At 33.4% G+C, this 60948-nt stretch overlaps 2 protein-coding genes and 5 long non-coding RNA genes across 8 annotated transcripts in view; all 7 read right to left on the bottom strand.

The window, feature by feature from the left end:
- Nucleotides 1–1667: 1667 nt before the first annotated feature.
- Nucleotides 1668–2650, bottom strand: LOC145017120 (uncharacterized). The gene is made up of 4 exons (XR_013666380.1): nt 2585–2650; nt 2410–2480; nt 2223–2291; nt 1668–2123 (listed from the first exon to the last, which is right to left on the bottom strand). It is a non-coding gene; the product is annotated as an uncharacterized LOC145017120 (long non-coding RNA).
- Nucleotides 2651–2664: 14 nt separating this feature from the next.
- Nucleotides 2665–6869, bottom strand: LOC145017119 (uncharacterized). 2 transcript variants are annotated; one of them, XR_013666379.1, is made up of 7 exons: nt 6597–6869; nt 6387–6479; nt 6218–6289; nt 4335–4561; nt 4007–4083; nt 3846–3919; nt 2665–2883 (listed from the first exon to the last, which is right to left on the bottom strand). It is a non-coding gene; the product is annotated as an uncharacterized LOC145017119 (long non-coding RNA). The 2 variants fall into 2 exon arrangements; XR_013666378.1 differs by lacking the exon at nt 2665–2883 and having other exon boundaries at nt 3658–3919.
- A 13735-nt stretch (nt 6870–20604) lies between these two features.
- LOC145014350 (uncharacterized) lies at nt 20605–23110 on the bottom strand. The gene is made up of 4 exons (XR_013665504.1): nt 22847–23110; nt 22665–22730; nt 22516–22574; nt 20605–21199 (listed from the first exon to the last, which is right to left on the bottom strand). It is a non-coding gene; the product is annotated as an uncharacterized LOC145014350 (long non-coding RNA).
- Nucleotides 23111–23127: 17 nt separating this feature from the next.
- LOC145015791 (SMR domain-containing protein At5g58720-like) lies at nt 23128–24940 on the bottom strand. Its single transcript, XM_078974264.1, has 7 exons — nt 24717–24940; nt 24448–24646; nt 24103–24185; nt 23896–24020; nt 23684–23790; nt 23540–23610; nt 23128–23471 (listed from the first exon to the last, which is right to left on the bottom strand). The coding sequence occupies exons 2-7, from the start codon at nt 24539–24541 to the stop codon at nt 23331–23333; spliced, it is 621 nt and encodes a 206-aa protein (XP_078830390.1). The 5' UTR covers nt 24542–24646; nt 24717–24940; the 3' UTR covers nt 23128–23330.
- A 3207-nt stretch (nt 24941–28147) lies between these two features.
- LOC145014357 (uncharacterized) lies at nt 28148–33621 on the bottom strand. Its single transcript, XR_013665507.1, has 11 exons — nt 33431–33621; nt 33221–33313; nt 33052–33123; nt 31170–31396; nt 30842–30918; nt 30681–30754; nt 29420–29718; nt 29245–29315; nt 29058–29126; nt 28849–28958; nt 28148–28763 (listed from the first exon to the last, which is right to left on the bottom strand). It is a non-coding gene; the product is annotated as an uncharacterized LOC145014357 (long non-coding RNA).
- Nucleotides 33622–58050: 24429 nt separating this feature from the next.
- On the bottom strand, nt 58051–60234 carry LOC145017751 (uncharacterized). Its single transcript, XR_013666650.1, has 3 exons — nt 60114–60234; nt 59965–60023; nt 58051–58645 (listed from the first exon to the last, which is right to left on the bottom strand). It is a non-coding gene; the product is annotated as an uncharacterized LOC145017751 (long non-coding RNA).
- Nucleotides 60235–60893: 659 nt separating this feature from the next.
- LOC145018312 (uncharacterized) overlaps nt 60894–60948 on the bottom strand; it is a 1495-nt gene continuing 1440 nt past the window's right edge. Inside the window, exon 6 of the mRNA XM_078976207.1 lies at nt 60894–60948. This exon is cut by the window's right edge and continues 111 nt beyond it. Within this exon, the coding sequence (XP_078832333.1) occupies nt 60905–60948 (44 nt within the window). The 3' untranslated portion in view covers nt 60894–60904.

Raw genomic sequence — 60948 nt, 5'->3', positions numbered from 1 at the left:
CAAGGGTGGAGAGAATGGAACATTAAATTGGCACTTAATAAGTACTAATGATAATCTGACACAATCATATACATTTCTGATAGACCCCTGTTGAATCTATCGTATACTCCCGACATACTAACAAAATTACTTGATAATATTAAGATAATTCCCAGTCATTCGAGAGGAAAGGGGCTCTCCAAAAGAACAAAGTTCTTTACAAATCAATTCTCAGCTACTGACTCTAAAACAAAGGACTATATATACTATTACAAGAGACAAGACAAAAGGGAATCACAGCCAACATACTCAGGTGCTCTTCCCACTAACAAAACAGCCAATAGCAACCATAATACCATAAAAGACCATTCTACCCCTGGCCAAAAAGATAACCGAAATGTGGGGGTTTATCAATTTCCAAGGAGTGTAGGAGACAAACAAAGGATGGAGTGTATGTATACACAATTTTTTTGCTTTAGAATTCTTATTTGACTATCATAATGTGTGATTTTGTTAATATTTGTGCAAGTGTGATAGGAACTTACGGTAAAGAAATAAATTTTTTTTGAAACATAAACTCATCTTTAAGGCAAAAAACGGAAGCAATAAGATTGCACTTCTTTTAGTTCTTAGTTCTACCCACTTTTAGCATTTACTTTATTATTTACACTCAAAATATAAAATGCATATATAAATAAATTTCCTTTATCTATTATTAAAGTTAATATTGGCAATTAATCATATTCCAGAATTGTGTAGATAGCTACTTTTGTTGATGAAATATACCTTTTTGTTTGATTCCCTTTTTAGTGAGCTATGTTTATTTGTTCTATGATCATAGTATAAGTTTGTCCCTTTATGCACATGGGATATATATATATATATATATATATATATATATATATATATATATATATATATATATATATATTACATTATTCCAAATCTTGAAATTACCACCTGGCTTTCCATAAACATCTTTTCCACTATTTTTTTGATTCATATGTTACTTGACTATGTGAGTACAATGGACGAGTATGGTTTCAAACCAAGTGAGTTAGAACCTGATCACAACAAACCAGTTGAGTTAACCAAATCAAGGCAAGTACATGTGAATTAACTCCAACCAAGAAAATACATATCACTTGAAAAGGATTGATCATCACATTGTGCAGGTTTTAGTTCAAACACATTCGTTTTTTAATTTTCAGTAAATTTCATTTTTAGTCCCTAAGCTATAGAGAGCTCTCTCGGTTTGGTCTTTTTTATTTTATTATTTTTTTTTCTTTTTTTCTTTTATATAATACTATTTTAAAGTTTTTTTTGCTCCCGGGGCCATCAAAAGTCAACATACCAGTCTTTAAATTTGTGAAAAGAATAGTACCATTTTCTTTTGGTGTAAAAAGAAAATTACTTGCACTTTTGGTCCTTGTGGTACTATCTATTATTGAACCATGTGGTCATGTGTTGTCAATTTTACAAAATTTAATTATTGTTAAATATTTTAAAATGATCAAGATTGGAAAAACATAAACAGAGGGCAACGTACTTTCTTTGATGTTTTTGGGTTAATTGCAAAAAAGTAAACTTGATTACATGAAATAGCAATCTACTTTCTGTTTTTGCAATTACTCCTAAATGAATCATGTTGATTCAAGCAATTAATCCAGTAGAAGGTCTGAGGCAGTATTACCTAACTTGATTGATTTTATATTGCAAGTTTTGATGGAATTGACACCAACTGTTTTTGAATCCTTTTAACTTCATAACTTAACTTATTATAATCGGACATTGTACATAACTTAAACATTTCCTAATTCTAACCTTTTTTAAGCTTATAGTTATAGTTATTGAAGAACAGTTTACCTCAGCTGAAAGGTTGAAGAGACGTTGCTGGATACTCGTTGAATCTTCCCTGATACGGTCAAACGTGTCATTTTTTGTAACACCTACAAGATCAAAATACAAAAATACTTTTAGGTTTTCTAAAAATTCCCCTTCAAAGTATGACTTGAAGAGCCTTGAACCCCTTACTTGACGGATCTACATCTCCATGTAGTTTTCCAGAGGACTTTAACGCATTTTTTAAATCCACCCAATATCTTATGGCATTAAGAGCCATTGTAAAGAGAGAACCCCAACAACTATCCAATGTAGAGAGAACCACATAAGAATGATCACGTATGTAAAGACCAATGAAAACATCAACTAATTAGGGTTATATAAGGAACAACCAAGCTTACCTAGAAGTAAAGGTTACACTTGATGACCAAATGGCACACTTAGTGTATCTATGTGTGTGAATGGTGCTCCTGGGTACAAGTGATATCCAAGAAAAGAAAAACTAATCATTTAAGCATGCATATGGATCAAAATTCAATAAAAGTAACTTGAGAACTAGGGTTTTTTCGAAAGAAAAGTAAAACTCACCTAGGATAGTGAATACTTCAAGTGTGGTACCACGTGAATGCTCCAACGTGAGGGGTTTCGAGATGACCCACCTAATTCACAAGTGATGAACCAAAGATTACATTGATTGAATGTCAACGACAGATAGATGAAAAAATCTCAACAACTAGCATAGAGATTACAGAGGTGTTCTTACAATAATCAAGTTGTAGATATGCGTGAGTGTTGCGGTTCCGTACTGTGGTGAGGTCGCCGGTTGTCGTGTGTGTAGGGAGGCTGGCGGTGGTTCACTAATGGGACAAGAGGGCGGTGGTATAGACGGTTGAAAAATTAGGGTTTTTGGAGAATATTTTGAATAGAAAGAGGGAAAAGGGGATTTAAAATAATTGATTTTATTTTTAGGGCTTGAGGGTAGTACATACCTGTCATGGTTTCCAGCATTTACACTATTTTTGTGTAAAACTAACACCAAAACTCTTTTCAACTCCAACCACACTAAAAAATTACACTAAAACATAATTTAATATTATAAATTATAAAGAATAACAATAAAAAACTAAAAACAGTTAAAATAATACTATTTAAAAGGTGTTTGGTGTTATATAGAGGCCATATTTCTTTCCACAAAAATTCTTTTAGTGATTGATTGGAGCTTTTATGACCTATTATATAACACAAAAATAAGTCCCCCGACCTAATTTTCCTACCGAAATATTTTAAGTAGGATTTTTGCAATAAATTCGGTTTTTTTAAATGTATACAAACAAAATCACTGATTTTCAACAATTTACGAAATTAAACTTAATCAATTTTGTAATTTACCTAATTTGTTTATATGTTTGATGCATTTTTTCTTACTTTTTGAGAAAAACCCAAAGTGCATTGCTATTTATGGTTTTATTCATTTGTGTTGTACACTTTCTTAAGTAATCATGTATGTAATCATGTCCAATCAACTCTAAAGATTGATGCTTGTGAAGTTGACTGAAAGTGGTTATGTTTAGTCAAGTGAGACCTTTCAAACACAACACACATATACCACATAAAAACAAAACACACACACCAAAAAACAATGAAGGGTGTAATATTTAATGGACCGAGCCTAAGGACACCTGGTGCCTAATCACAACCACATTTTTTATTGAAAATATTTATCGTTTCTAAGTTTTGGTCCTTTTGGATCATGATGGGGATTTATGGCAGATGTATTTCAAAAGATGATCTAAAATCAATGTTGGAAGATAATAAAATGGGCGATGAGGACACCATTGAAGATATAATATCAGAAATTCATGCGAATGTTGTAAGTTATACTATGCAAGTTATTATAAATGAATCATACTGTTTGAATAGAGTGTTGTATGAGATGCTATTATGACCCTGACAGGATAGCAAAATCAGCTATGAAGAATTCTGTAAAATGATAAGAAGCTAAAAGATGAGGTTGAGCAAATCACCCAATTTATTTCAAGGGTAATCGGTTGAGATCCATGTCCACTTGGTGAATTATCCATTGCATATTCTTTAGCTTCTGAAAAATTACAGGTTTTAACTCAAATTTAACATTTTATTAATTAAATTGACGTGTCTTACTCTCATTAATGAATTGTTAATTTACCTTCACTATTTCTTGATATGCCTTGCGATTGTGTCAAAATGGGGGTCAACACCTTGATATTCTTGAAGTCGTGTCACCTACAAATCCGTATAATTGTGTCAATTCATGAGGGCATTATCGTCTTTTGCACATACAAGAGTTCAAGAATGAGTCACTGTTTGTCCTACACTAGTGATCATATGAAAATGATGGAAAAAAACAACATACAACCTTGCTGTATGCAAGTGAAGCTTCTTCTGTGGCTTCCACAAGATATTTACCATAAAATTACAAAAATACCCTTTTAAAATCACAAAGAGAATTTTTTTTTAAGAAAACACAATCTTACCTTATCTTATGCAGTGCTGGGATGATTCTTGTGTATAAGGTAGTGTATGTTTTTTGTCTGCAGATCTGCGTGACCTCTTCTGTCTGCACCGTGCAGACCACGCGCAGACATTAACCTTCGCAGACTGTTTGTTTTTTTAAAGACTGCAGACCTAAAAATGTATGCGCGCCCTCTTCTTGGCGCAGATGTGGACCAGAGTCTTTTAACATCTTCTGACATCTTCTAGCCTAAAAAAACATATACATCTTTATTTTTTTCAAGTTTTTTTTTAATTTATATTTTTTGCAACTTTATTAATGATAAACAATTTGAAAAAAAATTACAAAACTTAAAAAAAAAAACATTCGATGATACAAACATGATATTTTTGATAAATTTATAAATCAAAATTTATTACAATAATAGTCGTTGAAGTTGTTTATATAAATATGAAAAAAAAATCATAATATATTCTTATATTTTTTTGCCAAATTTTTTAAAACATTATTTAATACAATATATTCACCGACCCTTGCATGCAGCTGGACATTACTTAAATCCTATGATAACAAAATTAATGCTTCTTGTGAAGAAGTTATGACTGGATTATATGCTTGCATTGAGAGATTGGTTCCAGATTCTAGTATCCAATACAAGATAACCACCGAATTAGCTACATATCAAATGCAGAAGCTTTATTTAGTAATAAAATGGCAATCAGGCAAAGGAAGACAAAAGCACCAGGTTAGATTAAATGTTAATTATATTATATTAATATTATAGATTTATAATTATGAAGCTAGATTAACATTTTTTTCAAACATTGTTTCCTACAGCTGAGTGGTGGATATCATATGGATCTTCAACCCCTAACTTGCAAAACTTTGCTTTACGTGTGCTTAGCCTCACATGTAGTGCAACAAGTTGTGAAAGAAACTGGGGAGTCTTTCAACATGTATGTTATGTGACATTTAGTTTATTTTTTTTAATTACACATGCACTATGAAATGTCTAATGTGTTTTATCTCTTTCATTGTAGCTTCACACAAAAAAACAGAATAGATTGGCACAGAGTAGACTAAATGATATGGTTTATGTGAAGTTCAATCGTTCCTTGAATCGTAGAACCAACAGAAAGGACAATGTTGATCCTATCCTTCTGAATGAAATAGATGAGAGCAATGAGTGGTTGTTAGGGAGATTAGAGGAGGATAAAGATGATAATTTAGTGTTTGAGGGTGAAGATTTGACTTGGGATGCTGTGGAAAAAGCCTCAGGGGTAAATGAGCCTTTTTATGCAACCAAAGCATCATGAGATGATAGAGGAAAAGGAATAGTTGGATCTAGTGGACTTGGGTTGGTTGATGAAGAGATAGAAGAAGATATTGGCATGTCTGGTGATGAGGAGGGAGATATGGATATGGAGCTTGGGTTTGACTTTGATGATGATTGATGAAGGATGACTTAGGGTCTTTATTTTTTGGTTTCTTTTTGCTGTTTGCATAACTATTAGATTTGTTTTCATTTTGCATGACCATTAGATTTTGGTTTCATCTTGCATTGACTATGGTAAACATGCATTTTGCATTTTGGTTTTTGCATTATGTTTAACCAATTATCATTACATTTGGTTACATGACTTTTATATTTGGTTTTCGTTTTATATTTTTATTGCTTTTTAGTATACCGTAAACATATATTGGTAGTTACTACTTGTGCGCCACACCTACGTGTTGCCAGCGCATCAGCCTCGCGCATCGGCCTCCCGGACCTTAATCGCATGAGTGCGCATTGCGCTTTTTTAAACCAAGATTTTGTTTATTATGCAATTAGCCTAAATTAGAAATTAAGAATAAAAAAAAATCATCATGTCTTATTAAGAAAACATGAAAGAGGTTCCTCACGTATTTATGTTGATGTTGTAACTTCAAATCTTTCACAAGCTTAATAAGCACACCAAGTATCTGCTCCAACACCTATGAAACAAACGTGAATTCAATGAAACAAACGTGAATTCAAGGAAGCCAATAAATAGAAAGATTACAATTTACAAATGAAATAGTTATTACATACATTCTAAAATTCTGCAAACTTTCTGCCAGCAGAAAATAGATCTTCACGTAAACCTGTTTCTTCGCTTTCATCTCCTCAATCATTAACTTTACTCTGTTTTTTAAATAATTAAGAAAGTATGTTTAGATTCTCTGATAAAATTTCTTCTTAAAAAATGGTATAAAAGGTAATTTAAAACAACAAAATAAAAAGCGAATGAAAATTACAGACCTTTCTGGAAGCCGAGCCCCTGAATGGGTATCGACAGGTATCTTGTAAGAGCTTTGGGTAGGTTCAGATGGAACTTCTGCACACAAGATCTATTACTCTGATCTCCCATGGCCAATAGGAAAGCTCTTATAACTTAAAAAATTGATGTAAAAAAAATTAATAAATAAATAATTACCAGTAAATTTTCAGCAAGCCTCTTCTGTTTACTACCTAATCCTAAACCAGGCAAACCGATCAACCCATCGCCGCCCCCACTCAATTGAAACGTTGACTTTCTCGGCATCGAAGTTCTCATTCTCCTGTTTCTTTGAGTTAAAACCAGACGGCATAGAAAAAAATGACATACAGCCACCGCCGCTGTCAGTCCTATTTGCTTTCCTTCTATCTCCGATCCTGCCCAACCCCAAACTTCCAACCGCCAGTCTTCTTTCGACAACAGTGGAACCTCGGCAATCGATAGAGGAGGTGGTAGATTCTGATCGGAAGAAGACGTCATCTGCTTTTGCCGAAGAGGTTTCTTTGGAAATCGGAGTAGATAGATTGAGGGGCGTAGTAGAAGGAGAGATAACCGATGAGTTTTTTTTTGAAGAAGAGATAACACCAATCCTATTGGCTGATAAGGCGGCGAAGACGGTTGGAGGGGATTTTAACCGTACCCTATTTTACAATGATTGCACGTAAAACAGTTAAAACAATCGTACCACAATGTAAACAAATTTGACTTGGGCTATGGCCCCTCATGTAATATGTTTTTTTGGTTTTTAATTTTTTATATTTTTAAATACAAACAATCCATTATATATATATATATATATATATATATATATATATATATATATATATATATATATATATATATATATAGGGAGAGGATCAAATGAGAACACTTAAAAGGTTGAGAACGCGAAAACAATTGTAAACCAATCATTTTATGAGGGCATAAATGGAATTTTACCATTTAATTAAATTATGATATTCTAAATTTTAGTGATTATGATGACAATTACCCAAAATATCTCATTTTTAGATTCTTTTCTTTAATGAACCAATAATTAATAAAATCATGATTTAATATCTATCTAAGAAAACGTTTTTTTCATTTCATTTTTCATTTTTATGTTTTTATTTTTAGAAATCAAATATCAAAATAATGAATAATTTATCGGTTTACCTCATTTATTTTTTAAAAAAAAGTATCTTCATAAATAATGATTTATACATTTCATTTAAAAATGAATAAAATTGTAAATTATAAATGAATTAACTCAATTGTATTTATGAATACACTTGTAAAATCATAAATGAATAAAACCCAAAAAAAAGATTATAAAATCAACTAAAATGGTACTCATATATTAATAAATAAAACACATTTCTATTCATATAAGAATATAATTATAATAGTAAATGATTAAGTTAGAATATATTTTTTTTTTGACACGGAAACTAATACTACAATTACAATTATAAATGAATAAAACACATTCGTGCTCCTTTCGAAAGTGGTATTGGTGTACATGTTTCTTTGGTAAATCTCCCACATCCCACTATATGTATGTTTATTCATTGTATCTGCAAAAATGTTAAAGAAACAATTATGTATAATTATATAGTCATTCACACATAAATACATTGATATTCACAAATGAATATCCTTTTATTCATAAATAAATATAGTCATTCAAACATAAATTCACACATAAATACATTGATATTCACAAATGAATATCCTGTTATTCATAAATAAATATAGTCATTCAAACATAAATTCACACATAAATATACTAATATTCACAAATCAATATAAGAAAATAGTTGTTGCCGTTTTGTTTCAACCCTCAATTCATCTCTTTTCTCATTCCTTTTTGTCAAGTATTACCACACCAAAAGTACCATTTTAATGCTTAATTTGCTTGTGAAATCAAAGACCAAGAACAACTACAAAAAATTACCTTTCTAGTCATCGTTAGTTGTTGAATTTTGAATAAATCAAGACCCAAGAAACCTCCATTGAACCCACTTTTTGTTGTTGAAATTGATGAACTGATTTTTGCTCCTTCTTTCCCTTTCTTCTTCTCCGTTCCCTACAAAGAATAACCACCAGGATGGGGTTGTATTTTCCGGTTAAATCAAAACAGGCAGCAGCCTCTTGGCTTTTTCCCCTCACCTGAATTGTTGTGGTTGCTTGCCTTGCTCCTCTCGGACTAGCCTCATGGAGTATTCATTGATGATTAACTGTAAAAATGAGACATCTGACATTATATTCGTATAAGATTACAACTGCAAGCATTCAAGTTCCATTTTTCTGAATTGAGGCATTTCATCGAGCACCTTATGTGCACAACTTATCTTCTTCCCTTATTAGCTAATTTTAATGAGTAAAGTGATGGGTTTTGGTCATAAGACATCCTATGTGCTCATACAAACCCTAATGCTTGGATCTAGGTTTCTCTATTGTACATGCTTTGAATCCAAGACTACAAACCCTAATTCTAGCATACATATAATCATATTAACATGAGAATAAGTTTATAGTGTTACCTTGATTGTTATGTAGCAATAACAATCCCAAATCTCCTTGTATTGACTTTGGAATGCTTAGAGTCACAAGTGTCACTTCTCTAATGGCTTACAAACACCATAAGCAAATGGAGAAGGTATAAAGAGAGAAGTGAGAGGTTAGAATTCGTATCTAGGACCTCTTAGGAAGGGATACACGAATTCATGACCCTAGGGGTGTTTATATAGGTGTAGAGATAGGGTTTCAGTCATTATCCTTATCTAGTTGATTATCCATTAAGCAACCAATAAGATAATCCTTGAATCCTTATCATACTCGAATTCTAAGGCTTTCCAACCTTAAATTCATCCACCATATAAATAAGACAATCCTTACCTTATTTTGTAACTATCACATAATTACAAATCAGCCCCTCTAGTTTAATTAATTACATTTGATCACAAAACTAATTCTTAATTAATTATTGACCAATATTAATTAAACAAATATGATTTCTCCTTTAATATATTATTCTTATATTAATAAATCATATTATCCTCTCTCTCTTTATTCATTTCTCCAATCAAGTTGCTTTGGTGAAGGCAACCCAAAAGGACCATGCACCATCGGGTCAAGTACATACCAAAATAGTTATGGACTTAGACACTAATCCAACAGTCTCCCACTTGGATAAGTCTAACAACTATTATGCGTATGACTTCAGATCCCGATCTGCAATCGTAGCTTTCCAAAGCCGCTGTCAACTCTGATCATATCAGATACGCGTGTCCTTAGATAAGGGATCATATATTTCTCCATTCTAGATATCGTATGAGATATGATTTCTAATCATTCTCTTTGTACTATATCTCGATTTCCGATTTATGACGACAGACTAATTGAACAAATCAAATTAGCCCTAGCCCGGCCGAGCATTTACGTATGTCATCACTAAACCATCGAGGGGCCCAAAGATATCGCTTTTATCCTACTTTGGATAAAAGGAACGGATAAACTTTGATACAATGCTTGCTTGCACTCACTCACCGAATTACACACAACAATATGTTTTATAACACCAAGTTACTGGTGCATTTACATATTTTCAATGTGCAACCGATTCGCAAGATACAACTCACACATCTCGGTTTCAAGAATATAAGATGTTATCGTCTCACCAATCACTCGTGATACAATTCATGGAGTGATCCAAGTGAGCGTGGGTTTAATCCAATGCTCAAATCATATTCATAAGCACTCATGAACGTTGCAGCAAACATTTGCTTATGTCTAATACTCTTTTAGACAATCCACACACCAATTCACGATAGTCTTCATTCATACCTACTTCCAACATATGAACGACTGTGGCCCGTTTGAATAATTCGATTATTCTTAATAAACTCAATTATTCTGGAAGTCAAAACATGCAAGGTGAAACACAAGAATAATACTAATCCCATATGGCCTCAAACCTTTGAGTATAAACAAAACACGTTTTATTTATCACCATATCGATTACTCATTATTTGTCGTTTCGGGTAATCAGCTTCGCATTTGAATTACAACACTTGTCCCATGCTCCTAGCATGCACACAATGTTTACCTATGGTTCTTACTTTTGTGAAATAGACAAATTGAACACATTTCCAATCATTCTCATTTTACAACTCCAAATCCATTTTCTTAAGTGTAAGAATATCAAATTCTTGTTACTTATAGAATATACTAGATTCTAACACTTTATGCAACGATCCTTTTGTAATGTCACTGCACCAAAGTCTCAAAGACTATTGCCAATGATATTACAAATTCCTCTATCGAAGATTGTTACAAGACAATTCCTTATATATGATGTCTCTCACTCAAAGTACATTCCTTTGAACATCCTTTTGCATAAAAGTTTCTAATCTAGACATAGATTTTCAATATTTACTTCCCAACATGGACACACTTCCATATTTTCCATATGACAACTCATTCTTAATAGAATCTTATCTATTCGTAATGATGTCGATATTGTCCATCCAATATGGAAACACTTCCATAATTTCCAATACTATACTTCCAACTACTCACAAGCGACCAATCCTCGTCGAACTTTGGATTGTCCTTTGATAGTTGTTTAATTATTTTAGTCAAAACCAATTCTAGTCCCTTTTCCCTCTAAATGCACTAGACATTTGTAAAATTTTAGAATGGTCAAACATTAAAGCATTTGCAATCGATCCTATACCCGAAGCATATGGGACACGACGCATAATGTTTTATTTGCTATGTTCTCAAAATTCGAATTGCGAAGAGGAATGCCGTAATCACAATCGAAATTTTAAGAACACACTATGTACCTTTGACTAAATTTATCAACATTTCGCAACCTAATCCTTTAGATTTGAAATGAAGCATAATATTCTCTCCCTTAATTATAGCAAAACAACCTTTCAACTCTTACAACTTCGCAAAGTATGACTCTTGTTTTCTATAATTAATATTGCCAACTATGCAATACGTGCCTTAATAATCATACAATCATAACATTTATGCTCCCACTATCATGATGATTATTATAAAACATAACACTTATGCTCCCACTAGCTTCGACATGTATTCATAAACATCTTAACTGATGGGTTTTGGTCATAAGACATCCTATGTGCTCATACAAACCCTAATGCTTGGATCTAGGTTTCTCTATTGTACATGCTTTGAATCCAAGACTACAAACCCTAATTCTAGCATACATATAATCATATTAACATGAGAATAAGTTTATAGTGTTACCTTGATTGTTATGTAGCAATAACAATCCCAAATCTCCTTGTATTGACTTTGGAATGCTTAGAGTCACAAGTGTCACTCCTCTAATGGCTTACAAACACCATAAGCAAATGGAGAAGGTATAAAGAGAGAGGTGAGAGGTTAGAATTCGTATCTAGGACCTCTTGGGAAGGAATACACGAATTCATGGCCCTAGGGGTGTTTATATAGGTGTAGAGATAGGGTTTCAGTCATTATCCTTATCTAGTTGATTATCCATTAAGCAACCAATAAGATAATCCTTGAATCCTTATCATACTCGAATTCTAAGGCTTTTCAACCTTAAATTCGTCCACCATATAAATAAGATAATCATTACCTTATTTTGTAACTATCACATAATTACAAATCAGCCCCTCTAGTTTAATTAATTACATTTGATCACAAAACTAATTCTTAATTAATTATTGACCAATATTAATTAAACAAATATGATTTCTCCTTTAATATATTATTCTTATAACATATTAATAAATCATATTATCCTCTCTCTCTTTATTCATTTCTCCAATCAAGTTGCTTTGGTGAAGGCAACCCAAAAGGACCATGCACCATCGGGTCAAGTACATACCAAAATAGTTATGGACTTAGACACTAATCCAACAATCTCCCACTTGGATAAGTCTAACAACTATTCTGCGTATGACTTCAGATCCTGATCTGCAATCGTAGCTTTCCAAAGCCGCTGTCAACTCTGATCATATCAGATACGCGTGTCCTTAGATAAGGGATCATATATTCCTCCATTCTAGATATCGTATGAGATATGATTTCAAATCATTCTCTTTGTACTCTATCTCGATTTCTGATTTATGACGACAGACTAACTGAACAAATCAAATTAGCCCTAGCCCGGCCGAGCATTTACGTATGTCATCACTAAACCATCGAGGGGCCCAAAGATATCGCTTTTATCCTTCTATGGATAAAAGGAACGGATAAACTTTGATACAATGCTTGCTTGCACTCACTCACCGAATTACACACAACAATATGTTTTATAACACCAAGTTACTGGTGCGTTTACATATTATCAATGTGCAACCGATTCGCAAGATACAACTCACACATCTCGGTTTCAAGAATATAAGATGTTATCGTCTCACCAATCACTCGTGATACAATTCATGGAGTGATCCAAGTGAGCGTGGGTTTAATCCAATGCTCAAATCATATTCATAAGCACTCATGAACGTTGCAGCAAACATTTGCTTATGTCTAATACTCTTTTAGACAATCCACACACCAATTCACAACAGTCTTCATTCATACCTACTTCCAACATATGAACGACTGTGGCCCGTTTGAATAATTCGATTATTCTTAATAAACTCAATTATTCTGGAAGTCAAAACATGCAAGGTGAAACACAAGAATAATACTAATCCCATATGGCCTCAAACCTTTGAGTATAAACAAAACACGTTTTATTTATCACCATATCGATTACTCATTATTATTTGTCGTTTCGGGTAATCAGCTTCGCATTTGAATTACAACACTTGTCCCATGCTCCTAGCATGCACACAATGTTTACCTATGGTTCTTACTTTTGTGAAATAGACAAATTGAACACATTTCCAATCATTCTCATTTTACAACTCCAAATCCATTTTCTTAAGTGTAAGAATATCAAATTGTTGTTACTTATAGAATATACTAGATTCTAACACTTTATGAAACGATCCTTTTGTAATGTCACTGCACCAAAGTCTCAAAGACTATTGCCAATGATATTACAAATTCCTCTATCGAAGATTGTTACAAGACAATTCCTTAGATATGATGTCTCTCACTCAAAGTACATTCCTTTGAACATCCTTTTGCATAAAAGTTTCTAATCATAGATTTTCAATATTTACTTCCCAACATGGACACACTTCCATATTTTCCATATGACAACTCATTCTTAATAGAATCTTATCTATTCGTAATGATGTCGATATTGTCCATCCAATATGGAAACACTTCCATAATTTCCAATACTATACTTCCAACTACTCACAAGCGACCAATCCTCGTCGAACTTTGGATTGTCCTTTGATAGTTGTTTAATTATTTTAGTCAAAACCAATTCTAGTCCCTTTTCCCTCTAAATGCACTATACATTTGGAAAATTTTAGAATGGTCGAACATTAAAGCATTTGTATTCGATCCTATACCCGAAGCGTATGGGACACGACGCATAATGTTTTATTTGCTATGTTCTCAAAATTCGAATTGCGAAGAGGAATACCGTAATCACAATCGAAATTTTAAAAAACACACTATGTACCTTTGACTAAATTTATCAACATTTCGCAACCTAATCCTTTAGATTTGAAATGAAGCATAATATTCTCTCCCTTAATTATAGCAAAACAACCTTTCAACTCTTACAATTTCGCAAAGTATGACTCTTGTTTTCTATAATTAATATTGCCAACTACGCAATACGTGCCTTAATAATCAAACAATCATAACATTTATGCTCCCACTATCATGATGATTATTATAAAACATAACACTTATGCTCCCACTAGCTTCGACATGTATTCATAAACATCTTAACTTCCAGAAAGACAATACTTATTGAATTTCTTAAGTTCATGTTTTTAATACTTAGTGCTTTGATAATCTTTTATCAAGGCTTCTTGAACTTATACACTTTTGCCTTAGATAGTTCATATGTGTGTCTTAAGACTAATTGCCAAACCTCACAATTCAAATTATGGAAAGGGATGCCGTAACCATGATCGAATTTGAGAATGCAATTTTATAATCACTATCTTTTAAAATCTTTCTTAGTGAAAGCATTTTCTCATAATCATTTTCATGAAGGAGGAAATCTTATGACACTTAGATTTAAACGTTGTATGTGTTCCTATCCATGCGAATTTGTTAAAAACCAAAGTTTACGACAAATTCAAACTCATATGGATCGAACTTTCCTAATCTTGATTTCTTGCCTTATGGTAGCACAGCTGCCCACCACGTCTTCCAAATAGTTAAGCATCTTACCTTTTTCCTATCAATGTACCTTTCATTGATCAAGGTCCTTGCCTTTTACGCATTCAAATGAGAACTCATAGGACTCACATGCATAATTAACTCGATTGGATTGGCACAGAAACAAAATAATGTCTTCACGATAGGTTGTAAACCTCAACTCGTGTGCTAGTGATGATCGATAAGGTTTATTTGATTTGTTCTTGAAACTTTTCGAGACCATTAAGACTCCCACTGACTCCTTGACATATAAGATTCTTTTGTCAATAAACATTTCTTGACAAACAAATATTCAAGAGTTAGTGTAGTTTTTATCAAAACACTTCACAAATTGGTCCTATTTGGTCTCTGTCTTATCCACGACATCACAACTTTCCACATTTGATGAATGTTATAAACCTTTAATACTTTTCACTCATTGTCACAATCTTAACTTTAAGACTTGTTATTGGAACGAAGTATGATTGACTTCTTGATTTGACCGTTTCTTCAATCTTTGATTCCTCTTCTTGGACATACAATTGTACCAAGACTCACTTAAAGGATCAATTGAGATATGGTTCTTAATCATTAAGACCTATCATAAAGCATAAAAGCCACTCTCCCTTCTTCTTAGAATGGAGAAACTCTTATCTTTCTTCCTATTTGATTCTTCTTATTCGTTTTGCTATTGATCTAAACCCTTTAATCAATTCAAAATTACACTTAATCTTGTAAGTATAATCATATTTACTAAACCTTTAGTAAATGATGACGAATATCTTTGTTACTCTTATGGTGAACTTGATCAACACACAACTTTGTGTACTAGATCTCCTAGTCCTTCACTTGACACTTTGTCAACGAATTAGTCTAATTACCAAATATGAGATTTCTCATTCATCATGCAACCAAGTTGCATGATTCCAAGTTTCTGTCCAATTGAAACTTGGGCGATGAGAAACTCTCCCTATTTGGTAAACTCTTGACTTCCATAACACAATAAGAAACACATCCATTATTGCTAATAATTTTAACATCAATTTTTTCATACACGCCATTGTAAGGATAAATAAATAAAATTTAATATCAAAATTTATTTTATTGCGGAAAAATTTGTCCTTCACAATGCAACTCATTGAAAAACTTATGCGAATACATCTTTCTTAGCAATCTAATTCTAACCCTAAGTAGTAGCTCAAGAATCTAATCTTTGAGAAACGCAATCGAAATCCATTCCTTCACGGTTAGATTCTGCTCACTTCTTCCCTTAAGCTTCTTTTCTTTTCTTCGATCCTTCTAAACATCAATTGTGATCTTATCACATTATGTATTCAGAATCTAGAATGAAGCTTAAAAGAGTTAGTCAATGGATTTTACCTAAATTAGAGCCATACGTTTCGACTCTCCTATCTCTTAGATCTCTTAGCTAAATAGGGCAGCTTCATCTCCAATGCCCCTTCTCTTGGCAATAAAAGCAAATTGACTCTTTTTGGAACAACACATGGAACTACTTCAGACATCGCCTTTCTCTTATGATCAAACTTTTCGATCATTGCATGTCTTTCATTGCCATTGTCTATATCCATAGAGGTCTCGAAGGCAGATTCACCAATCAACTTTGTTTTTCTATTGCGCCAAACCATTGCTGATTCAGCATCAATAAGCATATAGGTGAGATCTATGGGGTCACGTCGTGGTTCATCATATAGTACTCTCTTACGAACTCACTATATGAGTTGGGAAGTGACTGAAGAACCCAATCAACAGCCATCTCCTCACCGACAACAAATCCTATCATTCTTAGTCTATCAATGTGCGACTTCATCCCTAGGACGTGTGCACACACCGACTTTCCTTCTTTATGTTTACTTGCCAAAAGGGCTTGAGTGATATTGAACTTTTCAATTTTACAATCTTGTGGGTTAGGGAGAATAATTGGAGGAGGAGGAGGAAGTGAAGCATGATTTCTTGTTCCTCGATCGAATCGTGGAATATCATCTTCATGTGGAATGCTTGTTCCACGGGACTTGAGAAGACCATAGTTGTCGAACTTTGACATCGGGAGAAAACGAATTCAAGTTAGTTGATTGATTGAGTCCTTGGTAAATCACCCAAATGAAATTCCAAGGCTAGAACCCAACACAATATTCTACAACTCGGGAGAGGGATGCCGTAACCCAAATTGCAGAACATTTGAAGGTAAGTGAATGACGATTCACTAATTTCCACCATGAAAAACGAAAAAGAAATTTAAGTTTTAAATCTATGAAAACTCCTAGATCCTTTGAGATTCATTGAACATTTCAATGGCATGTTTAAATCTCGATATGCCCCTCTAGTTTGTGACTGGGATGCCGAGGATCACAAAGCGGGTGTGAATAACCATGCAAACTACATGGTGCCCTCACATGTTACAATCACCTATTCGATGTGCCGGTAAACCACACACGCTCCACCGAACTATGACAAACATTGAGTCACCCTTTGCTACCTTTGCTTAGAACCATTTAGTGTGCCGGTAAACCACACACGCTCCACTAACGTCTTCGCAAGGGCACAAAGTGTAATTTCATGGAATTGCATCAATTCACTTTTGCCTAAGTAACTAAGATTGGGAATTTGCGAAACATTTAGTTACTCTGTATTTCATTATACTTATAATGGAAGGTTTCGTCCTATCCTACCCGTTCGGCTAACGACCCTCCACTAGTCAAGAGTGCGGTGGGTAAGAGTGGATACCCATTCAATCGCCATTTTATAGGCAATTTCCTTAAACACCCCTTATAGACCAACTTCGAATGAGGCCTACTAACGGTAAGACTGACTTTTACTCATACATATATATAATGTTATACCTTTAATGTTATATATAGTATAGGGTGTATTTTATACTTTTAAAATACTATATGGTTAACTTTAACAATTACACTTTTAATCCAATTAAATGGTTAACCAAAACTTTTATGGATTTATTAAACCTCTTTTAATTATACTCCTTAACTAATTAATAAAACCATAAGGGTGTGATTTGAACTTTTCAAAACATTACTGGAGTTTTAGAATTTAACATTTCTAATTAAACCTTTAATCAACTTTTAAATTCCAAAACTTGAGGGCAAGTTTTGAAACCTTTTTTCAAAACATTAGGGTTTTAATTATTTAAATTTCAAAACTCCAAGACTTTTGGGTTCAAATTTAAACTATAAAACCTAAAGGGGGAAATATGAAACCTTTCATAACAACAAGGATCAAATAACAAATAATTTTAAATTAACATTTAATCACATAATTATCCATATTTGATTTATTTAATGATTTCTTGCAAAATAATTAATCAATTTAATCAAAATAATCAATCAATTATCATATAAGGAAACAAATATTTTATTAATTGATAATTATCTTTAATTAGATCAAGAATATAGTCATATATATCATAAAATCATATTTATATTGATCTAACATGATAAGGTAATTATCCATATGCAAAAACAGCAAGAAATCCCGAGATAAGCATTATCTGACGAGTTGACTCGTCGAGTCAGGCATGGACTCGTCGAGTCTGCATGGACTCGGCGAGTTCAGCCATGGACTCGGCGAGTCCAGCCCTCCACAACATCAAAAAATCGAATTTTGCAGTTATGTCAAGCATCAATACAATTGAAACCAATCAAGGCTCTGATACCACTGATGGGTTTTGGTCATAAGACATCCTATGTGCTCATACAAACCCTAATGCTTGGATCTAGGTTTCTCTATTGTACATGCTTTGAATCCAAGACTACAAACCCTAATTCTAGCATACATATAATCATATTAACATTAGAATAAGTTTATAGTGTTACCTTGATTGTTATGTAGCAATAACAATCCCAAATCTCCTTGTATTGACTTTGGAATGCAACTTTATTAAATCAATAAAAAAAAGTTATGCAAATTGGAAAAATAAATAAAAATATATCTTTTGTTGTTTTAATTAAGGAAATAAATATTTTATATGAATACCCACCTGGAAAAACGCATATTATAATTGTCTAATTTAATCGTAACAGCCTACCAATGTACTTTCTTCTTCACTGTTTGATTGTTTTTTTCTGTGTGCTGATTATAATTGTCTAATTTAATGTAAATTTTTTTTTTTTTTTTTTAACTTGCAAGGTACAATGGAACATATTACTCCTATAAAGGAAATTGACTCAATCAAGGACAATGCTATAATCTGTAATTTATCATCTTTTAGTTTAATTTTCTAAATATATGTGTGGTTGTCTATGTGTGTGTGTATCTCTTTAAAAATTCTGCAATTTCATCATTTTATGACCCCCATTTGCGAAGTTGAGTATTTATTTCCAAAAATGCGAAACTCCAGGGACAATATTTGAAAATTTCTGTTTTCTTCCCCAATTCGCATTCTACTGTGAAATACTTCGCATCTTCATTCTTACACCCTTCGCATTAATCACCTTCGCATTTTAACCTAATTAATCAAATGCAAACCACAAAATTTTCATTACAGATGCGAACACAGTTTAGTTCTTGAACTCTAAACTTGCGAAATCAAAAATTCATATGTTGAACCCATATGCGAATATTAACCCAATTGACTTCAAATTGATTCACAGATGCAAACACTCGATTGTTTTACTTTCGCAAAATGAGCATCAACAACTCCACAATCGAGTTTTTAAATTCTTGCAAACAACAATTTCACAGTCCTTGACTTCGCGTTTTTCTTCACGAATCATCCCTCAATCATCAATCCAATTGCGAATCAAAACTCATATGTTCTTGCTTTATCGATTCATCGACTACACTCATACAAATGCGAACAATACTCAATTTCAAAATCGATTGAAACTTATAGCAAAGCTAAATCCAACTTCGCATTCAAAGCACACAAGTGTTATTGATTGCATTCATGAAATACTAACAAGATAATATATTATAATACAAATATACATATTTTAGGTGGTGAAATCGTAACAGCCTAACAATTTGGTATGCAACTTTATTAAATCAATAAAAAAAGTTATGCAAATTGGAAAAATAAATAAAAATATATCTTTTGTTGTTTTAATTAAGGAAATAAATATTTTATATGAACACTCACCTGGAAAAACGCATATTATAATTGTCTAATTTAATCGTAACAGCCTACCAATGTACTTTCTTCTTCACTGTTTGATTGTTTTTTTCTGTGTGCTGATTATAATTGTCTAATTTAATGTAAATTTTTTTTTTTTTTTTTTTTTTTAACTTGCAAGGTACAATGGAACATATTACTCCTATAAAGGAAATTGACTCAATCAAGGACAATGCTATAATCTGTAATTTATCATCTTTTAGTTTAATTTTCTAAATATATGTGTGGTTGTCTATGTGTGTGTGTATCTCTTTAAAAATTCTGCAATTTCATCATTTTATGACCCCCATTTGCGAAGTTGAGTATTTATTTCCAAAAATGCGAAACTCCAGGGACAATATTTGAAAATTTATGTTTTCTTCCCCAATTCGCATTCTACTGTGAAATACTTCGCATCTTCATTCTTACACCCTTCGCATCCCTTCGCATTAATCACCTTCGCATTTTAACCTAATTAATCAAATGCAAACCACAAAATTTTCATTACAGATGCGAACACAGTTTAGTTTTTGATATAAGTTGAAACAAAGTTATTTTCTTGCATTTAGCTAAAGTGAAAGTCTGAATGATATGATTCATATTGAAATGAAAGCGCATTGCTATTAAATTATTATCATCAAATTATTATATAATGTAGAAGTTCAAAATGCAGAAATCACAATTAATAGATAAAACTACAAGTTACGTTATTGCTTTTTTGTAAAGTGGACGAAAACTAAAATTGTATTTTTAATAAGCATTCTCATGCCTTTTTAAGAATACATGAAAAAGATAGACTATTGTTTTTACTCTTCAAAGCTAGCCCTTGTTTCATTTTTAACATCTGTCCACAACAAAAGTGCAGCCACACTATGCATCTTCTCATGTCTAATAGGAAGCTCGGACTCTGCATCATGTATGTTTAGCGACAGACTTAAGCTATCATGGATTGCATTATCGTCAAATACTAACCCTTCTTTGGAGACAGTGACAACATTTGGTTGTGTGAATGTTGTACCCCACGGTGAGCAGTAGCAACTCCTTTGGGTAGTTATTTCGGGCACCAAATTTTTATATCTAACAAATTTGTCTACTACCTTGACAAATTGTAACCATCTTCAAAAAGAGAACGGGAGATCAAAAGATAGTTTTCCCTCGTACCAGAGCCACTTTTGATGATGTTGTCTAACCTACCTATAAAAAGCATGACATGTGAAACCATGAGTCCAAAAGCGGGATCTAAAAAAATCATAATGATGTATGATTTACTAATTTAAACTGCCCAATAAGAATTATAAACAACAATAAGTCTTGATTCATGTTTGTTCCAACATTAGACATTTAGACTTTGTGGTCACAGGTTTACCAAATGGACTCCCACTCATTCAATCAGGAAGTTGTAACAGAGCAAACAACAATGTTAGTTATATCAGATTACAACTACAAACAACATAAGAAAATGATAATAAGAATAAAGACCAATGTAATGGTCACAAAACATAACTTATATTTGGTTTCAGTGTCCTACTTTTTATTTATTTCTTTGTTTTTTATAAAAACAAATTTAAAGCATTATTTTATTTCTATGGTTAAAACAAAAATGTACCTGAGTCATTTTACCATTACGTCCTACATTCTTATTAACTTTTATTAGTATTAAAATAATTATATTATTATTAACATGTAGGCTCTACTCTACTCCACAACTCACCCGCCCACCTTGCAGCCATTCCCTTTCACCCCCTCCCTCATCTACAATCTATAAGAACATAAACAATTCATCCTAACCAACAACAACAAACATAATCAGCAGTCCATGTAGGATAACAAGTTTAAAAACTCAGAAATTGAAACTTGCGAATATAATGAAAATGACCTTGCAGAAAAGACGAAAAGAAACTTTCTAATATGAAGTGAAAAGGAATGTACAATAGTTGCAGAAGAAAACCTATCTTTATTCATATTAAATTAAAAAGAGATATTAGGGCAGAGGCTGAATTCAATATTATATTTTTATGAACCCTAAACCACTAACAAACCCGAGTTAGATACTCAGGTCCACTTTTTTCACAATCACCCATTGCTTAAGCGAGCAAAGACAGTAAATTTTAAAGCATAGGAAAATAACTGAAGGTTCTATAAATAACAAAAAAAAAAAAAAGATTAGACAAAATACACGACTACAACACTTTCCTCACACAAAAGATTAAGATGAAAACATCTTTTAAACCCTAAAAAAAGACATACCAAAGCATTTACAAAGGGTGATGGTGAGTGGTTGTCAAGTAGTTACTTAGAAACATCAATGAGTATAAAAAAGTTCAGATTTGTTGTGTCAAGCTTGGTGATGGAGAGAAACCTAATAGCAATTTCAATAATGACTATTAAACAGAGAGGATTTGAATTTTGAATTTGATTTATGTGAAAAGAGATATGAAGGCTTGAAAATCAAAAAAATAAACTGAAAAGAAGGAGTGCAGAAGAGAGGGAACGAAGCATTCAGGTGTTACCTTGTCATCAGATTGCTCCTCTACAAAGGGGTTCACTTTGGAGCAAGAGTTTATTGATCCTATAAAAAAAAATAATCAATACAAAGTTAAAATGATCACCAACGAAACTCGAACAAAAGGTCTAAAAGAATTATATGAATGTTTCTTACCTTCGAATCGGAATCGAGAGTGAAAATCAGGGCCTGAAATCGGTACTGCTTCTAGAATCGTGGCAACTTATACAAAGCAAAACAAAAATTCAACACAATCCATGGTGAAAATCATTACACTACATAACAAATCTAAACTTTTTAGCAAAATGTCGAAAATAAGAGATATAAATGATGCTTACTTGAAATCGCGGTCTGGATATGAACCAACCAACAGAGGCAATGGAAGTTACCAAGGTTCGACATGCGTGATGATGGCAGGATTGAGTGTCGGTGGTGGTGGAGTGAACGCGGGATCGTAAGGGTGGTGAGAGAAAGAGTTGAAATTCAAGTGAATGATGTCTATCGGTGGCGTTGATGGTGGCAGAGATATAAGGGTAGTGTTTCTTGTCTCGGCTTAAGGTAGAAGCAGGGCGGCAGAGGGGGTTGCGGCCACCGGTGGTGGTAACGGCAACATCGGGAGGGTGGTAGTAACAGAGGCCTCAAGAGGGTTGTGGTAACGGATAGAAGAGATGTTGCTGGTGTGATGGTAGTTTGGAAGAAGGAGGAGTGAGCATCAATTCAAGAAATGGTCTTTTTTCAGTGACGACGATTGATTTAGGGTTTTGGTGAATTACTATCAATCTAGGAAAAACAGAGAAAAGAAATTCAGTAGCATATTTGTTATCAAAATTCAATCACATCTGTACAGTCGGAAATGTCCAATGCAAAATTGAAATCTCTCGCTTCAGAAGGAAGTGTGATAACAAAGGTGCCTTTATTTAATTCTTTAGGCTCAATTCCATATCGTTTTAGTAAACCAATGACCTACAAAACAAAAGCAAATCTTTTATTCTAAGTATTGAAAAATAAAATTGAATTAAAAATACTTGTACCATTGGTTTCAAAACCGGTTTCGTTTCTCGATCTTCAGCATGTCCCGTTATCACAACAATTTCCTTTCCAGCTGTTGTAAAGAATAAAAAATTAAACAAAAAGACATGAAAAGATATTAAATAAACTAATATTAATGATCATACTACGTAAATTGTTGAACAGCCACAAGTGAAGCTTCAAAAACCACATTGCCTCATATCTAAATTGTCCATGAAGATCAATCGTGATTTTGTTGGTAATTTCCATATTCCTGAATTGAAGGATTCATTAAAGAGGTCATTAAATTAGAAACATAGATTTAAAAAATAAAAAATAAAAATAAAAATAAAAAACCAGAAACATAATTTATAAAAACCTGTATAGTAGTAGCTTGAAGTAATTTTTCTCATCTTCGACCTCGATCTCCTTTCTTAAGTTCTCTGCTTCATCCATCTTTTGATTTCCAAGAAATAAACTTCCTTCGTTGTAATATTTAGAGGCCTGCATTAAGAGAAGATAGAAAAAAGGTGTACATAAAAAGGAGACAGAAAAAACTGAATATCGCTAAGATCAAAATTATTACCTCTTCGACCAAAGAATTGGCACGACGTTCAATTTGTTCTAAATCTTGAATAAGATCTCTCATTTCTAAATTTCTTCTGATATCTACAATAAAAATAATAGTTTTATTGATTCTTTCTATTAGGGATGAGAATTTGACCCGAAATCCTAAACCGAACCGAATTAGGCCCGAATAAGCAATTCGATTTGGTTTGTGGGTATCTATATTATGTTTATTCGGTCCACGTTATCCAAATAACACCTTATTTGGTTCTAAATACCCCAACCCAAATAAGAGCTTATTGGATTTTACATCCCTACTTTCTATTTTACAATAAACAACAAAAATAATGTCAAGGATACTAACCTAGTGGGTTGACACCCACGTAAAGTTGGCCACATCGCAGTAATGCCTCTAAAACCGATTCCCAACTATTTGTCTGATCATCAACCCAGTCCATCTCATTATCAAAGTTGTAGTCTTTATATTTCAAGAAAAATGTGATTTCAAAAACGCCCGGTTTTTCTTCGATTTTGACATCTTTTGCAAATAAGTAATCACCGATCTGCAAAAAAAAACATAGATAGTTAATTAATATATAATAATACTGTAAAATAAACAAAACAAAATTGTACCCCTTTATGGTTTGTAGTCCCCGAAATTATAGTTATTCTACGCAAGGCTGTTTATAAAAATAAAAACTTACATATTAGTAAAGATATAACAAGGTATCTAATAATAAACTAATGTATTACTTCTCATGTTAAATGCAATCCATAGATGAATATCTATAAGACAAATTGCATTATGTGTTGACTGGTCACTCAAATTGATTTTGATTGGGTTCTGACGATCTCTATGCCTGAAATATAAACATCATAGTTGTTAATAACTTTATTTTTTTGTATAACTAATTGGGAGACCCATGCATTACATTGGTTAATTTAAAAGAAAAAAATTAAATATAAAAAGTCAATATTTGAGAACTTTGAATTTATAAGAAAATAAGAAAAAAAATGAATTATTATAACTGAAATGTTTTTTATTTTTTAAATTTAAACAAATAATTTAAATAAATAAACATAAAAAACTACAGAGCTTTAATTTGAGAATTTTAAAATTTAAAGGTAAGTTTATTAATAAAATTGATATCAATTTATTACTATAATTATTGCAATTATTACATTAAAATATTATGTGAAATTTAATAAAATAGAAAAGCTCATAAAATGACATGTGGAAAAAAAAATTAATTTAAAATAACCACAAAATAACATTTGGCAAATTGAATGAGAATGTGACATGTGACGAAAAAAAACATCCTTTTTTAGAGTAGATTAAAAATAAACTTAAAACTAACCTTAATTCAATCAATTTAAAACTCTCCAGTTTTTTGTTCCTTGCTAGATCCCTTTCTAGAGCTGGTCTCAATATCTCTTCCTACAAACAAACGTCATTTAAAAGTTAAAACTATCCACTTTTTGTTAAAAAAAAATGCAATTTTTAACAAAAGAACTTTACTTTTCATAAAAAAAAAAAAAAAAAAAAAAAAAAAAAAAAAAAAAAAAAACTACATGTTTAAATAAAAATAACAATATTAATAAAAAACTGCATTTTAATAGCTTTTATTTGTAAAAAAACAACAAAACAGCACCATTTATAACGTTAATGTTAGTGCATTCCCTGTACTTTAGAGTCAACAATAATGCTTACACCTTTTACTTTTGGTGTTACAGTGGGTTTTGAGCTATTTTCTGTAATGGTGATTATGTTCACCATACAATGAGGTAAATCTTTTCAATTTATGGCTCTTTAGATTGTCTTGCATATTCTTCTTAGGCAGGTTAGGGATTTATGGACATTGATCAGGTAGTGGAGGTCCTAGACACTAAAAAGAAATTCATATTAGCATTTATTCATGACAGAAAATACCTCTATAAACCAAATTGATCGACCCCATATGATAACTAATGATTGTATTAACGGAAATGAGAGAAATGAGCCACATAAAAATGGAAAATCCTTCAACTTCCATGGGAAGCAGATATTATTTGTTCATTATGATATTTTATTTCTTATGTTTATAGATGGAAATTGAAAACTAACAATTATTTAGCTATTATTTTATTTTGTTCTAGATGAAGCCTTTAGATATATGGTGCAATCCCCATTGTTAGAAAGACAAGACAAGACGGGGTACAAAATGAAAGGTGAACTTTTACTCTATCTTTTTATTATATAAAATTCCTCTTCAAATTGATATTAAATAATAATATGGAAATTAGATCTTAGAATCTGATTTATCAATTATGGTGTTTTCAATGTTAATGATGATTCCATTGATCCATTCCTATACACCTCAAAAATGGAATTATCTTTGCGACACCGGATAAACAGGTAAATCTCTCTGTTAAGTCAAGCCAGGGCTTATATTTAAGAAAATGAGAACACGATTAGGGAAAAAGAAGGAAAAATAATTGAGGAAAGTTTTTTTTGTAAAAAGTCAAGGAATTTGGTTTGAAAGAATCAACCTTCATTGGTGGTGGGATGTAAAGGGACAGAGGCATAGGGAGTGATCAAGTTCCTTTAGCAAACTACTTGCACTTAACAAAATTATTGCACTTCTTGGCCTTTTACAATTTTAGGACATGAACAAGTAGTGCCCATATCTGCATCATTTAATTATTTTATGAAGTTAAAATATTGATATTTATTGTTTTGTGAACAACCATATATTTTCAAGGGTGGAGAGAATGGAACATTAAATTGGCACTTAATAAGTACTAATGATAATCTGACACAGTCATATACATTTCTGATAGACCCCTGTTGAATCTATCGTATACTCCCGACATACTAACAAAATTACTTGATAATATTAAGATAATTCCCAGTCATTCGAGAGGAAAGGGGCTCTCCAAAAGAACAAAGTTCTTTACAAATCAATTCTCAGCTACTGACTCTAAAACAAAGGACTATATATACTATTACAAGAGACAAGACAAAAGGGAATCACAGCCAACATACTCAGGTGCTCTTCCCACTAACAAAACAGCCAATAGCAACCATAATACCATAAAAGACCATTCTACCCCTGGCCAAAAAGATAACCGAAATGTGGGGGTTTATCAATTTCCAAGGAGTGTAGGAGACAAACAAAGGATGGAGTGTATGTATACACAATTTTTTTGCTTTAGAATTCTTATTTGACTATCATAATGTGTGATTTTGTTAATATTTGTGCAAGTGTGATAGGAACTTACGGTAAAGAAATAAATTTTTTTTGAAACATAAACTCATCTTTAAGGCAAAAAACGGAAGCAATAAGATTGCACTTCTTTTAGTTCTTAGTTCTACCCACTTTTAGCATTTACTTTATTATTTACACTCAAAATATAAAATGCATATATAAATAAATTTCCTTTATCTATTATTAAAGTTAATATTGGCAATTAATCATATTCTAGAATTGTGTAGATAGCTACTTTTGTTGATGAAATATACCTTTTTGTTTGATTCCCTTTTTAGTGAGCTATGTTTATTTGTTCTATGATCATAGTATAAGTTTGTCCCTTTATGCACATGGGATATATATATATATATATATATATATATATATATATATATATATATATATATATATATATATATATATATATATATATTACATTATTCCAAATCTTGAAATTACCACCTGGCTTTCCATAAACATCTTTTCCACTATTTTTTTGATTCATATGTTACTTGACTATGTGAGTACAATGGACGAGTATGGTTTCAAACCAAGTGAGTTAGAACCTGATCACAACAAACCAGTTGAGTTAACCAAATCAAGGCAAGTTCATGTGAATTAACTCCAACCAAGAAAATACATATCACTTGAAAAGGATTGATCATCACATTGTGCAGGTTTTAGTTCAAACACATTCGTTTTTTAATTTTCAGTAAATTTCATTTTTAGTCCCTAAGCTATAGAGAGCTCTCTCGGTTTGGTCTTTTTTATTTTATTATTTTTTTTTCTTTTTTTCTTTTATATAATACTATTTTAAAGTTTTTTTGCTCCCGGGGCCATCAAAAGTCAACATACCAGTCTTTAAATTTGTGAAAAGAATAGTACCATTTTCTTTTGGTGTAAAAAGAAAATTACTTGCACTTTTGGTCCTTGTGGTACTATCTATTATTGAACCATGTGGTCATGTGTTGTCAATTTTACAAAATTTAATTATTGTTAAATATTTTAAAATGATCAAGATTGGAAAAACATAAACAGAGGGCAACGTACTTTCTTTGATGTTTTTGGGTTAATTGCAAAAAAGTAAACTTGATTACATGAAATAGCAATGTACTTTCTGTTTTTGCAATTAATCCTAAATGAATCCTGTTGATTCAAGCAATTAATCCAGTAGAAGGTCTGAGGCAGTATTACCTAACTTGATTGATTTTATATTGCAAGTTTTGATGGAATTGACACCAACTGTTTTTGAATCCTTTTAACTTCATAACTTAACTTATTATAATCGGACATTGTACATAACTTAAACATTTCCTAATTCTAACCTTTTTTAAGCTTATAGTTATAGTTATTGAAGAACAGTTTACCTCAGCTGAAAGGTTGAAGAGACGTTGCTGGATACTCGTTGAATCTTCCCTGATACGGTCAAACGTGTCATTTTTTGTAACACCTACAAGATCAAAATACAAAAATACTTTTAGGTTTTCTAAAAATTCCCCTTCAAAGTATGACTTGAAGAGCCTTGAACCCCTTACTTGACGGATCTACATCTCCATGTAGTTTTCCAGAGGACTTTAACGCATTTTTTAAATCCACCCAATATCTTATGGCATTAAGAGCCATTGTAAAGAGAGAACCCCAACAACTATCCAATGTAGAGAGAACCACATAAGAATGATCACGTATGTAAAGACCAATGAAAACATCAACTAATTAGGGTTATATAAGGAACAACCAAGCTTACCTAGAAGTAAAGGTTACACTTGATGACCAAATGGCACACTTAGTGTATCTATGTGTGTGAATGGTGCTCCTGGGTACAAGTGATATCCAAGAAAAGAAAAACTAATCATTTAAGCATGCATATGGATCAAAATTCAATAAAAGTAACTTGAGAACTAGGGTTTTTTCGAAAGAAAAGTAAAACTCACCTAGGATAGTGAATACTTCAAGTGTGGTACCACGTGAATGCTCCAACGTGAGGGGTTTCGAGATGACCCACCTAATTCACAAGTGATGAACCAAAGATTACATTGATTGAATGTCAACGACAGATAGATGAAAAAATCTCAACAACTAGCATAGAGATTACAGAGGTGTTCTTACAATAATCAAGTTGTAGATATGCGTGAGTGTTGCGGTTCCGTACTGTGGTGAGGTCGCCGGTTGTCGCGTGTGTAGGGAGGCTGGCGGTGGTTCACTAATGGGACAAGAGGGCGGTGGTATAGACGGTTGAAAAATTAGGGTTTTTGGAGAATATTTTGAATAGAAAGAGGGAAAAGGGGATTTAAAATAATTGATTTTATTTTTAGGGCTTGAGGGTAGTACATACCTGTCATGGTTTCCAGCATTTACACTATTTTTGTGTAAAACTAACACCAAAACTCTTTTCAACTCCAACCACACTAAAAAATTACACTAAAACATAATTTAATATTATAAATTATAAAGAATAACAATAAAAAACTAAAAACAGTTAAAATAATACTATTTAAAAGGTGTTTGGTGTTATATAGAGGCCATATTTCTTTCCACAAAAATTCTTTTAGTGATTGATTGGAGCTTTTATGACCTATTATATAACACAAAAATAAGTCCCCCGACCTAATTTTCCTACCGAAATATTTTAAGTAGGATTTTTGCAATAAATTCGGTTTTTTTAAATGTATACAAACAAAATCACTGATTTTCAACAATTTACGAAATTAAACTTAATCAATTTTGTAATTTACCTAATTTGTTTATATGTTTGATGCATTTTTTCTTACTTTTTGAGAAAAACCCAAAGTGCATTGCTATTTATGGTTTTATTCATTTGTGTTGTACACTTTCTTAAGTAATCATGTATGTAATCATGTCCAATCAACTCTAAAGATTGATGCTTGTGAAGTTGACTGAAAGTGGTTATCTTTAGTCAAGTGAGACCTTTCAAACACAACACACATATACCACATAAAAACAAAACACACACACCAAAAAACAATGAAGGGTGTAATATTTAATGGACCGAGCCTAAGGACACCTGGTGCCTAATCACAACCACATTTTTTATTGAAAATATTTATCGTTTCTAAGTTTTGGTCCTTTTGGATCATGATGGGGATTTATGGCAGATGTATTTCAAAAGATGATCTAAAATCAATGTTGGAAGATAATAAAATGGGCGATGAGGCCACCATTGAAGATATAATATCAGAAATTCATGCGAATGTTGTAAGTTATACTATGCAAGTTATTATAAATGAATCATACTGTTTGAATAGAGTGTTGTATGAGATGCTATTATGACCCTGACAGGATAGCAAAATCAGCTATGAAGAATTCTGTAAAATGATAAGAAGCTAAAAGATGAGGTTGAGCAAATCACCCAATTTATTTCAAGGGTAATCGGTTGAGATCCATGTCCACTTGGTGAATTATCCATTGCATATTCTTTAGCTTCTGAAAAATTACAGGTTTTAACTCAAATTTAACATTTTATTAATTAAATTGACGTGTCTTACTCTCATTAATGAATTGTTAATTTACCTTCACTATTTCTTGATATGCCTTGCGATTGTGTCAAAATGGGGGTCAACACCTTGATATTCTTGAAGTCGTGTCACCTACAAATCCGTATAATTGTGTCAATTCATGAGGGCATTATCGTCTTTTGCACATACAAGAGTTCAAGAATGAGTCACTGTTTGTCCTACACTAGTGATCATATGAAAATGATGGAAAAAAACAACATACAACCTTGCTGTATGCAAGTGAAGCTTCTTCTGTGGCTTCCACAAGATATTTACCATAAAATTACAAAAATACCCTTTTAAAATCACAAAGAGAATTTTTTTTTAAGAAAACACAATCTTACCTTATCTTATGCAGTGCTGGGATGATTCTTGTGTATAAGGTAGTGTATGTTTTTTGTCTGCAGATCTGCGTGACCTCTTCTGTCTGCACCGTGCAGACCACGCGCAGACATTAACCTTCGCAGACTGTTTGTTTTTTTAAAGACTGCAGACCTAAAAATGTATGCGCGCCCTCTTCTTGGCGCAGATGTGGACCAGAGTCTTTTAACATCTTCTGACATCTTCTAGCCTAAAAAAACATATACATCTTTATTTTTTTCAAGTTTTTTTTTAATTTATATTTTTTGCAACTTTATTAATGATAAACAATTTGAAAAAAAATTACAAAACTTAAAAAAAAAACATTCGATGATACAGACATGATATTTTTGATAAATTTATAAATCAAAATTTATTACAATAATAGTCGTTGAAGTTGTTTATATAAATATGAAAAAAAAATCATAATATATTCTTATATTTTTTTGCCAAATTTTTTAAAACATTATTTAATACAATATATTCACCGACCCTTGCATGCAGCTGGACATTACTTAAATCCTATGATAACAAAATTAATGCTTCTTGTGAAGAAGTTATGACTGGATTATATGCTTGCATTGAGAGATTGGTTCCAGATTCTAGTATCCAATACAAGATAACCACCGAATTAGCTACATATCAAATGCAGAAGCTTTATTTAGTAATAAAATGGCAATCAGGCAAAGGAAGACAAAAGCACCAGGTTAGATTAAATGTTAATTATATTATATTAATATTATAGATTTATAATTATGAAGCTAGATTAACATTTTTTTCAAACATTGTTTCCTACAGCTGAGTGGTGGATATCATATGGATCTTCAACCCCTAACTTGCAAAACTTTGCTTTACGTGTGCTTAGCCTCACATGTAGTGCAACAAGTTGTGAAAGAAACTGGGGAGTCTTTCAACATGTATGTTATGTGACATTTAGTTTATTTTTTTTAATTACACATGCACTATGAAATGTCTAATGTGTTTTATCTCTTTCATTGTAGCTTCACACAAAAAAACAGAATAGATTGGCACAGAGTAGACTAAATGATATGGTTTATGTGAAGTTCAATCGTTCCTTGAATCGTAGAACCAACAGAAAGGACAATGTTGATCCTATCCTTCTGAATGAAATAGATGAGAGCAATGAGTGGTTGTTAGGGAGATTAGAGGAGGATAAAGATGATAATTTAGTGTTTGAGGGTGAAGATTTGACTTGGGATGCTGTGGAAAAAGCCTCAGGGGTAAATGAGCCTTTTTATGCAACCAAAGCATCATGAGATGATAGAGGAAAAGGAATAGTTGGATCTAGTGGACTTGGGTTGGTTGATGAAGAGATAGAAGAAGATATTGGCATGTCTGGTGATGAGGAGGGAGATATGGATATGGAGCTTGGGTTTGACTTTGATGATGATTGATGAAGGATGACTTAGGGTCTTTATTTTTTGGTTTCATTTTGCTGTTTGCATAACTATTAGATTTGTTTTCATTTTGCATGACCATTAGATTTTGGTTTCATCTTGCATTGACTATGGTAAACATGCATTTTGCATTTTGGTTTTTGCATTATGTTTAACCAATTATCATTACATTTGGTTACATGACTTTTATATTTGGTTTTCGTTTTATATTTTTATTGCTTTTTAGTATACCGTAAACATATATTGGTAGTTACTACTTGTGCGCCACACCTACGTGTTGCCAGCGCATCAGCCTCGCGCATCGGCCTCCCGGACCTTAATCGCATGAGTGCGCATTGCGCTTTTTTAAACCAAGATTTTGTTTATTATGCAATTAGCCTAAATTAGAAATTAAGAATAAAAAAAAATCATCATGTCTTATTAAGAAAACATGAAAGAGGTTCCTCACGTATTTATGTTGATGTTGTAACTTCAAATCTTTCACAAGCTTAATAAGCACACCAAGTATCTGCTCCAACACCTATGAAACAAACGTGAATTCAATGAAACAAACGTGAATTCAAGGAAGCCAATAAATAGAAAGATTACAATTTACAAATGAAATAGTTATTACATACATTCTAAAATTCTGCAAACTTTCTGCCAGCAGAAAATAGATCTTCACGTAAACCTGTTTCTTCGCTTTCATCTCCTCAATCATTAACTTTACTCTGTTTTTTAAATAATTAAGAAAGTATGTTTAGATTCTCTGATAAAATTTCTTCTTAAAAAATGGTATAAAAGGTAATTTAAAACAACAAAATAAAAAGCGAATGAAAATTACAGACCTTTCTGGAAGCCGAGCCCCTGAATGGGTATCGACAGGTATCTTGTAAGAGCTTTGGGTAGGTTCAGATGGAACTTCTGCACACAAGATCTATTACTCTGATCTCCCATGGCCAATAGGAAAGCTCTTATAACTTAAAAAATTGATGTAAAAAAAATTAATAAATAAATAATTACCAGTAAATTTTCAGCAAGCCTCTTCTGTTTACTACCTAATCCTAAACTAGGCAAACCGATCAACCCATCGCCGCCCCCACTCAATTGAAACGTTGACTTTCTCGGCATCGGAGTTCTCATTCTCCTGTTTCTTTGAGTTAAAACCAGACGGCATAGAAAAAAATGACATACAGCCACCGCCGCTGTCAGTCCTATTTGCTTTCCTTCTATCTCCGATCCCGCCCAATCCCAAACTTCCAACCGCCAGTCTTCTTTCGACAACAGTGGAACCTCGGCAATCGATAGAGGAGGTGGTAGATTCTGATCGGAAGAAGACGTCATCTGCTTTTGCCGAAGAGGTTTCTTTGGAAATCGGAGTAGATAGATTGAGGGGCGTAGTAGAAGGAGAGATAACCGATGAGTTTTTTTTTGAAGAAGAGATAACACCAATCCTATTGGCTGATAAGGCGGCGAAGACGGTTGGAGGGGATTTTAACCGTACCCTATTTTACAATGATTGCACGTAAAACAGTTAAAACAATCGTACCACAATGTAAACAAATTTGACTTGGGCTATGGCCCCTCATGTAATATGTTTTTTTGGTTTTTAATTTTTTATATTTTTAAATACAAACAATCCATTATATATATATATAGGGAGAGGATCAAATGAGAACACTTAAAAGGTTGAGAACGCGAAAACAATTGTAAACCAATCATTTTATGAGGGCATAAATGGAATTTTACCATTTAATTAAATTATGATATTCTAAATTTTAGTGATTATGATGACAATTACCCAAAATATCTCATTTTTAGATTCTTTTCTTTAATGAACCAATAATTAATAAAATCATGATTTAATATCTATCTAAGAAAACGTTTTTTTCATTTCATTTTTCATTTTTATGTTTTTATTTTTAGAAATCAAATATCAAAATAATGAATAATTTATCGGTTTACCTCATTTATTTTTTAAAAAAAAGTATCTTCATAAATAATGATTTATACATTTCATTTAAAAATGAATAAAATTGTAAATTATAAATGAATTAACTCAATTGTATTTATGAATACACTTGTAAAATCATAAATGAATAAAACCCGAAAAAAAGATTATAAAATCAACTAAAATGGTACTCATATATTAATAAATAAAACACATTTCTATTCATATAAGAATATAATTATAATAGTAAATGATTAAGTTAGAATATATTTTTTTTTTGACACGGAAACTAATACTACAATTACAATTATAAATGAATAAAACACATTCGTGCTCCTTTCGAAAGAGGTATTGGTGTACATGTTTCTTTGGTAAATCTCCCACATCCCACTATATGTATGTTTATTCATTGTATCTGCAAAAATGTTAAAGAAACAATTATGTATAATTATATAGTCATTCACACATAAATACATTGATATTCACAAATGAATATCCTGTTATTCATAAATAAATATAGTCATTCAAACATAAATTCACACATAAATACATTGATATTCACAAATGAATATCCTGTTATTCATAAATAAATATAGTCATTCAAACATAAATTCACACATAAATATACTGATATTCACAAATCAATATAAGAAAATAGTTGTTGCCGTTTTGTTTCAACCCTCAATTCATCTCTTTTCTCATTCCTTTTTGTCAAGTATTACCACACCAAAAGTACCATTTTAATGCTTAATTTGCTTGTGAAATCAAAGACCAAGAACAACTACAAAAAATTACCTTTCTAGTCATCGTTAGTTGTTGAATTTTGAATAAATCAAGACCCAAGAAACCTCCATTGAACCCACTTTTTGTTGTTGAAATTGATGAACTGATTTTTGCTCCTTCTTTCCCTTTCTTCTTCTCCGTTCCCTACAAAGAATAACCACCAGGATGGGGTTGTATTTTCCGGTTAAATCAAAAGAGGCAGCAGCCTCTTGGCTTTTTCCCCTCACCTGAATTGTTGTGGTTGCTTGCCTTGCTCCTCTCGGACTAGCCTCATGGAGTATTCATTGATGATTAACTGTAAAAATGAGACATCTGACATTATATTCGTATAAGATTACAACTGCAAGCATTCAAGTTCCATTTTTCTGAATTGAGGCATTTCATCGAGCACCTTATGTGCACAACTTATCTTCTTCCCTTATTAGCTAATTTTAATGAGTAAAGTGATGGGTTTTGGTCATAAGACATCCTATGTGCTCATACAAACCCTAATGCTTGGATCTAGGTTTCTCTATTGTACATGCTTTGAATCCAAGACTACAAACCCTAATTCTAGCATACATATAATCATATTAACATGAGAATAAGTTTATAGTGTTACCTTGATTGTTATGTAGCAATAACAATCCCAAATCTCCTTGTATTGACTTTGGAATGCTTAGAGTCACAAGTGTCACTCCTCTAATGGCTTACAAACACCATAAGCAAATGGAGAAGGTATAAAGAGAGAAGTGAGAGGTTAGAATTCGTATCTAGGACCTCTTAGGAAGGGATACACGAATTCATGACCCTAGGGGTGTTTATATAGGTGTAGAGATAGGGTTTCAGTCATTATCCTTATCTAGTTGATTATCCATTAAGCAACCAATAAGATAATCCTTGAATCCTTATCATACTCGAATTCTAAGGCTTTCCAACCTTAAATTCATCCACCATATAAATAAGACAATCCTTACCTTATTTTGTAACTATCACATAATTACAAATCAGCCCCTCTAGTTTAATTAATTACATTTGATCACAAAACTAATTCTTAATTAATTATTGACCAATATTAATTAAACAAATATGATTTCTCCTTTAATATATTATTCTTATATTAATAAATCATATTATCCTCTCTCTCTTTATTCATTTCTCCAATCAAGTTGCTTTGGTGAAGGCAACCCAAAAGGACCATGCACCATCGGGTCAAGTACATACCAAAATAGTTATGGACTTAGACACTAATCCAACAGTCTCCCACTTGGATAAGTCTAACAACTATTATGCGTATGACTTCAGATCCCGATCTGCAATCGTAGCTTTCCAAAGCCGCTGTCAACTCTGATCATATCAGATACGCGTGTCCTTAGATAAGGGATCATATATTTCTCCATTCTAGATATCGTATGAGATATGATTTCTAATCATTCTCTTTGTACTATATCTTGATTTCCGATTTATGACGACAGACTAATTGAACAAATCAAATTAGCCCTAGCCCGGCCGAGCATTTACGTATGTCATCACTAAACCATCGAGGGGCCCAAAGATATCGCTTTTATCCTACTTTGGATAAAAGGAACGGATAAACTTTGATACAATGCTTGCTTGCACTCACTCACCGAATTACACACAACAATATGTTTTATAACACCAAGTTACTGGTGCGTTTACATATTATCAATGTGCAACCGATTCGCAAGATACAACTCACACATCTCGGTTTCAAGAATATAAGATGTTATCGTCTCACCAATCACTCGTGATACAATTCATGGAGTGATCCAAGTGAGCGTGGGTTTAATCCAATGCTCAAATCATATTCATAAGCACTCATGAACGTTGCAGCAAACATTTGCTTATGTCTAATACTCTTTTAGACAATCCACACACCAATTCACGATAGTCTTCATTCATACCTACTTCCAACATATGAACGACTGTGGCCCGTTTGAATAATTCGATTATTCTTAATAAACTCAATTATTCTGGAAGTCAAAACATGCAAGGTGAAACACAAGAATAATACTAATCCCATATGGCCTCAAACCTTTGAGTATAAACAAAACACGTTTTATTTATCACCATATCGATTACTCATTATTTGTCGTTTCGGGTAATCAGCTTCGCATTTGAATTACAACACTTGTCCCATGCTCCTAGCATGCACACAATGTTTACCTATGGTTCTTACTTTTGTGAAATAGACAAATTGAACACATTTCCAATCATTCTCATTTTACAACTCCAAATCCATTTTCTTAAGTGTAAGAATATCAAATTCTTGTTACTTATAGAATATACTAGATTCTAACACTTTATGCAACGATCCTTTTGTAATGTCACTGCACCAAAGTCTCAAAGACTATTGCCAATGATATTACAAATTCCTCTATCGAAGATTGTTACAAGACAATTCCTTATATATGATGTCTCTCACTCAAAGTACATTCCTTTGAACATCCTTTTGCATAAAAGTTTCTAATCTAGACATAGATTTTCAATATTTACTTCCCAACATGGACACACTTCCATATTTTCCATATGACAACTCATTCTTAATAGAATCTTATCTATTCGTAATGATGTCGATATTGTCCATCCAATATGGAAACACTTCCATAATTTCCAATACTATACTTCCAACTACTCACAAGCGACCAATCCTCGTCGAACTTTGGATTGTCCTTTGATAGTTGTTTAATTATTTTAGTCAAAACCAATTCTAGTCCCTTTTCCCTCTAAATGCACTAGACATTTGTAAAATTTTAGAATGGTCAAACATTAAAGCATTTGCAATCGATCCTATACCCGAAGCATATGGGACACGACGCATAATGTTTTATTTGCTATGTTCTCAAAATTCGAATTGCGAAGAGGAATGCCGTAATCACAATCGAAATTTTAAGAACACACTATGTACCTTTGACTAAATTTATCAACATTTCGCAACCTAATCCTTTAGATTTGAAATGAAGCATAATATTCTCTCCCTTAATTATAGCAAAACAACCTTTCAACTCTTACAACTTCGCAAAGTATGACTCTTGTTTTCTATAATTAATATTGCCAACTATGCAATACGTGCCTTAATAATCATACAATCATAACATTTATGCTCCCACTATCATGATGATTATTATAAAACATAACACTTATGCTCCCACTAGCTTCGACATGTATTCATAAACATCTTAACTGATGGGTTTTGGTCATAAGACATCCTATGTGCTCATACAAACCCTAATGCTTGGATCTAGGTTTCTCTATTGTACATGCTTTGAATCCAAGACTACAAACCCTAATTCTAGCATACATATAATCATATTAACATGAGAATAAGTTTATAGTGTTACCTTGATTGTTATGTAGCAATAACAATCCCAAATCTCCTTGTATTGACTTTGGAATGCTTAGAGTCACAAGTGTCACTCCTCTAATGGCTTACAAACACCATAAGCAAATGGAGAAGGTATAAAGAGAGAGGTGAGAGGTTAGAATTCGTATCTAGGACCTCTTGGGAAGGAATACACGAATTCATGGCCCTAGGGGTGTTTATATAGGTGTAGAGATAGGGTTTCAGTCATTATCCTTATCTAGTTGATTATCCATTAAGCAACCAATAAGATAATCCTTGAATCCTTATCATACTCGAATTCTAAGGCTTTTCAACCTTAAATTCTTCCACCATATAAATAAGATAATCATTACCTTATTTTGTAACTATCACATAATTACAAATCAGCCCCTCTAGTTTAATTAATTACATTTGATCACAAAACTAATTCTTAATTAATTATTGACCAATATTAATTAAACAAATATGATTTCTCCTTTAATATATTATTCTTATAACATATTAATAAATCATATTATCCTCTCTCTCTTTATTCATTTCTCCAATCAAGTTGCTTTGGTGAAGGCAACCCAAAAGGACCATGCACCATCGGGTCAAGTACATACCAAAATAGTTATGGACTTAGACACTAATCCAACAATCTCCCACTTGGATAAGTCTAACAACTATTCTGCGTATGACTTCAGATCCTGATCTGCAATCGTAGCTTTCCAAAGCCGCTGTCAACTCTGATCATATCAGATACGCGTGTCCTTAGATAAGGGATCATATATTCCTCCATTCTAGATATCGTATGAGATATGATTTCAAATCATTCTCTTTGTACTCTATCTCGATTTCTGATTTATGACGACAGACTAACTGAACAAATCAAATTAGCCCTAGCCCGGCCGAGCATTTACGTATGTCATCACTAAACCATCGAGGGGCCCAAAGATATCGCTTTTATCCTTCTATGGATAAAAGGAACGGATAAACTTTGATACAATGCTTGCTTGCACTCACTCACCGAATTACACACAACAATATGTTTTATAACACCAAGTTACTGGTGCGTTTACATATTATCAATGTGCAACCGATTCGCAAGATACAACTCACACATCTCGGTTTCAAGAATATAAGATGTTATCGTCTCACCAATCACTCGTGATACAATTCATGGAGTGATCCAAGTGAGCGTGGGTTTAATCCAATGCTCAAATCATATTCATAAGCACTCATGAACGTTGCAGCAAACATTTTCTTATGTCTAATACTCTTTTAGACAATCCACACACCAATTCACAACAGTCTTCATTCATACCTACTTCCAACATATGAACGACTGTGGCCCGTTTGAATAATTCGATTATTCTTAATAAACTCAATTATTCTGGAAGTCAAAACATGCAAGGTGAAACACAAGAATAATACTAATCCCATATGGCCTCAAACCTTTGAGTATAAACAAAACACGTTTTATTTATCACCATATCGATTACTCATTATTATTTGTCGTTTCGGGTAATCAGCTTCGCATTTGAATTACAACACTTGTCCCATGCTCCTAGCATGCACACAATGTTTACCTATGGTTCTTACTTTTGTGAAATAGACAAATTGAACACATTTCCAATCATTCTCATTTTACAACTCCAAATCCATTTTCTTAAGTGTAAGAATATCAAATTGTTGTTACTTATAGAATATACTAGATTCTAACACTTTATGCAACGATCCTTTTGTAATGTCACTGCACCAAAGTCTCAAAGACTATTGCCAATGATATTACAAATTCCTCTATCGGAGATTGTTACAAGACAATTCCTTAGATATGATGTCTCTCACTCAAAGTACATTCCTTTGAACATCCTTTTGCATAAAAGTTTCTAATCATAGATTTTCAATATTTACTTCCCAACATGGACACACTTCCATATTTTCCATATGACAACTCATTCTTAATAGAATCTTATCTATTCGTAATGATGTCGATATTGTCCATCCAATATGGAAACACTTCCATAATTTCCAATACTATACTTCCAACTACTCACAAGCGACCAATCCTCGTCGAACTTTGGATTGTCCTTTGATAGTTGTTTAATTATTTTAGTCAAAACCAATTCTAGTCCCTTTTCCCTCTAAATGCACTATACATTTGGAAAATTTTAGAATGGTCGAACATTAAAGCATTTGCATTCGATCCTATACCCGAAGCGTATGGGACACGACGCATAATGTTTTATTTGCTATGTTCTCAAAATTCGAATTGCGAAGAGGAATACCGTAATCACAATCGAAATTTTAAAAAACACACTATGTACCTTTGACTAAATTTATCAACATTTCGCAACCTAATCCTTTAGATTTGAAATGAAGCATAATATTCTCTCCCTTAATTATAGCAAAACAACCTTTCAACTCTTACAATTTCGCAAAGTATGACTCTTGTTTTCTATAATTAATATTGCCAACTACGCAATACGTGCCTTAATAATCAAACAATCATAACATTTATGCTCCCACTATCATGATGATTATTATAAAACATAACACTTATGCTCCCACTAGCTTCGACATGTATTCATAAACATCTTAACTTCCAGAAAGACAATACTTATTGAATTTCTTAAGTTCATGTTTTTAATACTTAGTGCTTTGATAATCTTTTATCAAGGCTTCTTGAACTTATACACTTTTGCCTTAGATAGTTCATATGTGTGTCTTAAGACTAATTGCCAAACCTCACAATTCAAATTATGGAAAGGGATGCCGTAACCATGATCGAATTTGAGAATGCAATTTTATAATCACTATCTTTTAAAATCTTTCTTAGTGAAAGCATTTTCTCATAATCATTTTCATGAAGGAGGAAATCTTATGACACTTAGATTTAAACGTTGTATGTGTTCCTATCCATGCGAATTTGTTAAAAACCAAAGTTTACGACAAATTCAAACTCATATGGATCGAACTTTCCTAATCTTGATTTCTTGCCTTATGGTAGCACAGCTGCCCACCACGTCTTCCAAATAGTTAAGCATCTTACCTTTTTCCTATCAATGTACCTTTCATTGATCAAGGTCCTTGCCTTTTACGCATTCAAATGAGAACTCATAGGACTCACATGCATAATTAACTCGATTGGATTGGCACAGAAACAAAATAATGTCTTCACGATAGGTTGTAAACCTCAACTCGTGTGCTAGTGATGATCGATAAGGTTTATTTGATTTGTTCTTGAAACTTTTCGAGACCATTAAGACTCCCACTGACTCCTTGACATATAATATTCTTTTGTCAATAAACATTTCTTGACAAACAAATATTCAAGAGTTAGTGTAGTTTTTATCAAAACTGTCACACCCCCAAACCAAGGATGGCGGAAACGTCTGGGGGTGGAGGACTTCATGTACAGTATCACAACAACGTGTATAATAGTGCTCAAAGTAAAAACAACCACCATAAATATAATTGCAAAAGTTACACCAAAGTATATGTTTATATGTTTCAAAAGCAATTACATTATGATGACAAAATAAGTTGTTGACGGTTTAGCGTCCCATCCTCAAAGCGATGAAGTTTTCCTGTTTCACTGATTTCCTGAGAACACAAGTAGTTTTAAAAAGTGTCAACACAAAGGTTGGTGAGTTCATAAGAGTTTTGTTTGAAGTAGAAACCGTTTTTCCTTGTAAAATCGATATAGTTTGATTTCCAGAAAATCCAATATTTTCTTAGTTAAGTATGAATAGAAATAATCCTACATGATGCATTAATGAACCTTAGAGCAATCCGTAGAGTTCCTCTATAATCGTCCAACATATATAAGTTATATAAGGTTTAACTTAGATAAAACGTTGAATATAGTGGGCCTGCCCCAGGTCCACAACCCAACGAGGAACAGGAGATGAGGCGGGCACCACCAATTCTAGGCCAATCATGACTAAATTCTTATATGACTCAAACATATACGCTCAGCAACTATAGTTGAAATCTGACAATTCTAGAGGAAATATAGTTTTAATATCATAATAACTTTGTATAGAGACCCGACACTTTGTATTTGTACCCATAGAGATAAAAGGTGATTTTAGATCGACATAAAACTCATTTAGGTTTTAAAAGTAAAATCCCGTAAACTTATGGATTGTTCCCTATGTGAGCCGTTATAATCATACTATGACTATGTGAACCTGCCACGACATTCTCAGTGTCGCGAAAAATAAAATGACATTTGTCACCCGTAGACCTGCAGGTCCAACTGTAGCTAGCAGAAAGGTGTGGGGTGTCAAACCCAATATAGATCTATATACAAGTATCACGTTCTCCCTCAAGGAGATTCTGATTATAACTACCAGGAATTATATCCCGCACTCGGACGTACGGGGAGATAGAGAGATAGAGATCGAAAAATAGAGAAACTCACAATATAGGATAACAAGTTTACGTTAATTGTGTGTGAATATAAATATTTCTTGTATGAATGTACCTTTCTTGTACGAGTGCGTAGAGTGATGTATCATAAACTATACCTATTATAGTTTATCTAAAATGTATGTACTATGTATGAACTCTTTTTATGGAAATGTAACTAGTGTTGTGAATTTATCAAAACATAGATTAACTTTCGTGAAATGTGTGCGAATAGAAATCTTTCTTGTATGAATGTACCCTTCTTGTACGAGTGCGTAGAGTGATGTATCATAAACTATACCTGTTATAGTTTATCTAAAAATGTATGGAATATGTATGAACTCTTTTATGGAAATGTATTAGTGTTTTGAATTTATCAAACTATACTTTTTATAGTTTAATAGTACGTGTTCCAAAATGAATGGATAATATTTAATATGAAGGTCTTAGTTTCAGTTCATAATGATAAACTAACTAGGAAACACATTCAAACATTAAAACTTATGATTATACACTTTGCTCAACATAATACAAAGTGTTATGATATTTACATGCTGTTGGTAAAATTTAGCAATTCTGCCCCGTTTTGGAAAAATCATAGAAAAATCATACGAAGTCGAAAACTGGATCCGTAAATTCTGAGAGTTCACAAAATGTGTCTAGTTTGCTCATAATTTTTATCACAATTTATAATGACCTCTAACTTGGGTGAAAAAGTCCATAATCACAGACTGGTCCGGATTGTTGTTTGAAATGATAGGCAGTTTTGTAAAAATCACCATAAATTGTAGAAAAATCGTATGGAGATGTGCAAGTAGCCATTTTAAAGCTAAAAACTTGAACTATTTGCACCTTGTACAGTTTTGAAAACAAAAATGTTTAAGATGCCCAAAACAGTCCGTGAATGGAGTTGAACTTTTCTGATGAAGGCTGTTAGAAAAATCTAGTTATATTCTTAGTGTTTTAACTTGTATTCCCCCCCCCCCCCCCCCTGAAAACTTGAGAAAACATGAAAATGTAGGGGTATGAACTCACCTTGAGTGATTTCAGTAGATAAGTGTTGAAGAAGGAAAGTGTTCAACCCAAGAACACTTGAGGAAACACTTGAAGATTCGAAGATCTAACACAATTATGATGGAGTTTGTGTAAGATATTCATGATTTGAGTAGAATGAAGTGAAATAATCATAAGGAGGATGAATTATACTTACTAAGAGTGGAAGAACACGTGAAGATCAGCCTTGAATCTCGAGTTTGGAGTGGGAAAAGTTTGAGAGAAAGTGGTGTTTGATACTTAGTGAAATGAGGGCAAATGAGAGGAAATGAGGAGAGAGGATGAATAATCAGCCCTCAAAAACGTGGGAAGAGGGATAATTGAGTGGAAAAGACATTGATGTGACCTAGGTAAGGTGGGGAGGTATGGCTGGTCATAGAGTGGGTGTGGGGTGGTTGCTTGTGACTTTGATTTTTTTTTTTTAACTTGCAAGGTACAATGGAATATATTACTCCTATAAAGGAAATTGACTCAATCAAGGACGATTTCACAATTAAAGTTCGGATCATACGTCTTTGGACTCAAAAGTCAAGAACAATGTCTTATAATTGTCTATATCCCATTTTTAGTAATTTATTCTCAAAGAACAATGCTATAATCTGTAATTTATCATCTTTTAGTTTAATTTTCTAAATATATGTGTGGTTGTCTATGTGTGTGTATCTCTTTAAAAGTTCTGCAATTTCATCATTTTATGACCCCCATTTGCGAAGTTGAGTATTTATTTCCAAAAATGCGAAACTCCAGGGACAATATTTGAAATCTTCTGTTTTCTTCCCCAATTCGCATTCTACTGTGAAATACTTCGCATCTTCATTCTTACACCCTTCGCATCCCTTCGCATTAATCACCTTCGCATTTTAACCTAATTAATCAAATGCGATTCACAAAATTTTCATTCCAGATGCGAACACAGTTTAGTTCTTGAACTCTAAACTTGCGAAATCAAAAATTCATATGTTGAACCCATATGCGAATATTAACCCAATTGACTTCAAATTGATTCATAGATGCAAACACTCGATTGTTTTACTTTCGCAAAATGAGCATCAACAACTCCACAATCGAGTTTTTAAATTCTTGCAATTTCATCATTTTATGACCCCCATTTGCGAAGTTGAGTATTTATTTCCAAAAATGCGAAACTCCAGGGACAATATTTGAAATCTTCTGTTTTCTTCCCCAATTCGCATTCTACTGTGAAATACTTCGCATCTTCATTCTTACACCCTTCGCATCCCTTCGCATTAATCACCTTCGCATTTTAACCTAATTAATCAAATGCGATTCACAAAATTTTCATTCCAGATGCGAACACAGTTTAGTTCTTGAACTCTAAACTTGCGAAATCAAAAATTCATATGTTGAACCCATATGCGAATATTAACCCAATTGACTTCAAATTGATTCATAGATGCAAACACTCGATTGTTTTACTTTCGCAAAATGAGCATCAACAACTCCACAATCGAGTTTTTAAATTCTTGCAATTTCATCATTTTATGACCCCCATTTGCGAAGTTGAGTATTTATTTCCAAAAATGCGAAACTCCAGGGACAATATTTGAAATCTTCTGTTTTCTTCCCCAATTCGCATTCTACTGTGAAATACTTCGCATCTTCATTCTTACACCCTTCGCATCCCTTCGCATTAATCACCTTCGCATTTTAACCTAATTAATCAAATGCGATTCACAAAATTTTCATTCCAGATGCGAACACAGTTTAGTTCTTGAACTCTAAACTTGCGAAATCAAAAATTCATATGTTGAACCCATATGCGAATATTAACCCAATTGACTTTGAATTGACCAGAATATGACGGTTGTCACATCATCCCCCCGTTAAAGGGAATTTCGTCCCGAAATTTGCACTTCGAATGGGGATCCAGGAATTTAGAGGAAAGATGGGGATAACTTTTCGTAGTACGAGAATTTGATTATGGTAAGGAATAACTCGCCCGATGTCACATGATTACTACTATGCATGCTTTAATCGATGCTAGATTTAGCATATAAAGAAATTCGGGATCTAAATGTCGATGTTAGAAACACGTACTGATATTTGCGGGCAGTTCCGGAGTGGTTTCTCCCTCGGTGATTGCAAACACCCTCCCGCCACCACCAGCATCTCTTGTCCTTGGGCATTCTCTTTTAAAGTGTCCCGTTTCTCCACACTCGTAACAGGTTGGGCTTACTCTAGAGCCGGGTACCTGGTTGATAGGTCGTGCTGGTGCCTTACAGAAACGAGCAGTGTGCCCCTCTCTGTCGCAGTTTTTGCAATGCATCTTTCGGCAAGCCCCAGTGTGATGGAGGTTACACTTGTTGCATTTTGGAAGTGTTCCTGCGTATGGTTTCATGGGAGTTGGTGTGGTTAGGGTTGTGGCAGCATGAACAGCAAGGATCTGTTGCTTCTTAGTGAGGCCTTGGGTTGATTGGTCTTTCTTGTTGTCCCAAAACTTTCTTTCGTTGTTCCCTCCTCTTGCTTGGGTATGGGTGGTTGCCATAGCGTCATGGTGGGCATGATGGTCAATGAGTTGTTGTGCTAACTCCTTGGCGCTGTCGAAGGTAGTTGGTCTTGAGGCGAGTACGCTATCTTGAATTTCGGGGGACAATCCCCAGAGGTAACGCTCCAACTTTTTGTCTTCTGGGGTGACCATAGCGGGACAAAGGAGTGCTAGATCACAAAATCGGTTGGTGTAAGTTGTAAGGTCGGAGCCTGCCATTCTGAGATTCCATAGTTCTTGCTCCAGCTTTTGCACTTCACCTCTTGGGCAATATTCCTTCAACATCATCTTCTTTAAGTCCTCCCAACTTAACGAGTTAGCCACTGCAAGCGTCAGCGACTTAACTTTGCTGTTCCACCAAGTGAGAGCTCTTCCGGTGAAGGTGAATGTCGCGTACTTGACTTTGCTCGCTTCGGGGCAAGCACAAATTTCAAAGATTGCTTCGGTCCTCTCGAACCATTGAATTAGTGCGAGGACACCCCCACTTCCATCGAAGGAATCGGGTTTGCCATTTGTGAAGTCCTTGTAAGTGCATTCCCTTGTGCGTCCTGCACTATCCCCGTGGTTAGGGTTTGTGGCTCCAGATCCAGCACCACCAGTGCTATTTGTGCCAATTTGTGACATTGCAGCTACCACGGCTGCTGTTACTGCAGCTTGGAACATTTCGGGATCAAACTGGGGAGGTGGCGTCGGAGGTGGTGGCGCTGTGCTGCCCGAAGGTCTGGGTCTTTTCCTTGGTGGCATTGTTCTGTCATGAGTTTGCAAAAGGAAAACTGATCAGATGGTAAGTTCCTACTAGTAAAGACAAGTCAGTTGTTATAGAATTTGATTTTTTTCCTGCATTTTTCTTCGATTTAAGAATTCCTTATATATAGTTCATAAAGGAAGTCCATATGAATGAAGTTCACGAGTTAGTGGGTTTTGTGGTCTCTCTTAGATTTTTCACGAGTGTGCTCAAGGTGATTGGTGCGGATCGTATGTATTCTTGCATTTCTATCAACCTCTGCGATACTATAGAGAGTTGTTCTACCCTGAATCTCGTTTCGGGCAACTCTATGGACCAGGATTGGAAAAATTGTATCTGCTGAGCTTCCTTCGTTTATGTTGTAGAAACTTCGTTCTCTATTAAACGACATATGTTGGTCTTGTTCTTTGCTCCCGGTTTCCAAGCACTCTTCCCAAGGAGGCGTCAGGCCTTGATAGCCGGTCGAGGGTTGGGATTCGGAACAAGAGTCATCGGGGTTAAGTTCTCCACTTCAGGGTCGGAGTCAGAACCATCAGCATAGCCTTCAGCTTGGTGACCATCTACAGGGGTTGGGTAATCATTCTCTGGCTCCTCTCCGAGCCATTTGGTATTGTCGTGGTTAGGGTAGTACGGTCGTCGTGTGGATGGAAATCCAGCCATGATATCTTCGCGAGAAATGGGGATATAAGAAATAATTAAGCAAACGTACTAATTAGCTAATTATACGATGATCTTTATCAGGTACTTCAACAAATTGTTTAGTGCATACTAATTATATGTATTCGGGACAGGATAGACCTTCGAATAAGCGACCCTAACTCTAAATCCCCAATCCAACGAGAACAGGAAGTAGAGCAAAGATCCACAGATTCTAAGTCTATGACGTCCTGGATACATAAAACTTTAATGTATCCACTAAGTAACTATTGACCTATTGATAAAGATCTATTTAGTTCTCACATATGTAATTTTAATAATGCCAAAATACCCCTATGGTATTTCATTGTGGTAGTGTTGGTAAGTTTTCAGACTTGTTGCCACATCACAAACATTCTTGGGCATATGCTAATCACTCCTCGGACCAGCATAGTTGATCAGGCTATGCCACTCCCAAGACTGATCATACATCCCCAGGCTTACCTGTGATATCCAACAATCATTACTTTTGTTTTGTCTTAAAATAATGCTGACCTTAGTATGTATGCATGCATGTATACTTTTAACAAAAGTTATTTATTCTTAAAGGTATAGTGGTTTTGAAATCTTAAAATCAGAGACCTTAGTCCCAATGTATTTATAGTTTGTATATCTTATGTGGTTCGATATACTTAGTTCACTATAAACAATGCTCTGATACCAATCTGTCACACCCCCAAACCAAGGATGGCGGAAACGTCTGGGGGTGGAGGACTTCATGTACAGTATCACAACAACGTGTATAATAGTGCTCAAAGTAAAAACAACCACCATAAATATAATTGCAAAAGTTACACCAAAGTATATGTTTATATGTTTCAAAAGCAATTACATTATGATGACAAAATAAGTTGTTGACGGTTTAGCGTCCCATCCTCAAAGCGATGAAGTTTTCCTGTTTCACTGATTTCCTGAGAACACAAGTAGTTTTAAAAAGTGTCAACACAAAGGTTGGTGAGTTCATAAGAGTTTTGTTTGAAGTAGAAACCGTTTTTCCTTGTAAAATCGATATAGTTTGATTTCCAGAAAATCCAATATTTTCTTAGTTAAGTATGAATAGAAATAATCCTACATGATGCATTAATGAACCTTAGAGCAATCCGTAGAGTTCCTCTATAATCGTCCAACATATATAAGTTATATAAGGTTTAACTTAGATAAAACGTTGAATATAGTGGGTCTGCCCCAGGTCCACAACCCAACGAGGAACAGGAGATGAGGCGGGCACCACCAATTCTAGGCCAATCATGACTAAATTCTTATATGACTCAAACATATACGCTCAGCAACTATAGTTGAAATCTGACAATTCTAGAGGAAATATAGTTTTAATATCATAATAACTTTGTATAGAGACCCGACACTTTGTATTTGTACCCATAGAGATAAAAGGTGATTTTAGATCGACATAAAACTCATTTAGGTTTTAAAAGTAAAATCCCGTAAACTTATGGATTGTTCCCTATGTGAGCCGTTATAATCATACTATGACTATGTGAACCTGCCACGACGTTCTCAGTGTCGCGAAAAATAAAATGACATTTGTCACCCGTAGACCTGCAGGTCCAACTGTAGCTAGCAGAAAGGTGTGGGGTGTCAAACCCAATATAGATCTATATACAAGTATCACGTTCTCCCTCAAGGAGATTCTGATTATAACTACCAGGAATTATATCCCGCACTCGGACGTACGGGGAGATAGAGAGATAGAGATCGAAAAATAGAGAAACTCACAATATAGGATAACAAGTTTACGTTAATTGTGTGTGAATATAAATATTTCTTGTATGAATGTACCTTTCTTGTACGAGTGCGTAGAGTGATGTATCATAAACTATACCTATTATAGTTTATCTAAAATGTATGTACTATGTATGAACTCTTTTTATGGAAATGTAACTAGTGTTGTGAATTTATCAAAACATAGATTAACTTTCGTGAAATGTGTGCGAATAGAAATCTTTCTTGTATGAATGTACCCTTCTTGTACGAGTGCGTAGAGTGATGTATCATAAACTATACCTGTTATAGTTTATCTAAAAATGTATGGAATATGTATGAACTCTTTTATGGAAATGTATTAGTGTTTTGAATTTATCAAACTATACTTTTTATAGTTTAATAGTACGTGTTCCAAAATGAATGGATAATATTTAATATGAAGGTCTTAGTTTCAGTTCATAATGATAAACTAACTAGGAAACACATTCAAACATTAAAACTTATGATTATACACTTTGCTCAACATAATACAAAGTGTTATGATATTTACATGCTGTTGGTAAAATTTAGCAATTCTGCCCCGTTTTGGAAAAATCATAGAAAAATCATACGAAGTCGAAAACTGGATCCGTAAATTCTGAGAGTTCACAAAATGTGTCTAGTTTGCTCATAATTTTTATCACAATTTATAATGACCTCTAACTTGGGTGAAAAAGTCCATAATCACAGACTGGTCCGGATTGTTGTTTGAAATGATAGGCAGTTTTGTAAAAATCACCATAAATTGTAGAAAAATCGTATGGAGATGTGCAAGTAGCCATTTTAAAGCTAAAAACTTGAACTATTTGCACCTTGTACAGTTTTGAAAACAAAAATGTTTAAGATGCCCAAAACAGTCCGTGAATGGAGTTGAACTTTTCTGATGAAGGCTGTTAGAAAAATCTAGTTATATTCTTAGTGTTTTAACTTGTATTCCCCCCCCCCCCCCTGAAAACTTGAGAAAACATGAAAATGTAGGGGTATGAACTCACCTTGAGTGATTTCAGTAGATAAGTGTTGAAGAAGGAAAGTGTTCAACCCAAGAACACTTGAGGAAACACTTGAAGATTCGAAGATCTAACACAATTATGATGGAGTTTGTGTAAGATATTCATGATTTGAGTAGAATGAAGTGAAATAATCATAAGGAGGATGAATTATACTTACTAAGAGTGGAAGAACACGTGAAGATCAGCCTTGAATCTCGAGTTTGGAGTGGGAAAAGTTTGAGAGAAAGTGGTGTTTGATACTTAGTGAAATGAGGGCAAATGAGAGGAAATGAGGAGAGAGGATGAATAATCAGCCCTCAAAAACGTGGGAAGAGGGATAATTGAGTGGAAAAGACATTGATGTGACCTAGGTAAGGTGGGGAGGTATGGCTGGTCATAGAGTGGGTGTGGGGTGGTTGCTTGTGACTTTGATTTTTTTTTTTTAACTTGCAAGGTACAATGGAATATATTACTCCTATAAAGGAAATTGACTCAATCAAGGACGATTTCACAATTAAAGTTCGGATCATACGTCTTTGGACTCAAAAGTCAAGAACAATGTCTTATAATTGTCTATATCCCATTTTTAGTAATTTATTCTCAAAGAACAATGCTATAATCTGTAATTTATCATCTTTTAGTTTAATTTTCTAAATATATGTGTGGTTGTCTATGTGTGTGTATCTCTTTAAAAGTTCTGCAATTTCATCATTTTATGACCCCCATTTGCGAAGTTGAGTATTTATTTCCAAAAATGCGAAACTCCAGGGACAATATTTGAAATCTTCTGTTTTCTTCCCCAATTCGCATTCTACTGTGAAATACTTCGCATCTTCATTCTTACACCCTTCGCATCCCTTCGCATTAATCACCTTCGCATTTTAACCTAATTAATCAAATGCGATTCACAAAATTTTCATTCCAGATGCGAACACAGTTTAGTTCTTGAACTCTAAACTTGCGAAATCAAAAATTCATATGTTGAACCCATATGCGAATATTAACCCAATTGACTTCAAATTGATTCATAGATGCAAACACTCGATTGTTTTACTTTCGCAAAATGAGCATCAACAACTCCACAATCGAGTTTTTAAATTCTTGCAATTTCATCATTTTATGACCCCCATTTGCGAAGTTGAGTATTTATTTCCAAAAATGCGAAACTCCAGGGACAATATTTGAAATCTTCTGTTTTCTTCCCCAATTCGCATTCTACTGTGAAATACTTCGCATCTTCATTCTTACACCCTTCGCATCCCTTCGCATTAATCACCTTCGCATTTTAACCTAATTAATCAAATGCGATTCACAAAATTTTCATTCCAGATGCGAACACAGTTTAGTTCTTGAACTCTAAACTTGCGAAATCAAAAATTCATATGTTGAACCCATATGCGAATATTAACCCAATTGACTTCAAATTGATTCATAGATGCAAACACTCGATTGTTTTACTTTCGCAAAATGAGCATCAACAACTCCACAATCGAGTTTTTAAATTCTTGCAATTTCATCATTTTATGACCCCCATTTGCGAAGTTGAGTATTTATTTCCAAAAATGCGAAACTCCAGGGACAATATTTGAAATCTTCTGTTTTCTTCCCCAATTCGCATTCTACTGTGAAATACTTCGCATCTTCATTCTTACACCCTTCGCATCCCTTCGCATTAATCACCTTCGCATTTTAACCTAATTAATCAAATGCGATTCACAAAATTTTCATTCCAGATGCGAACACAGTTTAGTTCTTGAACTCTAAACTTGCGAAATCAAAAATTCATATGTTGAACCCATATGCGAATATTAACCCAATTGACTTTGAATTGACCAGAATATGACGGTTGTCACAAAAACACTTCACAAATTGGTCCTATTTGGTCTCTGTTTTATCCACGACATCACAACTTTCCACATTTGATGAATGTTATAAACCTTTAATACTTTTCACTCATTGTCACAATCTTAACTTTAAGACTTGTTATTGGAACGAAGTATGATTGACTTCTTGATTTGACCGTTTCTTCAATCTTTGATTCCTCTTCTTGGACATACAATTGTACCAAGACTCACTTAGAGGATCAATTGAGATATGGTTCTTAATCATTAAGACCTATCATAAAGCATAAAAGCCACTCTCCCTTCTTCTTAGAATGGAGAAACTCTTATCTTTCTGCCTATTTGATTCTTCTTATTCGTTTTGCTATTGATCTAAACCCTTTAATCAATTCAAAATTACACTTAATCTTGTAAGTATAATCATATTTACTAAACCTTTAGTAAATGATGACGAATATCTTTGTTACTCTTATGGTGAACTTGATCAACACACAACTTTGTGTACTAGATCTCCTAGTCCTTCACTTGACACTTTGTCAACGAATTAGTCTAATTACCAAATATGAGATTTCTCATTCATCATGCAACCAAGTTGCATGATTCCAAGTTTCTGTCCAATTGAAACTTGGGCGATGAGAAACTCTCCCTATTTGGTAAACTCTTGACTTTCCATAACACAATAAGAAACACATCCATTATTGCTAATAATTTTAACATCAATTTTTTCATACACGCCATTGTAAGGATAAATAAATAAAATTTAATATCAAAATTTATTTTATTGCGGAAAAATTTGTCCTTCACAATGCAACTCATTGAAAAACTTATGCGAATACATCTTTCTTAGCAATCTAATTCTAACCCTAAGTAGTAGCTCAAGAATCTAATCTTCGAGAAACGCAATCGAAATCCATTCCTTCACGGTTAGATTCTGCTCACTTCTTCCCTTAAGCTTCTTTTCTTTTCTTCGATCCTTCTAAACATCAATTGTGATCTTATCACATTATGTATTCAGAATCTAGAATGAAGCTTAAAAGAGTTAGTCAATGGATTTTACCTAAATTAGAGCCATACGTTTCGACTCTCCCATCTCTTAGATCTCTTAGCTAAATAGGGCAGCTTCATCTCCAATGCCCCTTCTCTTGGCAATAAAAGCAAATTGACTCTTTTTGGAACAACACATGGAACTACTTCAGACATCGCCTTTCTCTTATGATCAAACTTTTCGATCATTGCATGTCTTTCATTGCCATTGTCTATATCCATAGAGGTCTCGAAGGCAGATTCACCAATCAACTTTGTTTTTCTATTGCGCCAAACCATTGCTGATTCAGCATCAATAAGCATATAGGTGAGATCTATGGGGTCACGTCGTGGTTCATCATATAGTACTCTCTTACGAACTCACTATATGAGTTGGGAAGTGACTGAAGAACCCAATCAACAGCCATCTCCTCACCGACAACAAATCCTATCATTCTTAGTCTATCAATGTGCGACTTCATCCCTAGGACGTGTGCACACACCGACTTTCCTTCTTTATGTTTACTTGCCAAAAGGGCTTGAGTGATATTGAACTTTTCAATTTTACAATCTTGTGGGTTAGGGAGAATAATTGGAGGAGGAGGAGGAAGTGAAGCATGATTTCTTGTTCCTCGATCGAATCGTGGAATATCATCTTCATGTGGAATGCTTGTTCCACGGGACTTGAGAAGACCATAGTTGTCGAACTTTGACATCGGGAGAAAACGAATTCAAGTTAGTTGATTGATTGAGTCCTTGGTAAATCACCCAAATGAAATTCCAAGGCTAGAACCCAACACAATATTCTACAACTTGGGAGAGGGATGCCGTAACCCAAATTGCAGAACATTTGAAGGTAAGTGAATGACGATTCACTAATTTCCACCATGAAAAACGAAAAAGAAATTTAAGTTTTAAATCTATGAAAACTCCTAGATCCTTTGAGATTCATTGAACATTTCAATGGCATGTTTAAATCTCGATATGCCCCTCTAGTTTGTGACTGGGATGCCGAGGATCACAAAGCGGGTGTGAATAACCATGCAAACTACATGGTGCCCTCACATGTTACAATCACCTATTCGATGTGCCGGTAAACCACACACGCTCCACCGAACTATGACAAACATTGAGTCACCCATTGCTACCTTTGCTTAGAACCATTTAGTGTGCCGGTAAACCACACACGCTCCACTAACGTCTTCGCAAGGGCACAAAGTGTAATTTCATGGAATTGCATCAATTCACTTTTGCCTAAGTAACTAAGATTGGGAATTTGCGAAACATTTAGTTACTCTGTATTTCATTATACTTATAATGGAAGGTTTCGTCCTATCCTACCCGTTCGGCTAACGACCCTCCACTAGTCAAGAGTGCGGTGGGTAAGAGTGGATACCCATTCAATCGCCATTTTATAGGCAATTTCCTTAAACACCCCTTATAGACCAACTTCGAATGAGGCCTACTAACGGTAAGACTGACTTTTACTCATACATATATATATAATGTTATACCTTTAATGTTATATATAGTATAGGGTGTATTTTATACTTTTAAAATACTATATGGTTAACTTTAACAATTACACTTTTAATCCAATTAAATGGTTAACCAAAACTTTTATGGATTTATTAAACCTCTTTTAATTATACTCCTTAACTAATTAATAAAACCATAAGGGTGTGATTTGAACTTTTCAAAACATTACTGGAGTTTTAGAATTTAACATTTCTAATTAAACCTTTAATCAACTTTTAAATTCCAAAACTTGAGGGCAAGTTTTGAAACCTTTTTTCAAAACATTAGGGTTTTAATTATTTAAATTTCAAAACTCCAAGACTTTTGGGTTCAAATTTAAACTATAAAACCTAAAGGGGGAAATATGAAACCTTTCATAACAACAAGGATCAAATAACAAATAATTTTAAATTAACATTTAATCACATAATTATCCATATTTGATTTATTTAATGATTTCTTGCAAAATAATTAATCAATTTAATCAAAATAATCAATCAATTATCATATAAGGAAACAAATATTTTATTAATTGATAATTATCTTTAATTAGATCAAGAATATAGTCATATATATCATAAAATCAGATTTATATTGATCTAACATGATAAGGTAATTATCCATATGCAAAAACAGCAAGAAATCCCGAGATAAGCATTATCTGACGAGTTGACTCGTCGAGTCAGGCATGGACTCGTCGAGTCTGCATGGACTCGGCGAGTTCAGCCATGGACTCGGCGAGTCCAGCCGTCCACAACATCAAAAAATCGAATTTTTCAGTTATGTCAAGCATCAATACAATTGAAACCAATCAAGGCTCTGATACCACTGATGGGTTTTGGTCATAAGACATCCTATGTGCTCATACAAACCCTAATGCTTGGATCTAGGTTTCTCTATTGTACATGCTTTGAATCCAAGACTACAAACCCTAATTCTAGCATACATATAATCATATTAACATTAGAATAAGTTTATAGTGTTACCTTGATTGTTATGTAGCAATAACAATCCCAAATCTCCTTGTATTGACTTTGGAATGCAACTTTATTAAATCAATAAAAAAAAGTTATGCAAATTGGAAAAATAAATAAAAATATATCTTTTGTTGTTTTAATTAAGGAAATAAATATTTTATATGAATACCCACCTGGAAAAACGCATATTATAATTGTCTAATTTAATCGTAACAGCCTACCAATGTACTTTCTTCTTCACTGTTTGATTGTTTTTTTCTGTGTGCTGATTATAATTGTCTAATTTAATGTAAATTTTTTTTTTTTTTTTTAACTTGCAAGGTACAATGGAACATATTACTCCTATAAAGGAAATTGACTCAATCAAGGACAATGCTATAATCTGTAATTTATCATCTTTTAGTTTAATTTTCTAAATATATGTGTGGTTGTCTATGTGTGTGTGTATCTCTTTAAAAATTCTGCAATTTCATCATTTTATGACCCCCATTTGCGAAGTTGAGTATTTATTTCCAAAAATGCGAAACTCCAGGGACAATATTTGAAAATTTCTGTTTTCTTCCCCAATTCGCATTCTACTGTGAAATACTTCGCATCTTCATTCTTACACCCTTTGCATTAATCACCTTCGCATTTTAACCTAATTAATCAAATGCAAACCACAAAATTTTCATTACAGATGCGAACACAGTTTAGTTCTTGAACTCTAAACTTGCGAAATCAAAAATTCATATGTTGAACCCATATGCGAATATTAACCCAATTGACTTCAAATTGATTCACAGATGCAAACACTCGATTGTTTTACTTTCGCAAAATGAGCATCAACAACTCCACAATCGAGTTTTTAAATTCTTGCAAACAACAATTTCACAGTCCTTGACTTCGCGTTTTTCTTCACGAATCATCCCTCAATCATCAATCCAATTGCGAATCAAAACTCATATGTTCTTGCTTTATCGATTCATCGACTACACTCATACAAATGCGAACAATACTCAATTTCAAAATCGATTGAAACTTATAGCAAAGCTAAATCCAACTTCGCATTCAAAGCACACAAGTGTTATTGATTGCATTCATGAAATACTAACAAGATAATATATTATAATACAAATATACATATTTTAGGTGGTGAAATCGTAACAGCCTAACAATTTGGTATGCAACTTTATTAAATCAATAAAAAAAAGTTATGCAAATTGGAAAAATAAATAAAAATATATCTTTTGTTGTTTTAATTAAGGAAATAAATATTTTATATGAATACTCACCTGGAAAAACGCATATTATAATTGTCTAATTTAATCGTAACAGCCTACCAATGTACTTTCTTCTTCACTGTTTGATTGTTTTTTTCTGTGTGCTGATTATAATTGTCTAATTTAATGTAAATTTTTTTTTTTTTTTTTTTTTTAACTTGCAAGGTACAATGGAACATATTACTCCTATAAAGGAAATTGACTCAATCAAGGACAATGCTATAATCTGTAATTTATCATCTTTTAGTTTAATTTTCTAAATATATGTGTGGTTGTCTATGTGTGTGTGTATCTCTTTAAAAATTCTGCAATTTCATCATTTTATGACCCCCATTTGCGAAGTTGAGTATTTATTTCCAAAAATGCGAAACTCCAGGGACAATATTTGAAAATTTCTGTTTTCTTCCCCAATTCGCATTCTACTGTGAAATACTTCGCATCTTCATTCTTACACCCTTCGCATCCCTTCGCATTAATCACCTTCGCATTTTAACCTAATTAATCAAATGCAAACCACAAAATTTTCATTACAGATGCGAACACAGTTTAGTTTTTGATATAAGTTGAAACAAAGTTATTTTCTTGCATTTAGCTAAAGTGAAAGTCTGAATGATATGATTCATATTGAAATGAAAGCGCATTGCTATTAAATTATTATCATCAAATTATTATATAATGTAGAAGTTCAAAATGCAGAAATCACAATTAATAGATAAAACTACAAGTTACGTTATTGCTTTTTTGTAAAGTGGACGAAAACTAAAATTGTATTTTTAATAAGCATTCTCATGCCTTTTTAAGAATACATGAAAAAGATAGACTATTGTTTTTACTCTTCAAAGCTAGCCCTTGTTTCATTTTTAACATCTGTCCACAACAAAAGTGCAGCCACACTATGCATCTTCTCATGTCTAATAGGAAGCTCGGACTCTGCATCATGTATGTTTAGCGACAGACTTAAGCTATCATGGATTGCATTATCGTCAAATACTAACCCTTCTTTGGAGACAGTGACAACATTTGGTTGTGTGAATGTTGTACCCCACGGTGAGCAGTAGCAACTCCTTTGGGTAGTTATTTCGGGCACCAAATTTTTATATCTAACAAATTTGTCTACTACCTTGACAAATTGTAACCATCTTCAAAAAGAGAACGGGAGATCAAAAGATAGTTTTCCCTCGTACCAGAGCCACTTTTGATGATGTTGTCTAACCTACCTATAAAAAGCATGACATGTGAAACCATGAGTCCAAAAGCGGGATCTAAAAAAATCATAATGATGTATGATTTACTAATTTAAACTGCCCAATAAGAATTATAAACAACAATAAGTCTTGATTCATGTTTGTTCCAACATTAGACATTTAGACTTTGTGGTCACAGGTTTACCAAATGGACTCCCACTCATTCAATCAGGAAGTTGTAACAGAGCAAACAACAATGTTAGTTATATCAGATTACAACTACAAACAACATAAGAAAAGGATAATAAGAATAAAGACCAATGTAATGGTCACAAAACATAACTTATATTTGGTTTCAGTGTCCTACTTTTTATTTATTTCTTTGTTTTTTATAAAAACAAATTTAAAGCATTATTTTATTTCTATGGTTAAAACAAAAATGTACCTGAGTCATTTTACCATTACGTCCTACATTCTTATTAACTTTTATTAGTATTAAAATAATTATATTATTATTAACATGTAGGCTCTACTCTACTCCACAACTCACCCGCCCACCTTGCAGCCATTCCCTTTCACCCCCTCCCTCATCTACAATCTATAAGAACATAAACAATTCATCCTAACCAACAACAACAAACATAATCAGCAGTCCATGTAGGATAACAAGTTTAAAAACTCAGAAATTGAAACTTGCGAATATAATGAAAATGACCTTGCAGAAAAGACGAAAAGAAACTTTCTAATATGAAGTGAAAAGGAATGTACAATAGTTGCAGAAGAAAACCTATCTTTATTCATATTAAATTAAAAAGAGATATTAGGGCAGAGGCTGAATTCAATATTATATTTTTATGAACCCTAAACCACTAACAAACCCGAGTTAGATACTCAGGTCCACTTCTTTCACAATCACCCATTGCTTAAGCGAGCAGAGACAGTAAATTTTAAAGCATAGGAAAATAACTGAAGGTTCTATAAATAACAAAAAAAAAAAAAAAAAGATTAGACAAAATACACGACTACAACACTTTCCTCACACAAAAGATTAAGATGAAAACATCTTTTAAACCCTAAAAAAAGACATACCAAAGCATTTACAAAGGGTGATGGTGAGTGGTTGTCAAGTAGTTACTTAGAAACATCAATGAGTATAAAAAAGTTCAGATTTGTTGTGTCAAGCTTGGTGATGGAGAGAAACCTAATAGCAATTTCAATAATGACTATTAAACAGAGAGGATTTGAATTTTGAATTTGATTTATGTGAAAAGAGATATGAAGGCTTGAAAATCAAAAAAATAAACTGAAAAGAAGGAGTGCAGAAGAGAGGGAACGAAGCATTCAGGTGTTACCTTGTCATCAGATTGCTCCTCTACAAAGGGGTTCACTTTGGAGCAAGAGTTTATTGATCCTATAAAAAAAAATAATCAATACAAAGTTAAAATGATCACCAACGAAACTCGAACAAAAGGTCTAAAAGAATTATATGAATGTTTCTTACCTTCGAATCGGAATCGAGAGTGAAAATCAGGGCCTGAAATCGGTACTGCTTCTAGAATCGTGGCAACTTATACAAAGCAAAACAAAAATTCAACACAATCCATGGTGAAAATCATTACACTACTTAACAAATCTAAACTTTTTAGCAAAATGTCGAAAATAAGAGATATAAATGATGCTTACTCGAAATCGCGGTCTGGATATGAACCAACCAACAGAGGCAATGGAAGTTACCAAGGTTCGACATGCGTGATGATGGCAGGATTGAGTGTCGGTGGTGGTGGAGTGAACGCGGGATCGTAAGGGTGGTGAGAGAAAGAGTTGAAATTCAAGTGAATGATGTCTATCGGTGGCGTTGATGGTGGCAGAGATATAAGGGTAGTGTTTCTTGTCTCGGCTTAAGGTAGAAGCAGGGCGGCAGAGGGGGTTGCGGCCACCGGTGGTGGTAACGGCAACGTCGGGAGGGTGGTAGTAACAGAGGCCTCAAGAGGGTTGTGGTAACGGATAGAAGAGATGTTGCTGGTGTGATGGTAGTTTGGAAGAAGGAGGAGTGAGCATCAATTCAAGAAATGGTCTTTTTTCAGTGACGACGATTGATTTAGGGTTTTGGTGAATTACTATCAATCCAGGAAAAACAGAGAAAAGAAATTCAGTAGCATATTTGTTATCAAAATTCAATCACATCTGTACAGTCGGAAATGTCCAATGCAAAATTGAAATCTCTCGCTTCAGAAGGAAGTGTGATAACAAAGGTGCCTTTATTTTATTCTTTAGGCTCAATTCCATATCGTTTTAGTAAACCAATGACCTACAAAACAAAAGCAAATCTTTTATTC

Source organism: Lactuca saligna, chromosome 9, assembly GCF_052625555.1.
Source record: "Lactuca saligna cultivar CGN05327 chromosome 9, ASM5262555v1, whole genome shotgun sequence".
Lineage (NCBI taxonomy): Eukaryota > Viridiplantae > Streptophyta > Magnoliopsida > Asterales > Asteraceae > Lactuca > Lactuca saligna.
The sequence above is the reverse complement of the archived record's forward strand: the minus strand, read 5'-3'. Positions and strand labels throughout refer to the sequence as shown.

Coding starts and splice junctions, on each gene's coding strand:
- LOC145015791 (XM_078974264.1), bottom strand. CDS start 24,541: ATGGACTGGGTTGATGATCAGACAAATAGTTGGGAATCGGTTTTAGAG. Junction 24,186..24,447: donor CGTGGGTGTCAACCCACTAG/GTTAGTATCCTT, acceptor TTTTTATTGTAG/ATATCAGAAGAAATTTAGAA. Junction 24,021..24,102: donor CCAATTCTTTGGTCGAAGAG/GTAATAATTTTG, acceptor CTCTTAATGCAG/GCCTCTAAATATTACAACGA.